Source organism: Carcharhinus amblyrhynchos, chromosome 9, assembly GCF_965287045.1.
Source record: "Carcharhinus amblyrhynchos chromosome 9, sCarAmb.v2.hapA, whole genome shotgun sequence".
In the NCBI taxonomy this organism is placed as follows: Eukaryota; Metazoa; Chordata; class Chondrichthyes; order Carcharhiniformes; family Carcharhinidae; genus Carcharhinus; species Carcharhinus amblyrhynchos.
This window is the reverse complement of record NC_137332.1, coordinates 27251325-27321945: the sequence shown is the minus strand read 5'-3', so window position 1 is coordinate 27321945 and position 70621 is coordinate 27251325. Positions and strand designations below refer to the sequence as shown.

Genomic DNA, 70621 nt, shown 5'->3' with positions numbered 1-70621 from the left:
CCTGTCGGTACCGGACTCTGATCCCCCCCTGTCGGTACCGGACTCTGATCCCCCCCTGTCGGTACCGGGACTCTGATTCCCCCTGGTCGGTACCGGGACTCTGATCCCCCCCCCCCTCTGTCGGTACCGGGACTCTGATTCCCCTGTCGGTACCGAGACTCTGATTCCCCCTGTCGGTACCGGGACTCTGATCCCCCCCCCCCTCTGTCAGTACCGGGACTCTGATTCCCCTGTCGGTACCGAGACTCTGATTCCCCTGTCGGTACCGAGACTCTGATCCCCTCTGTCGGTACCGGGACTCTGATCCCCCCCTGTCGGTACCGGGACTCTAATCCCCCCCCTGTCGGTACCGGGACTCTGATCCCCCCCCCCCTCTGTCGGTACCGGGACTCTGATTCCCCTGTCGGTACCGGACTCTGATCCCCCCCTGTCGGTACCGGGACTCTAATCCCCCCCCCTGTCGGTACCGGGACTCTGATTCCCCTGTCGGTACCGAGACTCTGATCCCCCCTGTCGGTACCGGGACTCTGATCCCCCCCTGTCGGTACCGGGACTCTAATCCCCCCCCCTGTCGGTACCGGGACTCTGATTCTCCTGTCGGTACCAGGACTCTGATTCCCCTGTCGGTACCGGGACTCTGATCCCCCCCCCCCTGTCGGTACCGGGACTCTGATCCCCCCCCCCCTGTCAGTACCGGGACTCTGATTCCCCTGTCGGTACCGGGACTCTAATCCCCCCCCTGTCGGTACCGGGACTCTGATCCCCCTCTGTCGGTACCGGGACTCTGATTCCCCCCTGGTCGGTACCGGGACTCTGATCCCCCCTGGTCGGTACCGGGACTCTGATCCCCCCTGTCGGTATCGGGACTCTGATCCCCCTGTCGGTACCGGGACTCTGATCCCCCCTGGTCGGTACCGGGACTCTGATTCCCCTGTCGGTACCGGGACTCTAATCCCTCCCCCCTGTCGGTACCGGGACTCTGATTCCCCTGTCGGTACCGGGACTCTAATCCCCCCCCTGTCGGTACCGGGACTCTGATTTCCCCCCCCCCCGTCGGTACCGGGACTCTGATCCCCCCTGTCGGTACCGGGTCTCTGATATTCCCCGGCTCCTCAATCTGATCTCTTTATAAATCCTCGAGTTGATAACACGTGGGACAGTGTGGGGAGGGAGTGCTGGCTGAGCCGTGCTGCTTTTACACATCCTCTGGGTTTTCATCCATTCTGCATGGTTTAGTTTCCGAGACTTTCTCCAAATGTTCGAGTTTTGTCTCAAATTTCACCAGCCAGAATTTAACTCGGCGATTTCAAAGCCCGACCTGTTTTTTATGTGTGTCACTGTTAAAACATAAAAGTGGCTGTAACCATTAATGGGTTTGCCCTGTTTCTTAATCTCGCTTATCAGGCATTTCCCTAGTTAACATTCCCCACAGTTTATTTCATTTATTAGTGACACAAGTAAGCTTACATTAACACTACAATGAAGTTACTGTGAAAATCACCACACTCAGGCATCTGTTCGCGTTACATGAGGGAGAATTTAGCATGGCCAATGCACCTGACCAGCATGTCTTTTGGACTATGGGAAGAAACCAGAGCACCTGGATGAAACCCATGCAGACATGGGGAGAATGCACAGGCTCCACATAGATAGTGACTCAAGTTGGGAATCGAACCCAGGTCCCTGGGGCTGTGAGGTAGCAGTGTTAAAACCTAAAAACAACTGCAACCAAGGTCAAGTCCAGAAACTACTTCATTTCCAGACCAGTCGGCTCAAAGTGGATGCTGCTACCTCCATCCTCAAACCTCAGCTCTCTGACTCTCTCACTCAGAATACTGCACGGTTAAGGTCACACACACACACACACACATTACAGGAACACTACACTCAACACCATTCCCTTGGCTCCCTGTCCTGGTAAACATTACTCCTCCAAATATCCACTGGCTTACAACAACCCACAAAATGAATGGGATGGATAGGATAGAGGTGGAGAGACTCTTCCCGCTCAAAAAAGACAGTAGGACTAGGGGGCACAGCCTCAAGATAAAGGGGAGGCGGTTTAGAACGGAGTTGAGGAGGAACTTCTTCACTCAAAGGGTGGTGAATCTCTGGAATTCTCTGCCCGTTGAAGTGGTGGAGGCTGCCTCGCTAAATATTTTTAAGAAGCGGGTTGATGGGTTTTTGATAAGAGAAGGGATTAAGGGTTATGGGGAGAGGGCGGGAAAGTGGAACTGAGCCACGACAGATCAGCCATGATCTTATTGAATGGCGGGGCAGGCTCGAAGGGCTAGATGGCCTACTCCTGCTCCTATTTCTTATGTTCTTATGTTCTTATGATAGAAAAAGTTCACAGTGCTCCCCATCTGCCACTACATGCTGATCTATTCAAAATACGACTCCCATTAAGAAGGCGGATCTGAAAAACCTTCTCACACAGGACTTCAACGCAAATTCCACCTGGATAAATGACTGGGAATCATTAGACACCACAAACAAGCATCTGGTCTCAAACCCAACTCAACAGCTGCCTGTTTTCAATCTTCTTTGATTTAATTTGATTTGTTATTATGTGTAATGGCATACAGTGAAACACAGAAACCTTACAGTGCAAAAAGAGACCATTTGGCCCATCAAGTCTGCACCGACCACAATCCCACCCAGGCCCCACCCCATATCCCTACACATTTACCCTCTAATCCCTCTAATTTACGCATCTTAGGACACGAAGGGGCAATTTTTAGCATGGCCAATCAACCTAACCCGCATATCTTTGGACTGTGGGAGAAAACCAGAGTACCCGGAGGAAACCCACACAGACACGAGGAGAATGTGCAAACTCCACACAGGCAGTGACCCAAGCCGGGAATCAAACCACCCAAGTATTGTTTCTTGCCCCAGACAAAAATACTATTCATAAAGTACATCAAGAGAAGGAGAGGATGCAGAATGTTATGCTACAGTCATAGCTAGGGAGTAGAGAAAGATAAACTTAGTATGAGGTAGGTCCATTCAAAAGTGATGGTAGCAGAGAAGGAACTGTTTTTAATTCAGTTGGCAGGTGACCTCAGACTTTTATATCTTTTTCCCAATAGAAAAAAGGTGGAAGAGAGAATGTCTGGGGTTCACGGGGCTCTTGATTATGCCGGCTGCAAAAGTAGCCAGCATAATCAAAAGGTTGCTTTGTGTGATGGATTGGGCTTAGTTCACAACCCTTTCTAGTTACTCGTGGTTTTGGTCAGAGCAGGAGACATACTAAGCTGTGATACATCCAGAAATGATGCTTTCTGTGGTGCACCTGAAAAATTTGATAAGGGTCATATCGGACATGCCGACTTTCCTTAATCTCCTGAGGAAGTAGAGGCGTTGGGCTTTCTTAACTACACCATTGGTGTGGAGGGACCAAGACAAGTTGTTGGTGATCTTGAAACATAGAAACCTGAAGCTTTCGACCATTTCCACTTCAGCCCCGTTGATATAGACAGGGATATGTTGTCCACTATGTTTCCTGAAGTCAATGATTATCTTCGTTCTGTTGTCATTAAGGAAGAGATTATTGTCGTCGCACCAGTTCACCGGATTCTCTACCTCTTTACTGTACTCTGTCTCGTCATTGTTTGATATCTGACCCAGTGTGGTGGTTCATTAGCAAACTCGAAAAATTAAACTGGAGGGGAATTTAGCCACACAATCAAAACAGTATAAGGAGTACAGCAAGAGGCTGAAGACACAGCCTTGCGGGGCACTGGTGTTGAGGATGATCGTGGAGGAGGTGTTGCTGCCTATCTTTACTGATCATGGTCTGTGGGTTAGGACATCTAGAATCCAGTCGCAGAGGGAAATGCTGAGCCCTAGGGCACGGAGTTTGGAGATAAGTTTTGCCGGAATAATGGTGTTGAAGGCTGAGCTGTATTCAACAAATAGGAGTCTGACATAGGTGTCTGTGGGAACGAGTGGCCCACCCTCAACGGGCTTAGCACTGACCGTGGTCCCTTCTTGGCCAATAGCCAAACTTGGGGCATTTGTGCCAGACCCCTAGGTAGCTCTGAGAGAGAGCAAACTGTGCACCACATCATAGAAGAGTATCCAATCCACAAACTCAACAGAGGCCTATCTGCAATCGCACAACAGGACCAGAAGAAACTCCTTGGTTTTGGGACTTTGCGTTTGCTAAATAAAATCAAGCAGAGTGTTGTGACAGAATTTCCAATAAAATCTTATCTTGTTTACCTGTTGCATTTTTGAGTGTTTATATATGAGTTAACCACAAAAATAAATCAGAAATTCAATTTACAAAGATGACCATCAAAGAGGCAGTAATTAATGACAAGGTTGAATTTTCAGAGCAGTATGTTGCCACCTCTATCGGGAGCTGAAGTGATGAATAACATTTTTTCAATGTAAAAGATCCTCTGTGGCTAAGTGTTAATGATATAGCTGGACACAATATTAAGATTACCAGTAACGTACTCTAGTCCCAAACGAAATTCTTGAACTTAAAGCCAATTACAGAGGCATGAGGAGACAGTTGGCAAAGGTTCAGCGACTGAACAGTATGATGGTAAGTAAACAGCAGGAATAGCTAAAGAAACAATGTATATGATCAACAAAAATACATTCCATCAAAAAGTTAAGGATAACATTAGATTAAAAGAAAAATGCAAGGAATAGTAGCAAGCTGGAGAGTTGGGAGTGTTTAAACGACCAGAAAAGTGTCACCAAAAAGTTAATGAAAAGAGGGAAAAAATAGAATATGAGAGAGGACTAGCCAGGAATACAAAAGCAGATTGTAAAGGCTTTTACAAGTGTAGTAATATGGAAACACAGAAGCAGCAGAGACAAAGAACAAAGAACAACACAGCACGGGAAACAGGCCCTTCGGCCCAACGAGCCCATGCCGCCATTTTAACATTGACCAAATATGTTACTTGTCTTCACAGTGAAAGACACAAATTACATTCCAGAAATAGAGGGTAGCTAAGGAGCTAATGAGAATGAGGAACTTCTCATTGATATCAGCACAGAAAAAGTATGGGGAAACTTAAGAGAAGGAAAGTTGACAAATCCCTAGCTCCCCTGTCCCGAGTTCTAAAACAGCTAACTGCAGAGATAGTCAATGCACTGGTTATGATTTTCTGAAATTCCCTAGATTCTCGAACAATTCCAGCCAATAGAAAGTTAAACAAATGTAACATCATTATTCAAGAAAGGAGGCCAGAGAAAACAGGGAACTACTACAGGTTAGTTAGCTTGATATCTGTCATCAGGAAAATGCTGAAATCTATTATTAAGGAAGTCGTAATAATGCACTTAAGTCAAGATGGACCAGAATTGTCTGACCTCACCCGTGGTTGGGATTATCCTGTCCCACTGTTGTGGGCGGAGATTTGGTTGATTCTCTATTCTCACTGGCAGTCGTAGCACAACATGTAAGACCGGAGAATTCTGGCTATGGTTTCATGAAAGGGAAATCACACTTGACAAATTTATTAGAATGTTTTGAGGACGTAAGTACAAGGGTACAAAAAGGGAACTGGAAGATGCAGTATTCTTGGATTTCCAAAAGACACTTGATAAGATCAAACACAAAAGGCTAATATGCAAAATAAGGAGGGCACATGGATTTCGGGACAATAACATGGATCAAGGATTGGTTAACAGACATGAAGTAGAGAGTTGGGAGAAACAGGACATTTTCAAGTTCAAACAAATGGAATGTGACAAGAACCACTGATGGACCAATGCTGGGACCTCAGCTACAGTAATGTTTTAGATAAAGAGACAGAGTAACGTTTCTAAGTTCACTGATGATACAAAGTTAAAGGGGAATGTAAGCTGTGAGGACAAAAAGAGGCTGAAAAGAGATAAGTTAAATGAATGGGTAAAAAGGTGACAATTTGAGTATAATGTGGGATTATGGCCTTCAGTTATAAGAACAGAAAAGTAGAATATTTTTTAAGAGGTGTGAAATTTCTATTTTTTTGATATTCAGAAAGACTTGTGGATACAATACAAGGAACACAAGAAGTTAGCATATAACCTCAGCAAGCATTAGGTAGGGAAATTATTGGCCTGTATTGCAAGGGGATTGGAGTACAAAAATAAGGATGCCTTGCTATCGTGCTTCAGCGTGACCTTGTCTGGAATACTGTGGGAACTTTTGCTCTCTATATTTAAGGAAGGATAGACTTGCAGTAGAATCAGTACAGCAAAGTATCACTGGATTGGTTCCTGAGATTAAAGAATTGTCCTGTGATGAGAGGTTGTGCAAATTATGCCTATATTCTCTGGAGTTCAGAAGAATAGGGGGTGATCTGATTGAAAGATACAAAATTCTGAATGGACTTTACAGGGTAGACACTAACAGGTTGTTTCCCCTGGCTGGAAAACCTAGAACATAGTAACAGAGTCTCAGAGATAAAGTGCCAATAATTACTGAAATGAGGAGAATTATCTTCAATAAAGGGTTGTAAACCTCTGGAATTCTCTTTCCCAGAGGCTTGTGGAAAGCTGCAATAGACAGATTTTTGAACTGTCAGAGAATCAAGGGCATTGGGAATGAAGTGAAATATCAGTCATAACTAGCAAAGGAGATAATGGTCTACTCCTGTTCCTGTTTCTTATGTTCTTACAACATTTGAAGTTTATTCCTTTCATTGTCATAAGAACACAAGAACATAAGGACTAGGAGCAGGAGTAGGCCATCTGGCCCCTCGAGCCTGCTCCGCCACTCAATAAGATCATGGCTGATCATGTTATGGACTCAGCTTCACTTACCACCCACTCACCATACCCCTTAATTCCTTTACTGTTCAAAAATTGCCTTAAGAACATTCGATGAGGTAGCCTCAACTGCTTCAATGGGCAGGGAATTCCACAGATTCACAATCACTTATGTGAAGAAGTTCCTCCTCAACTCAGTCCTAAATCTGCTTCCCCTTATTTTGAGGCCATGCCCCCTAGTTCTAATTTCACACACCAGTGGAAACAACTTCCCTGCTTCTATCATCTCTATTCCCTTCATAATCTCATATGTTTCTATAAGATCTCCCTTCAATCATCTGAATTCCAATGAGTATAGCCTCAGTCTACTCAGTCTCTCCTCATAAACCAACCCTCTCAACTCCGGAATCAACCTAGTGTATCTCCTCTGCACCCCCTCCAATGCCAGTATATCCTTTCTCAAGTAAGGAGACCAAAACTGTAACAGTACTCCAGGTGTGGCCTCACCAGCACCTTATAAGCCACAACATAATCCATCCCTCTCGCAATGAAGGACAAAATTCCATTTGTCTTCTTAATTACCTGCTGTACCTGCAAACCAACTCCTTAAGATTCCTGCACAAGGAAACCCAGGTCCCTCTGCACGGCAGCATGCTGCAATTTTTTACCATTTAAATAATTGTCCATTTTGCTGTTATTCCTACCAAAATGGATGACCTCACACTTACCAACATAGTACTCCATCTGCCTGACCCTCGCCCACTTACTTAGATTATCTATATCCCTTTGCAGATTTTTAGTGTCCTCTGCACACTTTGCTCTTCCACCCATCTTAGTGTCATCTGTGAATTTTGACACACTACACTTGGTCCCCAAGTCCAAATCATCTATGTATGTTAACCATAAACAATGGGGCAGAACGATGGCACAGTGGTTAGCAATGCTGCCTTACAGTGCCAGGGACCCAGGTTCAATTCCCAGCTTGGGTCACTGTCTATGTGGAGTCTGCACGTTCTCCCTGTGTCTGCATGGGTTTCCTCTGGGTGCTCCGGTTTCCTCTCACAGTCAGAAAGACATGCTGATTAGGTGCATTGGCTACGCTAAATTCTCCCTCAGTGTATCCGAACAGGTGCTGGAATGTGGTGACTAGGGGATTTTCACAATAACTTCATTGCAGTGTTAACATAAGCCTACTTGTGACACTAATAAACAAAAACTTTAACTTTAAACTTTGATCAAAGTATAGATCGAAACCTTGATAATCATAGAAACCCCACGGTGCAGAAGGAGGTCATTTGGCCCATCAAGTCTGCAATGAATCTCCAACAGAGCATCCCACACAGGCCCTATCCCATAGTCCCACATAATTAGCCGGCTAATCCCCATAACGTTTTGGACCGTGGGAGGAAATCGGAGCACCTGGCAGAAACCCACTCAGACATGGGGAGAACATGCAAACTCCCCATGGACAGTCATCCAAGACCTGAATTGAACCCAGGTCTCTGGCACTGCAAGGCAGCAGTGCTGACCACTGTGTCATCTTGTCACCCTGCCATTTTCCTGTCCACATGCTGAATTTCTGTGCATTTTCCGTTTTCATAAATTTCACATTTCAGGTTTGTCCTGTTTAATTTTTAGTTTCCCTCAGCGCTGTGCTGAAGTGTTAGCCTGGATCATTTGCCGCAGTCCTGTTATGGGTTTCACCCCCAGTTCCTTTTGACTCAGAGGTGAGCTTCCTACCGACTGTGTATCTCTTTACAGGAGGCAATTGGAATTTCAAGTATCCGTGCTACCTGTTAGAACGGTCCCGTTTTGTAAAACATGACATTTTATTTCAGAACTTGCTGTCTAAATATTAAAAGGAGGTATTGATCTCTCTCCTAAACTCTGGTATGGGCAGTGGTCAATCAGTGATATCATTTCCATCTGCTATCAGCACCTGAATAGTGGATTCTAAGTCAAGTCATGTCTCAGTGAAGCATGAAAATGAACGTTCTGTTCATGTGTTGGCGAAAACATTTTCATCATGGTACAAATTGTCTCCGTTTAAGGAAAATTAGGAACAAACAATATTAAAACGTGATTATATCTTACACTTCCAAAGTAAATCAGAGACAAAAATAACAGGAAGTATATGATTTCCTGCCATAAGAAAATCGTGGACAAAATGGTAATATTACACAGCCACATCTTCCATATTAAAAAGCAATGTCTCAGGCTGGCTACTGGCTACACTGGAAGCTGGTTGCTTTACATGTTTAAGTTTATTTATTAGTCACAAATAAGTTTACATTAACACTGCAATGAAGTTACTGTGAAAATCCCCTAGTTGCTGCACTCCGGGACCTGCGTGGATACACTGAGGGAGAATTTAGCACGGCCAATGCACCTAACCAGCATATCTTTAGGCTGAGGGAGGAAACCGGAGCACCCGGAGGAAGCCCACGCTAACACAGGGAGAATGTGCAGACTGTGACCCAAGCCAGGAATCAAACCTGGGTCTCTAGCACTGTGAGACAACAGTGCTAACCACTCTGCCATTGTATTACGGACTTACTAATCACATTCTGCAAATATATTAGTCTTGCATTTAATAGTGTCACAGTTTCTTCATAGGAACATAAGAAATAGTAGCAAGAGTAGACTATCCAGCCCTAAGAACCTGCTTCACCAAACGGTACAATCCTAGCTGATTTTACCCCACACATCTCCACTGAACCTTTTCCCCCCTTATCTTGAACTTGTGCCCCCTTATAACTGTCATTTCTGCCTTGGGAAAAAGCTTCCAGCTGTTCACCTTATCTATACCTCTCATAATTTTACAAACTTCTATCAGGTCGCCCCTCAGCCTCCGTCTTTCCAGAGAGTACAATCACAGTTTAATCAATCTCTCCTCATAGCTAATACCCTCCATTCCAGCCAACATCCTGGTAAACCTTTTCTGTACTCCCTCCAAAGCCTCCACGTTTTTCTGGTAGTGTGGTGAACAGAATTAGACACAGTATTCCAAGTGTGGCCTAACCACCATTTTATATAACTGTAAATAGTTTGTCAACTTTTATACTCGATACCCCATCTGATGAAGGAAAGCATGCCAATATGCTTTCTTCGCCATCTTCCCACCTGTGCTGCAACTTTTAAGGATCTGTGGACCTGTACTCCCAGATCTCTCTGTGTGTTTATGCTCCTGATGATTCTGCCATTTATTTTATAGCTCCCACCTGAATTGGATCTACCAAAATGCATTACCTCGCATTTATCTAGATTAAATTCCATCTGCCATTTCTCCACCCAATTTTCCAGCCTATCTACATCCTGCTGTATTCTCTGACAATCTCCATAACAATTCGCAATTCCACCAATCCTAGTATCATCCGCAAAATTACTAATCAGACCAGCTACATTTTCTTCCAAGTCATTTATATATATTACAAATTGCAGAGGACCCAGCACTGATCCCTGAGGAAAACCACTAGTTACAGACCTTCATTCAGAAAAATGCCCTTCCATCACTACCCTCTGTCTTCTATGGCCAAGCCAGTTCTGAATCCATCTAGTTAGTTCACCCTGAACCTGTGAGATTTAATCTTTTGCACCAGCCTGCCATGAGGCACCTTTGTTGAATGTTTTACTGAAGTCCATGTAGACATCATCCACAGCCTCCGCTCATCAATCATTTTTGTCACCTCCTCAAAAAACTCAATTAAATTAGTAGGACATGATCTCCCTCATTTAAAACCATCGCAACCTAGACCATTCAGTTCCAAATGTGTTTAGGTCCTATTCATAAGGATACTCTCCAACAATTGAATCAACTAAACTAGGAAGAGATTCCTGCACAACTTCAATGGACCTTTACCTGGTCCACTGTCCTGCCCACTACAAATCCAGTAGCAGGCGGGATGGGAGAATTCCAGCATGTCCATGAGATATATGGTTCTGCTCTCCCAATCATAAAACAAATAAATAGCCAACGTTCCTTCCTAGACTGCATGTTAGCTGACATTGTGTTAGTTTCTGTTCCTTAGGTTATTTCTGTCAAAGCTTCACTCCTCAAATAAGTTCATCCTTGCCCTTAAAAACAATTGCCCTTTCAGCAACTTCATTTGGTCTGTGAGTGTGTTATCATCTCCCAAAACTGTTTTCTCTTTCTCTTATCCATTATTTTTCACCTTTTTTAAGGTAAAAGATTGAAATTGGAAAGAGAAATTTTAAGTTGCAATATTTCATTCACAATGTTGCCTGAAAATGCAATAACTGTCAGATTGGAAGCCAGAAATTTCCAGTCGTGCAGGACACACACCTGAAACAAGTGGTGGCTGCCTATGTATGGAACTCAGGGTCCTAGCACCACTTTGTAAGGTCTTCATTAAAATTATTCATCATAGTTAAGAAAGCCCACCAACGCTTCTATTTTCTCAGGAGGCTAAGGACATTTGACATGTCTGCTATGACTCACGCCAGTTTTTACATTTATATCATCCAGATCCAGATATATCACAGCTTGGTATGGCTCCTGCTCCCACCAAGACTGCAAGAAACTACAAAGGGTTGTGAACAAAGCACAGTCTATCACTCAAACGAGCCTCCCATCTACTGAATCTGTCTACACTTCCCACTGCCTCAGAAATTGCCAGCATAATCAAGGACCACATACAGCTCGAACATTCTCTGTCCCACCTTCTTCCATCAAGAAAGATACAAAAGTCTGACATCACATACCAACCCATTTAAGGACCGTTTCTTCCCTGCTGCCATCAGACATTTGAATGAACCTAACTTGCATTAAGTTGATCTTTCTCTACACCCTGGCCATGGCTGTAACACTGCATTCTGCACTCCCTCCTTTCCTTCTCTATGAACAGTATGTTTTGTCCATATAGCACGCAAGAAACAAAACTTTCCACTGTGCACCAATACATGTGACAATAATAAATCAAAATAAAATCAATAGTTAACCAGTTGTTCTGAAAGAGACAATTTTTTTGCCTACAAAAAAGTAGGCAATATTTTTCCAATTTCATTTCTGTGGTGCTAATAGGAGCAGGGTCGACCTGCAGGTCAGTTTGCCAATGAAGCCAAAATTTCTTAAACATCAATTAGCAAGATGCATTAAGGTGGCAACCTCAGTTTACATGTGGATGAAGCCTGAGGGTAAATTTCAAATCAAGGGTTGTGTGTGTCCCTTACAATCACACTGCCCATTTCTCACTGGAACCCAGTGCTACCCAAATTCTTCCAGCTACGTACCTGAGAAGCAACGCTGAAGATTAAAATGTTGCTAAAATCTGAACCCACATTGTGAAAATCTTTGTCCCTGAAAACCTTGCAGTTGCATCTGAGCCTCACTGTTGAGGTGCAGTGCCATTTTCCATATGTTTGGATATAATGTTCTTCTCTGGGGAAGTAGTTCAAATCCCTTCACTGTCTCTCAATTTATGGTTATTCTGAAAACATGCAGTGCTGAATGAGTCTCCATACCAGAATGTCATAGTACCATCCCTACCACAACATCACATTAAATCCCAGCTGAACGCCTGTTCCTCTAACCCAAACTCATGTGCTAAGGTTTGCAGTGGGTTAGAAGAAATTCATCCTCAGTTTAAACCACTTCAGTTATCCAGATGAGTCCCTATACGTTAGGGAAGGCAATTTAATTGACATTTATAAAATAATGAACAGACCAAATTGACGACAAATTATCTCATCTAAGTAGGTTAGGAAGGACATGGAGTCATGCTTACAAGTTAGGTAAGGGCAGGATTAGATTCAATGATTCTTCTTTACGCAAAGATTGGTAATCCTGCAAAATAGGTTGCCAACCCTCGCAGCGAATTAATTCGGCCCTGCAATTGATAGCCTTTAAATCATGACCTCTTCAGAAAACAAAGTGGTTCCTAGCTAACGGTAGGTGTAAGACGAAAATCAATGTTAATGCAAGGCAATCAAGCATTCACTGTTACTGGTGTAATGATAGGATATTGAATTCATTTTTCTTAGCAGTAAATATGGTATTTGGAAAATGGAAAATGAAGAAATCTAATAACCGGCTGTGCAATCTGCAGAATCTGTATGCCATGAATTGTGAAAAGCCTCAGCACTGCTTGTTTCACCTGCAGTAGATTCTCCGTCTGAAGGACCAACTCGCGCATATCAGAACTTGAAGAATGTGCAAATTAGCAATATCAATAAGAATATAAGAAATCGGAGCAGGAGTAGGCCATCTAGCCCTTCGAGCCTGCCCTGCCATTCAATAAGATCATGGCTAATCTGAAGTGGATCAGTTCCACTCTCCCGCTTTCTCCCCATAACCCTTAATTCCCCTATCTATCAAAAACCTTTCTACCCGCGACTTAAATATATTTAGCGAGGTAGCCTCCACCACTTCAACGGGCAACTGAGGGATCATGTTTATCCATCATTAAATTATTTGGGAAGTTTCCCAGCAGACTAAGTTTAATGTGTCAGGTGAAACAAAAGCATCACATAAACTTGTGACGAGAATGAATCAAGCTGACAGATGAGTGCCAGAATACACCGGCCATTCACACTATGCCAGCGAGAATGGAGAATTTGGAGTTCAGCAAATATCTGTTCAAAGCAGCAGGATCAGAGAATCCCAGCTGTCAGCAAGCTCAGATAATCTGGCTCTACATTTCTCGCTTCCAGCCAGGAACAAATGTTGATATTCACGATGGTATATATACTTTAGTGTCAGGGAATTTTTAAATGGTATACCCAAAACCTTCACTTGAATCTTGATGTGGAGATGCTGGCATTGGACTGGGGTGGGTACGGTAAGAAGTCTCACCAGGTTACAGTCCAACAGGTTTATTTGGTATCACAAGCTTTCAGAGCGCTGCCCCTTCATCAGGTGAGTTTACCTGAAGGTGGAGCAGTGCTCTGAAAGCTGGTGATGCCAAATAAACTTGTTGTACTTAAGCTGGTGTGAGACTTCTTACTGTGCTCACTTGAATCTGATACACCGAACTTTGACTGAAAGTGAATGGTTTTTAACTTTACTGTGAAATGAAACTGTTCTTTATTTTGCAATGAAGCAACTTCAGAGGAGCAGCAAGAGTTTCTCATGGGCATATTGTTCAAAGGACAAAACTGCAATTTTCTTTTCAGTCACCGGAGTACACCCTTAAGTACTCTTAAATAATGGCATCCTTTATCTTCCTTTACAAGACAAAAACATAAAAGTGCCTGAAAATCAAAGCTTTTCCAATTCCGCCTTTTATTTTAGTTGAAAGAAAATTACTAATTTTATTCTTAACAAAAAAGAGAACTTGCAAAGGTGATTGTTATCTCCTACAGAACATCTATTAACATATTTGACAAAATAATGTAGCAACATGCATTTAAACCTTTGTGCGATATCCGACGTCAAACAAAAACCTTTTCTTCGTAAGTTTCAATCCATTATAATAATTACAATGACCTTTAATTCATTTTGCTTTTTTCCACTCTTTGTATCACAGAGCACTTTGGTTTATGTTTAGTAAGTTTGTGGACGACACAAAGATTGCTGGAATTGCAGATGCGATGAACATTGTCAGAGAATACAGTAGGATATAGAAAAGCTGGAAAATTGGGCGGAGAAGTGGCAGATGGAATTTAATCCAGATAAATGTGAAGTGAGGCATTTTGGTAGATCTAATGCAGGGCAGGGGAGCTATACAATAAATGGCAGAACCATCAGGAGTATAGACACACAAAGGGATCTGGGTGTGCAAGTCCACAGATCCTTAAAGGTGGATAAGGTGGTGAAGAAAACATATGGCATGCTTGCCTTTACTGGACAGGGCACAGAGTATAAAAGTTGGCATATGATGTTGCAGTTATGTAGAACGTTGGTTAGGCCACATTTGGAATACGGTATCCAGTTCTGGTCGCCACACTACCAGAAGGATGTGGAAGCTTTGGAGAGAGTGCAGAAAAAGTTTACCAGAATGTTGCCTGATATGGAGGGTCTTAGCTACGAGGTGAGATTGAGTAAACTAGGCTTGTTCTCCCTGGAAAGACGAAGGTTGAGGGGTGACCCAATAGAAATTTATAAAATTATAGGGTGAACAGTTGGAAACTTTTTCCCAGGTCAGAAATGACAAACACAAGGGTTAAAGGTAAGGGGCAGGGAAAAGGTTCAATACAGATATGCAGGGGACTTAATTTACAGAGAGGGTGGTGGGGGCCTGGAATGCACTACCAAACAAGGTGGTTGAGGCAGACATGCTAGGATCATTAAAGACTTATCCAGATAGCCACATGAACAGACTGGGAATCGAGGGATACAAACGGATGGTCTAGTTAAGAAAACATGATCAGTGCAGGCTTGGGGGGGTGCCAAAGAACCTGTTCCTGTGCTGAATTGTTCTTTGTTTGTTCTTTATGTGCAGGTATTAATGCATTGGGCGCAATTGCTAGGATTATTGTATGAGGAATATATGCATAATGCAAACATTTAATTTTAAACAGTCTGATTTCTCTGTCCAAGTCAACTGGGCTGGGTTATCATCACTTTACAAATAGCAATAGAAACATATTTGAGAAATGAACACAAATAAACAATATTGCAATTCTTTTAAACCATTTTGACGTTTAAAGGACTGTTCCCGGCATTTCACGTATGTTAGGAATAAATTGAACTTATCCCATCCAACAGGAAACCGATAGGATTGGGCCACTTGTTCATTTTACATATCTCCTGATTTCATTGGCTACAATGGAAAGCAAAATCGAAGAGAATGTAAAACAATTGCCTGGTCTGATCCTGTCATAAGAACTCTTAGGATAAATTCACTGAACTAAGGGTGTTCAGGGTGTGAGCAAGAGGTGGACCACTAATCTTGCCAGCCTTGTTGTGGCCTTAAGTTAAATTTTGGTTTGGTGCCCCATCATATGTTTGGATGTTATGAAAAAAAATCGAAGTCCAGGGCAAGTGTGAAAACAGGAGGGTTTTGGATCCGCTTTTTCAGCGAGTCCTTATGCATATAGTGCATGAGGAACAGGGGGCAGGGCCTAAATCACCTGAAAACCAGCAGAGGACATACTTGCACATGTGCAGGTCTCTGCACCGAGAGCAGCAGAGACCCCTCACACAGCCTCTGCTGCTATAGCAGGCTTCTGCGGCCCAGTGCCCCGACCTCACCACCCCCGCCCCCCTGTGCTACCGCAACACTTCACAGCTGTTCACAACCCCAACCAATCACTCCCTTCCCACACCCTGGTCAGGCTGACCAATCATCCACCCCATACCACCCCCTCAGCTGGACCAACTGACCGATCGTCTCCCCCGCACCCCCTCCTTGCTGGACCGACCGACACCCATGCCACACCAATCCTCCCAGTCAGACTGACCAACCACTGCCCACACCCACCTCCAGCTGGACTCCCCCCACATCACCCCCCCCGCTGGACAGATCGCCACCCTCTCTCCACCTCCCATTAGTCACTATGAAGAGTGTGCAGAACACCCCTCCACCCCCCCATCTAATCAACCCACCCCTGGTCAGGCCTCGTGCCCCCAGTAGGCCCCTCCTCCATAGGCCCTACCTCCTTGGCTTTTCACGGCCAGGGTGCAAAGCTGGCACTGCCCCAAGGGGCACCCCCCTTTCCCCTTGATCTCTGGGGGGCAGGGTGGGGGGGGGGGCTTCAATGATCTCTTGTCCTACCAGCATGGCCATCACACCCACTGTCTCTTGCTGGGAACCAGCTATGATTCTCGCCAGACAGTCTCCTCCAGCCAGGCCACAGAGGGTGGTGAGCCTGGAGGATTAAATCCCGGGCCCACTAATTTCATTTAAATCATGTTCTACATACATTGAAATAATATATTCAGCCTCGCTTCGGAAATGGGTGCGAGGCTGATCTTGCCGGTCATCCAGTGCTGGTAAAATTACTAGAGGCAAGAATTTGGGTACGAATCTGGTTTCTTAGCGCTCTCACGATCTGACTGGCTCACCCCGCCTATTGGGCAGCAGGGCACAATTGCCCCCTGTATATTGCTTCAATCCAGATTCACAGGCATAAAAGTAATCCCCAAAAATCTAAAAGAAATGTTATCCTGACACACGGTTCATCATTTCAAATTGTGCTCATTTTGATCATTTCCACAGTTACTGTCCAGCTCTACTCTCCATATCTTTTATTCGTCTTGCCTTATCTATATGGTATACAAACCAGCTCCTGTCTATTTTCACCAGATTGCATCAAAGGTCAGAAAACGCTTGACCGTGATGCTTCCAATCAGCTAATCAATAAATGGTCCTTGCTCATTCCGTGTAATTACTGAAAGGTTAGAACTAACTACTGCAAGCAAGTGCGTCACAGAAATGCAATAATCATTCTTCAGCCATCAGATAATTACATTACCTTCCACTTTGCAATTGCATTTTTTACACATCCTCAAGATTATTTTCAAACATAGCCTTGTTATGATAAATTATGATCTTGTGGGTGGAAGGAAATCGGTAAAAGCTATAATAGGTTTATGTTCGCTTATTCAGAGGCTGTTGATACAGATGAGCTATGTTAAGTTTTGTATGGAAATATGGTGTATTTATATATTTCTTTCAGCCTCATACAAACTTCCATGTTTTGGCTACACAAAGGCAAAAATTATTTCCACACCAAATTTCCTATAATATTTTTGATCAATTCAACAGAAAATTGGACAATCTTATCAGCTTAAAAGTTTTTTTTACAAGTTTATTTATTCGTGTCACAAGTAAACTTAAATTAACACTGCAATGACAGCACTAAGCCATTCAGCCCATCCAGCTTGCTCCACCATTCAAATGATCATGACTGATCAGACACTTCAATGCCTTTTATACCTACTAACACCATAAGCAGAGTTGAGAAATCCTAGTGTTCCTGAGGCTGAACAGGAGCCACACATTCTGACTGCAACGTTCCTGTCTAGCACTGGGATTGTGGACAACATTCTAATGCCCATAACAAGGATCAAATTATTAAGAACTTGGGGAAATAATTTAGGTAATCAGCATGGCTTTCTAAAAGATAGGTTTGGCTTGATCAAACCTAACAAATTTCTTTAACCAAGGATAGATATAAGGGAAGAAGGTGGAAGTTGTTGAATTTAAAATCTGGCTTTCTATCCCCTCCTTCCCTTTACTCCAACACAATCTTGAGGTTCTTAAATCTTGCTATCACCCAACCATTATTTCTGGATCTATTTTCTCTTCTTTTGCATTCTTTCCGATCTTAACGGTGCTGTAATGACCTCAACGAGACACATGAGGTTGGTCTGTTGGAGTTTGAGCTCTCTGATTGAGGTAATAATTGCCTGCCTAATCAGGGGGCCTCACCTATATATACAAATGGGAGTGCCAGGCCTTCTGGCTGTGCTTGAAGCACTCTAGGAATGGAATAGAGTTTGTAAATACGGGAATCTGGTCTCTGAGGAGTTATTCTGGTGCCTGGGCTATTGGCCTTGGTTTTTCACACGTATTTCTGAATTAAAAACAAAAGCAAGTTGGTGCAGATGCATCTGAAGGAAAATTGAAATGCAGCATTGGCTCAGGGCACTAAATTCTCAATGTACTGAGTTATTCAGGACTCCATGAATGGCTCACCTCAATCAGGCTAGTGCTGGGTGAAGGACAGGGTGCGGAAAGAGCTGAGGAAGGAAAATCTATGGGCTAGACAACAGTGATGGAGAGAGAAACTGTCCTAGGCAGAAACCTAAGGGTATTTTCAACGGCTAGGGAAAGATGTATTATATCGCAAACATTTAAACATCCTTTCTTTTTTAACCAAAGAAATAGAATCTATGCAGTTCTGAAAGAGGCCATTTGGTCCATGGAATCTGCAACGACTCAGCAAAAGAGCATCTTAAGTAGCACTGGCTCTCCCCCTCCCCACTAAATCCCCATAATCCCATACATTTACCATGGCTACACATCTCTGGACACTAAGGCACAATTTAGTATGGCCAATCCACCTAACCTGCACACCTTTGGATTGTGGAAGGAAACCAGAGCACCCAGAGGAAACCTAGGTGGACATGGGGAGAACGTGCAAACTCCACACAGACAGTCACAAGTGATTGCAAGGTTTAAGAACCTCATGATTGTGTTAGGGTAAAGAGGAGGGGATAGAAAGCCAGATTTTAAATTCAACAACTTCTACCTCTTCCCCTTATACCTATCCTTGGTTAAAGAAATTTGATAGGTTTGATCAGAAAATGGTGGTGAGTTGCCTTCTTGAGCCTCTGCAGTCCATTTGGTGTAGGTACACCCACAGTGCTGTTAGGGAGGGAGTTCTAAAATTTTGACCCAGCAGCAGTGAAGGAGCAGTGATTATAGTTCCAAGTCAGGATGGGTGTGAGGCTTGGAGGGAAACTTCCATGTGGTGGCAGCCCCATATATCTGCTGCCCTTGTCCTTCTAGGTGGTGGCAATTGCGGGGTTGGAAGGTGCTGTCTAAGGAGACATTGCTGAAGTGTATTTTGTAGCTGGTACACACTGCTGCTACTGTTTGCCAGTGGCGGAGAGAGTGTAGGTAAGAGATGGAGGGTGGACTGCCAATCAAGCAGGCTGCTTTGACCTGGATGGTATCAAGCTTCTTGAGTGTTGATGGAAAGTACTTATCCAGGCAAATGGAGTGTATTCCATCACACTTGTACCTTGTAGATGGTGGACTGGCTTTGGGGACTCAAGAGGTGAGTTATTCATCACAGGATTCACAGCTCTGACCTGCTCTTGTAGCCACAGTATCATAAAATCATAGAATCCCTACAGTGCAGAAGGAGACTATTTGGCCCATCAAGTGTGCACCAACCATTATCCCATCCAGACCCTATCCCCTTAACCCCACATTTTTACCCTAGCTAGTTCCCCTGACACTATGAGGCAATTTACTGAAGCCAATCAACCACATCTTTAGATTGTGGGGGGAAACGGGGGCACTGGTAGAAACCCACGCAGACACAGGGAGAATGTACAAACTCCACACAGACAGTCACCTGAGGCCAGAATTGAATCCGGGTTCCTGGCGTTGTGAGGCAGTGGTGCAAACCACTGTGCCATCATGCCACCCTGAGTATTTATATGGCTGATGCAGTTCAGTTTCTGGTCAATGGTAACCCTCAGGATTTTGATAGTGGGTGATCCAGCTATAGTAATGTAATTGAATGTTAAGGCAAGATGGCTGGATTCTCTCTTTTTGGAGCCTGCCGCTTGTGTGGAGCAAATGTAACTTGCCACATTGACCCAAGCATGCATGTGGCCCAGGTCCTGCTGCGTTTGGACATGCAAGGCTTCGGTATCTGAGGAGTCGTGAGTAGTGCTGAACATTGTGCAATCATCAGTCAACAACTTCAGTAAGTTATTGAGTATAATATTGGAGTCCTGGTGGTGATAGCATGTGGTATGAATAGAATTGGCTGAAGATTTAAACGGAGATACTGGGAACCTCCGGTATAAGCCGAGATGGATCATCCACTTCTATCAAAGATTGTTGCAGATTCTTCAGCCTTAAGTTTTGCACTGGTATGTTGGGCTCCTCCATCAGAAAGAATTGGAATGTTTTTGGAGCCTCCTTCCTCAGCTGGTTGTTTAATTGTCCACCACCATTCCCGATTGGATGTGACAGGACAGCAGAGCCTTGATCTGATGTTAGTCATGGGACAGCTTAGTTCTGCCTATTGCATGCTGCTTCTGCTGTTGGACATGTGTGTAGTCCTGTGTTATATCTTTATCAAGTTGGCACCTCATTTTTAAGGGTGCCTGGTGATGCTCCTGCCATTCCCTTCTCGTCATTAAACCAGGGTTGATCCCATGGTTTGATGGTAAAGGTTTGTGCCAGGTTACAGATTGCAAGTGAATACAATTTTGCTGCTGTTGATATTCTACAGCCCTGTTTTAAGCTGCTAGATCTATTCTGAATCTAAGCCATTTAACACAGTGGCAGTGTCACACAATATGATGGAGGCTGTGCTCAGTATGAAGACATAAGTTTGTCTTTGCAGGGATTGTGTGATTGTCACTCCTATGCTGTTAAGGATAGATGCAGTTTCAACAATTGGTGAGGTCAAGTATTTCTTTCCCTCTAATTGGTTCCCTCACATCCAGCTTTAGGCCCAGTCTGACAGATATGACCTTCAGCCAGCTCAAATAGTTGTGGTATTACCAAGCCACACTGGTTCATGATATTGTATTGTTAGTTATAGAACAATAGCTGTACTATCCTAGCTAAAGATTTCAGGTGGCATGATGGCACAATGATTGGCACTGCTACCTCATAGTGCCAGAGACCCGGGTTCAATTTTGGCCTTGCATCACTGTCTTGTGGTGTTTGCACATTCTCCCCGTGTCTACATGGGTTTCCTCTGGGTGCTCCAGTTCAAAGGTGTGTAGGTTAGGGGGATTACCCATGGTAAATGTGAGGAGTTACAGGGATAGAGTGGGGGAGGGGGTGGGCCTGAGTAAAATGCTATGTTGGAAAGCCGGTGCAGACTCGATGGGCTGAATGGCCTTCTTCTGCACTGTAGGCTTTCTATGATTCGATGAAATTGCAACAGTGATTCAAGCATTCCTGAGGCAATACCTTAAAAGTCAGAACAAGATGTCTCCTTTCAAATTTTTAATTTAAATGAACAGGTAATTAAAATTAAGACCAAAGCCTTTTCCTATTTAAAGAGTCAATTTAAGTTAAAATAAAAGGTGACTCTTATGCATATTTGATCATAACTCAGTACTCAGGATAAAGCTGTTTCTCAAGCAGCTGTCTGCTTGTGTAAGATTAGCAAATACTCCAGAGGGTATTCATTATCATCTATGCTCCAAGTATAAGTGTGCCAATGCTGACTTCACACGTATTACAGTCTCTCTGGATTGGGCTTCCTGACATTGCAGATGGAAACACCACGGTGGTATAACAAATGATTGCAGAAGACAATACTGCAGATTAAAGGGTAACCTCAGCAGCAGCAGTGAAAGGAAGTCACTGCCCTTCATTCATTAGCTAATAAATTAGAAGCTAATGCTCATCTCACAGGAGAGTTTTCAAGTCACGTCGATGACCTGAAAACCAATCGTGAAGGTGGCAGGACAGGTTGAAAGAGCTCATGGGATCCTTAGCTTTATAAATAGCAGCACGGTGGCACAGTGGTTAGCACCAGGGACCCAGGTTCAATTCCGGCCTCGGATCACTGTCTGTATGGAGTTTGCACATTCTCCCCGTGTCCGTGTGGGTTTTCTCTGGGCTCTCCAAATTCCCCCACAGTCTGAAGATGTGCAGGTTAGGTTGATTGGCTAACTTAATCCTTAGTGTCAGGGGAACTAGCAGGGTAAATATGCAGGATTGTAAATATGCCTGGATGGGATTGTCACCAATGCAGTCTTGATGGGCCATATGGCCTCCTTCTGCACTGTAGGGCTTCTATGATTCTATCATTCTAGTCTACCAAATAAATGAAAGTATGCTCCTCAGCTGAAGTATTGTGTCCAATTCTGGGCGCGATACTTTAAGAAAAATGCCAAAACCTTAGAGAGGGTACTGAGCAAGATTACTAGAATTACACTGGGAATGCAGGATTTCAGCTGTATGGGGAAACAAGAGAAGGTTGGCATTGTTGTCCTGACAGCAGAGAAAGTTAAGGGGAGATTTAATGAAGAGGCTCAAACTTTTGCAGGTTTTGGTTGGAATGGCATTCCTGATAGAACATAGAACAAAGAACAAAGAAAATTACAGCACAGGAACAGGCCCTTCGGCCCTCCAAGCCTGCACCAACCATGCTGTCCGATTTAACTTAAACTACCTATCCTTCCAGGGACCGTATCCCTCTATTCCCATCTCATTCATGTACTTGTCAAGACGCCCCTTAAAAGTCACTACCGTTTCCGCTTCCACAAGTTCCAGGCACCCACCACTCTGTGTAAAAAATGTGTCTCATACATCTCTGTTAAACCTTGCCCCTTGCACCTTAAACCTATTCCCCCTAGTAATTGACTCTTCCACCCTGGGAAAAAGCTTCTGACTATCCACTCTGTCCATACCTCATAACTTGTAGACTTCTATCAAATCTCCCCTCAACCTCCGTCGCTCCAATGAGAACAAACCAAGTTTCTCCAACCTCTCTTCATAGCTAATGCTCTCCATACCAGGCAACATCCTGGTAAATCTTTTCTGTACTCTCTCCAAAGCCTCCACATCCTCTGGTAGTGTTGCAACCAGAATTGAACACTATATTCCAAATGTGGCCTAACTAAGGTTCTATAAAGCTGCAACATGACTTGCCAATTTTTAACCTCAATACCCTGGCTGATGAAGGCAAGCACATCGTATGCCTTCTTGACGACCTTCTCCACCTGAATTGCCACTTTGTGACATGTACACCCAGATCCCTCTTCCTATCAACGCTCTTAAGGGTTCTTCTATTTACTGTGTATTTCCTACTTGTATTAAACCTCCTAAAATGCATTACCTCACATTTGTCCGGATTAAACTCCATATGTCGTCCCTCCGCCCAAGTCTCCAACTGATCTATATCCTACTCTATCCTCTAATAGTCCTCATCACTATCCACAAATCCCCCAACCTTTGTGTCATCCACAAACTTACTAATCAATCCAGTTACATCTTCCTCCAAATCATTGATATATATATTACAAACAGCAAAGGTCCCAGCACTGATCCCTGAGGAACACCACTTGTCACAGGCCTCCATTAATAAACGCACCCTTCCACTGTTACCCTCTGTCTTCTTTGACCGAGCCAATTTTGTATCCACCTTGCCAGCTCACCTCTGATCCCATGCAACTTCACCTTCTGCACCAGTCTGCCATGAGGGATCTTGTCAATATTGATTTTTTTGCTAAATGATCTTTCTAAGACTAGTTGAATACGCACTGAAATAAAAATCAAATTTCACATGAATATCAAAATAGATGTTTAGGTATTCATGAAGTATTGTGCTTGAAATAAGAGGGGAATGAATAATACATTGATAATTTTAATTTAATGTTAGTTTTAAGTGGATGCATCGATTACCAGTAACATGAGCACAGGAGGCTGTTCCAGACGGTCACTGTGTAGCAAGAGGTGGAGCCCAATTCTTAACATAAGTAATCAGATTTATTAGTCTGGCAAAACTCAGTCAATCAGTCTGATGGGTAATGAAATGCCCACCCAGAATACATTCTGTATTCTTGCATACTCAGTGACCTCACCAAGTCATGTTCAACATGGAGGTATATTGATTTGTAATGGAGGGAAGAAAGCATTGCAATCCAATGGAACACTCCTCTATTCTTTGAGATCTTACAGGAGCCAGAGTCAATGTTGAGGGAGTCCGGGCTAAGGCCACAGGACTGATTGATCTATATAATGATTTATCTTCATTCTGTACTTGTTTTTATAAAGTACCTTGCTAAACCACTTCAGGGATTATATGAAATAAGAACAGCAATCAGCCTTTTGGCCCTTCAAGCCTGCTCTACCAACAGTCAAATCATAGCTGGTCTGATTTTGGACCCCGACACCTCCTTTCTTCCTATCCCCAATAACTCTTCACTCCTTTGTAGATTATAAATCTTGTCTAACTCAGCCTTGAATATATCCAACCTCCAAATTTGCTCTGCGCTTGAGGGGGGCGCGGGGGGTGGGGGGTGCAGTGGGGGGGGAGTGGGGAGGTGGTAGAGAATACCAAAACTAAACGAGCCTCTGGGAAAATAAATTCCGCTTCACATCAAACTTAAGTGGAAGACCATTTATTCTGAAACTGTGGCCCCTACTTCTAGATTTCCCCACAAGGGGAAACATCCTCTCAGCAAACACAGTTCCAAATCCCCTCAGAATCTTATATGCTTCAATAAGATCATCTTTCATTGTTCGAACCCCCAATAAGTATCAGCCCAACCTGCTCAACATTTCCTCATTCAACAGTTCCTTCATTCCAGGAATCAACTTACTGAGCCACCTCTGAACTGCTTCCAATGTATGTCTTTCCCCTAAAGAAAACAAAACTAAATGCAGTATGATAGGTGTGGTATGGTACCACATACCTTCAGTGTAGATGTGGTACCATATCACACCTGTACAGTTGGAGCAAAACTTCTCTTCTTTTATGATGTGGAGGTGCCAGCGCTGGACTGGGGTGGGCACGGGAGGAAGTTAGTTGATGAAGAAGCAGCACTCCAAAAGCTTGTGCTACCAAATAAACCTGTTGGACTTTAACCTGGTGTTCTGAGATTTCTTACTGTCCCTTCTTTTATGGCTGTGTATGGTGATGCCATAATGGTTGAGGATACACTGCCCATGCATATAGTTGTAGTGCCTAGAACATGGCTATAATTAATTGCTTCAAAAATGGTGCACGTCAAACTCAATTGGAAAACAATTATACCTGGAGTTGGAAACTACAAAGGAAACAATATCCTCTTCTCTAAATAAAAAGGCATATTAAAAATAAAAATGGCAATATTTAAGCAGACTGTACATCAGAAAATGATTGCATGAGACTGAGACAGTTCCTGAGATAACCCTTTCAAGAAAGGCAGCGATGCCTCAGGAGTGGGGTGATATGCAGGGTGGTGAGTGGGCCAGTGAGTACTTGTAAAAGGGGCAGCAAGTGGGGCAGTAAGGGCTCAGTGGAGGGGTGGTGAGCCAAATGGTGAGGGCCCATCAGAGGGGAGAGAGGTGGCACGGGTATGGGAAAGGAGCAGCAAGTGTGTTGACAAGTAGGGTGGCGAATGGGACGGTAGCAGGGAAAGGAGTGGGACAGTGAGGGCTTGGGAGAGGGGTGGTGAGTGAGACAACAAGGGCCTGGGAGAGGGAGAGTGAGAGGGAGGCCGCTGGTGGGAGGCAGTGAGCAGGAGATGGGGAAGAGAGAGACAAGAATTGAAAGCTCAAAGGAGGGACAGATTTTCTACTAACCTTGGGACGCATTTGCTGTCTTCTGCCAAAAGACAAATACAAAATACTTGTTCTAAATATTTTGTATATATCTGCTCTAAATGCTCTGACATTTCCTTGTTTCTCATAAGCAATTCTCTAGTCTCACCCTCTCAGGGACCATTGTTAACTGCTTTTTTCCTTGTGCTATACCTGTAGATACTGTAATGATCGGTTTTTATATTTCTTGCTAGTTTAATCTCATATTCTAAGTTCTCCATTTCCAACTTTTCTTCAGTCATCCTTTATTGGTTCCTAAAATGTTTTCAATCTTTTGGCCTGCCAGTCACCTTTGCTGCAAATTACGCATTTACCTTGATATCTTCTTTAACTGTCCTAGTTAGTCAGATAGCACAACCTTCTCTACGGTCATCCTCAATGAAATGTACCATTCTTAAGAATTAGGAAATTATAAATTTTGACATTAAGAATCAATTTTATTTAGCTCAATTCATGGGGAGGTAATGGCCTAGTGTTATTATCTCTAGATTATTAATCCAGAAATTCAACTAATGTTCTGGGGATCCTGGTTTAAATCCCACCACGGCAGATGGAATTAAGAATCTACTGGTGACCATGAAACCATTGTCGATTGTCAGAAAAACCTTTCTAGTTCACTAATGTCCATTTGAGAAGTAAATCTGTTGTCCTTACCTAATCTGTCCTACATGTGACTCCAGTGACACAGCAAGATGGCTGATTTTCAATTGTCCTCAGTGAAGCAGCACTGACTTGGGATAAAACCTGAACCTTCCCCAATCTGTACACTTCCCAGTTGAGATTCTGAGGGAAACTCAGTTGGGCAATCTTGCAGCAAGTTTTTTTTCTTCATGCCTGGGTGAGACACTTTGGGACACCCTGAGGTCATGAAAGCTGCTTTGTAAATGTAAATTATTTCTTTTTTTGAATATATAAGAATATATATTTCCAAGAGAAAGAGCTTCAGCAACATTTCTCTCACTTTTCTGGAAATCTGGAACTTGCTCTCCTGAAAGGTTCTGGATATTGGGTCAATTGAGAGTTTCAACTCCAAGATTAAAAGGCTTTTGTTAGGTAATGGTATGGAGGAATATAGATCAAAGGTGCACAAATGGAGTTGAAGAGCAGATGGTGATTGAAAGGTGGGAAATCCTCATTGGGCTGAATGGCCTACTGCTGGTCCTACGTCAATAATTTCTTCCATTATATAATGTGTGCATGTTTGAATGTTCCTCCTCCCTTTTCTCAGTTTCGTTCCATTTTAAACGTTGCCCGTCTGCGATATTTTTTGTCCACTTCTGATGGAGAATCCACACATGAAACATAACTCTGCCAGCTCTCGTATTTATTTATTAGTGTCACAAGCAGGTTTACATTAACACTGCAATGAAGTTACTGTGAAAATCCCTAGTCGCCTCACTCCGGCACCTGTTCGGGTACACCAAAGGAAAATTTAGCACAACCAATGCACCTAACCAGCATATTTTTCGGACTGTGGGAGGAAGCCCACACAGACACGAAGGGTCATACAGAGTCTGTACAGACAGCGACCCAAGCTGGGAATCAAACCCGGGTTTCTGTGAGGCAACAGTGCTAACCACTGTGCCACCGTGCTGCCCTTAACAGATGCTGACTGACTTGCTGTCTCCATCATCTTCTGCTTATTTTTTAGATCCAATCTGTTAGGGCTGAATTTGAAACCAGGTGCCAAAAATAAATGTCAGTTGTCCATGGAATTCTGAAACCCTGTCAGCACAATCCCTAATAAGATACGTTTATCCATGAGATAATTATTATTATTTTTAAACCATAGATTATCCTTTTGTACCTACCTATCCCTCTTTTCATTGCTTTGTGAACATAAGAGATTGAGCTTACGAGGTTGCTCAATAAGTCTTTTCATCCTCCTGAACAACAGATACTGCCAAACGACGTATCTTGATTTGCTAGGGCTAAATTTATTTCCTTGCTTTACTGCCTAAATTTATACACCAATGAAAATGCCTCTATACAAAAAAAGCAAATCTCCTGCATAATGGAGAATGACTAATTTGGAAGGTGAATGGTTCTGAATTATAGGAAACGGACAGGGAATGTCATGTAAAAAGAATTAATGGGTCAAAAAATGACTAACTTTATCTAGACTCTGACATGAAGAATGAATAAGGAAATACTGCAAATAAATAGCATTTCCATCATTACCTAAAAAGGAAAAAGGCTTTTTTGCCATAGAGCCATTTGTAGAAATATTGGGTTGCAATGAATGACAATCAAGGACTTGGAACCATAAAAGTTTCCTGTAAACTTTGAGCAGCTCTTACATGTTGTGTGCCTTCCCACACTCCAGAGCGATCTCTGTGTCCATCCAACCACCCCAGTCTATATTATCAGTTCCAGGGATGAGTTGCTACCTGAAACATTAATCTGTCCTTTCCATTTTTAGATGCTTGCACACTGACTGTGATTTCCCAATAATTTCTTACTTCAATTGTTTAAAATTTTATTTATTTCTCAAAGTTACAATGCCCAATGCATAGAGTGGACAGGGAAAGCCCTTCATCCATCTCTTTGCTTGCTCCAAAAAACCAATTCAAATTCAGATTGAATCCAAATCATGGTCCCCACAAAAGGAACAAATAAGATCTAACTGACAAGGACAGCTATTACACCTGATCTCATTCTTGATCCTACGCTTGATCTTAGCCAAAAGGCTGAGAAGCAATAGTTCAAAATTTCATCATTGTAGTTTAAGGTAAAAGACTTCTGCTGAAGAATGCCAGGTCTTGAAGTGAAATTAGGAAACACTTCTAAACATAAAGGTTGGTATAAGTTTGGAATATTCTCAAAAAGTAACTGGTGCTTAGTACATGGTTACCTTTAAACCTCAGATTGATGGATCTCCATTAGCCAGAGATATTATAGGATATGGGATTAGGGGTTAATCATGAGGATCTCGGAATTCTGAAATAATAACACATACAAAAGCTTTTCTTCAAATGTATTTATTAGATCACATTATGTGCTGCGGACTAATACACTGTTGCTTCCACACACTGATTGTAGTGACTGATGTGACACCCTGGATACTTATGCCTCCACATGCATGAACCTTCAGTCGCAACTTTTCCAACCCGCCTGCCACAGGAATCGTAGCAGGCAGGGGCAGATCATGCAAAGGTTGACATCAGGCAGGATTTTCCAGTCTTGGGGTGAGCGTGGCTGGAAAATCCCACCCATCATTCCTGAATCATGTTGGAAAAACATAACAATATATTAGGTCTCAGATTAACCATGGTCTGACTTAATGGCAGGACAGGCTAACTGGCTTTCTCCTGTTCTTCCTTTTAATAAACTGATGTATGGGTTAGACGGAGAGAAGGGGGAGAGAGCTGGAGTGTCTCCAGCTGGGTCTGGCTTCAGGTCTGGCTAAACCTCACAACACCAGGTTAAAGTTCAACATGTTTATTTGGAATCATGAGCTTTCGAAGCATTGCTCCTTCATCAGGTGTGTCACCCCAGTCTAACGCCGGCATCTACACATCATGGCTAAATCTGTCATCAATAATTCCAGGATGTACAGAATCTGATGGGGGTAGGGGGTGACCCCAAATTCTCTCTTTCCCACACCCAGGTGACCCTGGAGAAAGATCACATGATATTCATTGCTTGACAGCCTGCATTAATGCACGTGGTTGAAATCAAGCTCCAACTTGGGAAAAATGTGGAGATCTGGCGCAGCATTTCTAATTAAGTCAGTCAGAATCTTGAAGGCAACCAACATTTCAACTACACCACTTTGATGAACTAAGATGTATCCTAGCCTACACTCATCTATTCCATTCAATACCATTGATTTCCATGGTGTTCAGCTATATTAAGTCCAGGGTATAAGAGATGTCTCTTGAGACAGCAGGACTTGGGTTTGGAGGGTGACATCAGGGCTACAGGAGCGAACGATGGGTGTAACTTCATGATATTAAGCTCTAGAGAATGCAAGAAAAAGACAACCTATGATATTAAAGAGACAAGCTGGAAGGTCTTGTGGCACAGTGGTAGCGCACCTACCTCTGGATCAGAAGATCTGGGTATGAGTCCAACACCAAGACATAGTAGCCATGGAAGTAGGGTTCATTGGGCTGATAATCAACTTGGGAATCCTTCCATCACTATTTCTTAAAGGGTAAAAAACAGTGTAGGTGTGAAGATATGCTACAAAAAAGACGAGAAATAGGTTCACCCGCACCATGTCTGATTCCTGCTGCCAGTATTCTTATGTTTGATCTGTTTTTAGACTGATGATGATCCATTTGGGGTTTATTAACTTGCCACCTTCACCGTGTTCTTAGTACTTATTCTCTTCTTGTATAAACTTGCCTGGAACTCATTTTTTTATTACTTCCAGCTGGATAATTCATTGATAGAGCAATAAAACCAAGAACAGAAGTAGGAATTCTATAATGTAAAACATCAAATTCAGATTTATTTAGCATCAGCCACTTCTGCTGTTCTTGCGATTTAGTAAGTGTCCAGTTAAAATATATCTCAGCCAATACTTCAAAGATTGACAGTAATAGCTGAATTTCTTTTTAGCTGAAGTAAGCATAAGTAATAACCTACCACCAACGCCTGAACTAAAGCACTCTAAATTCACTCATTTACTTCAAACAAATACTTATTTCACTCTTGGATTAAGGAATTTTGTAGACAAGTATTTTGATATATTTGTGCATGCTATAACTAAAGGGCCTTATATGATAATAAAGTCGAGCAGTGAGTGACTAAATTAGAATGAAATGCAATCTGTACTGTCAGATTTCATAAAGATGTTTGATGTTTGTTTCTACACTAAGACATGGGTGAAGTGTGAAATAATACATGCATTGGAGACAGGTTGTAATATTCAACAATACTGTCAGCCTTATGAGAAATATCTTTTGTGCTGTCTTTGTATAGGCTGTCCGGATATTGGCTGGAAATTGGGCTTACATCGAATGGTTGCTTTTCTTAATTTAAGACAGAAATTCTATTTTGCTTTTCAGACTGCATGTCACCTTTGGATGCCAAGCCAGCCAAGCAACCAGCTCAAAGATTATGTGGAATGAGAATAGAGCCAACGTTCCGAGTCAGGATGACTTGAAATGTTGGCTCTATTCTCTCTCCACAGATGCTGTCAGACCTGAGATTTTCCAATATTTTCTCTTTTTGCTTCAGTTTCTAGCAGCTGCAGTCATTTGTCTTTGCTCAAAGATGATGATTTGTTAGATTTGAGTCATTGGTTTGTCTGGGATTGTGCACTGTGAGCAGTGTTTTATGACATCTGTATTTTCTGTATTACTATATTTGCTGTATACCCAACAAACTATTTTTGATGTTGTGGACTCATAAATGTTTTGATATGATGAAATCACAATTTCCTTTAGGCAAGTGACAATTTTTTCATTTAAGTTAACTCCAACTTGCAGAGCATGCTGGCCAGCAGTCCATTTCTGTGGCAAAAAGACCCTGCAATTTTGAGCTTTGCCTGACATATTTAAACAAGGCAATCTATGGATCTCCAAATGGGTATCAGCTTAAAGGAGAGAAGCAAGGTAAAAAAGAATTTCCATTTATGTAGCATCTTTCATGACCTCAGGAAATCCTAAAAACTTTACAACCAATGAACTACTTTTGAAATGTAGCCACTGTTTTAAAATAAGAGCCAGAGCAGCCAATTCCAGCAGTGTGATAATAACCAGATAATCTGTAACCTGTATTAATGGGCGGGACCTTGCAACCCTTCCCACTGGCGGGATCCTCTAGTAGCACCAAAGGCGACTCCCCAGAGTGGGTTTCTGGGCATTGGGACAGGTGAGCCATGCAATATGCCATACACATTGGCAGGGCTGGAAGATCCCACCAGCAGCCAATGACAAGTATCCTCTGCCACAAGAATCACATTGTGGGGATGGGAGAGGCAGAAAATCTGGCTCAATGTCATTGCTTGATAGATAAATATTGGCCAGAACATCAAGGAGCACTCCTCTATTCTTCTGTCAAATTGTGCCAGATCTTTTATGCCCATCTGAAAGTGTAAATGAGTTCTTGCATCAATGTCTTATCAAAAAATAACACCCCGACAACGTTGCACTCCTTCAGCATGGCATTGAAGTATCAACTTGGTATTGTGCTCAAGTCTTGGAGTGGGACTTGAACATAATTGATTCAAAAGAATATACTGAGGCCTTTAGATCGACCCAGAGTAACCACCAGCAAGGTACATGAATCAGGGATGGAGGGCTCATTGTAGAGTGTCTATTGATTGAGGTTTATAAGATAATGTGGGTACTAGATTGTCTTCCCCTGAACTAGTTATTTCAACTGGATAGCATAGGGAGGACTAGAGATCATGCATACAAGTTTTGTCAGGGCAAGTTGAATGCTAAACAAAAACAGAAAATGCTGGAAAATCTCAGCAGGTCTGTGGACAAAGATTAGAGCCAACATTTTGAGTCAGGCTGACTTTCAATCAGTTTGAATACTGGGCAATTGCAGGGAAGGTGATGGTCTCATAATGGCTTGGATTCAATTAATCCAGAAAACCTGCTAATGTTCTGTGGGACCTGGGTTTGAATCCTGCCATGGCAGGTAATGGAATTTGAATTCAATAAAAAAAATCTGGAATTAAGAATCTAATACTGACCATGAAAATGTTGTCAATTGTCAGAAAAAACCCATCTGGTTTAGGGAAGGAAATCTGCCATTCTTACTGGGTCTGGCCTACATGTAACATCAGAGCCACAGCAATGTAGTTGATTCTCAACTGCCCTCCGGCAACTAGTGATGGGCAATAAATGCTGGACAGCCAGTGATACTCATGTCCCACCAATGAATATTGAAAAAAAACATATTTTCCTCAAGAATAGTGATGCTATGAAGCAAGATTCAAGTTCATGCGATGAATCTTGATTCCTGTAACATAAATCAAGTTCAATATGATATCATGGACTGGTTTTAAAGATCCAAAGTAAATAAAGAGGAACGTTGCAGGCATTTTCTCCCCTTTCTGGCCTGGATTTTTACCTGCTTTTCCCCTCTCCCAGCAGATTACTTGACTCCAGGTCACTCCGGTGCCTCTACTGCAGTAAATGCATAAAACTGGCAGCGAGTGGGGACTTACTGATTTTTAATTTTTAGCACCTCCCCACAATACTCTCGACCCCTCCCTTGATTCTCATCAGCCTGTTGTGAGTTATGTTCCTGTGCCAAACTTAACACCTTAATCACTTCTTTTGCTTTTCATCAAATTTCGTGTTGTTTCAAATTTCTTGCCTATTTGTAATGAAGTCTAATCGGCACGGACTGAACAATAGCATGTTCTCCACATCCTGATCCACCCAGAGAGGCACAAGTCTCCATCGGTGCAGCCACTGCTTAATGAGAATTGCTCAGCTGTGCACAACTAGAAGAAGACTGTTTCCATGCACTTGCTAAAATAGTAAAAATGTTCCAAATGACTTGGAGTAACAATAAAATCCTTAAACAGCAGTCATTAATGAGAATCGCACATGAAAATAGTGTATGAACACCAGAAAAGAGGTTTTAAACGGCAGCGTGAATTGAAAAGGTTTTGTGTGACCATACGAATTCTGTGCATTTCTGAAAATTGATTTTCATTGTCCCTCAAGCTAATAAAAAACAGAATGACATTTGATTTTTCAAATATTACTTTCTCCTCATTAAATTAACTACTTTACTACATGGAAAGGTGAACTGGCACCTATTGATCATATACACCTTCGCTCTCCACTGTCTAGAATATCACTGATGGAGTTTAGAAACATGTTTTTAATTATATTGTGTTGCAGAATCAAAGAAGAAGAACTGGACATATCTGAACAAAAATTATATTCAAGCTCACCAATGGCCTGTTGTGAGCACTGCTTTCAAATATAACCGTATAATATCAATCTATACCTGTAATAATTTAAGTAAACATTCTTAATCTCACAACAAATACTCAGTCATTCTTGAAGAATCTGCAAACACAGCATGTATTTTTTCTCAATAAGAAGTCTCACAACACCAGGTTAAAGTCCAACAGATTCATTTGGTAGCATGAGCTTTCAGAGCATTGCTCCTTCACTCACCTGATGAAGGAGAAGCACTGTGAAAGCTCGTGCTACCAAATAAACCTGTTGGACTTCAATCTGGTGTTGTGAGGCTTCTTATTGTGCCTACCCCAGTCCAACTTCAGCATTTCCACATCATGTCTTCTCAATGTCAGCATGCACCCTCACTAACAGTCATTGTTATGGAGGATCACATTTCTGCTATTAGACACCTTGTGTAGAATTCTCCCATCCCACCTCTTTTGGGTTTCATGGCAAGTAGGAGTGGAGAATCTAGTAGCAGACAAAACGTCAGAGACCCGCCAGCATAAAAACAATTTGCAACCTTTTGAGGATGGGTTAGTAGCAGGTCAGCTATCTCTCTGCCTAGTGGCATGAATGAGGTGGAGATGCCAGCGTTGGATTAGGGTGGGCTCAGTAAGAAGCCTCACAACACCAGCAGGTTTATTTGGAATCATAAGCTTTTGGAGTGCTGCTGTTTCATCAAGTGAGTCCTCATTCGTGGTGTGACCACAGTTTGCATTCATTACCATCTCACAGATGCTCATTAAAACAGCTGCTGGCTGGAATCTCCTCATGTCTTCCAATCTTGCATCACACCAACGGAAAGTTGCGTCAGCCACGAACCTGTTTGAAAATGAGTGATGTGCATAAATCAGACCTCAGCTTGCTCATGACTTTGAGGTGAATGCAACATCATAGCCTACCAGCTATAGAGCTGCGTTGCTCTTGTTGTGATGAACACCACTCTACTGGGTTGTAGGGTTGGTCGGCTCCTGCTTTTTGCCAACATTGTCCACAAGAACATCACTTTGTGGCGGTGAGGGAGGGTGAGGATAACAAACACAAGCAGGGGCAATGGGAAAGGAGGTGTGTGCAAGGGCTGAGATTGGGGAAAGGGCAGACACAAAGGGGGCAATGGGGACGCTGTGAGGAGAAAGCATGCACAGTAGAAGCCAAAGGGGTAAGGAGCTGGAGGAGGATGAATAACAATAGGAGACAGAGGCCAGAATTTTACCGCTCCACCCACCATGGAATCAGAGCAGGCAAGGGGCAGACAATGGAAATGTCTGTTGATCTTGGATGGGATTTTACAGTTTTGGGACGAGTGAGGCCATAAAATTCCACCCAGAGTGTACTGAAGGGTGGGAAGTTGGAGCCTGACATTTGGGCCAGAGATCCGGAACACGACATTAATGAAAGGCTGTCTTTCACAGTCGAATGAACTACGCTTCAATTTTAACCAAAACAGTTCCTTAAAGAATTAAGTCAAAGCAGGCTCACCCATTCAGCTGATGTATATCAATTCGATGTGAGGCTTACCAGGAGAAAAACTTCTCCCAAAGTTGTGAAATTCAGCATCAGACAATAAAAAATTGCCCCTTATATATATAAGAGAGTGACATTAAGACATACAAAAGCCGATGCAACCCACCAACGAATACTTCATGTTTCCATTTCTGTGCATCATACATCTATGGTAGTAGTAGTAGGCTGTTGTGGGGTGTAATGAAATAACTCTTATCATGCTTCCTTTTACTTTCACACTGCCTGTCAAATTTGTAATACAGCTCATTTTTTCACCTCTTCAAAACAAGGCAGACAACTGTGTGTGTGACAAACTAGTTCTTCGAACAGAGTAACTGGAAAGCTACCCCACAGGGCCAGTCATATCAGCACCATTACCACTGCTGTTACCACATGGCAGATGGACAAGACGACAAATTAAATTTGACAAGTAATTTCTCCAGCCTTTGGGAAAACTATTATTTTCACGTTGGTGCCGTAGAGAAACGAATTGGAAATCTCTCAGTAAATAGCAGCTGCAGGTGCACAGCAGCAGTCACTCTCACTTAGGCTTTCACAGATATTAACAACAATGCAATTTTACAATAAATAATTATTTTGCATCATATTTCTTTTTAAAATTGACCAATCTACCCCATGTTTTCACAAGAGTGGTCAAAAAATGTTTTGAATTAAAATCCAGTGGCGACAAACTTTAGAAAATACTGAAAGGCTTTCTCTTGTTCGGTAAGTTTTTTGCTCCTCCTACTCAACTTTTACCTAGTCTCAAGCTACCATCTATATTGCAATCAATCTAACATTTCTGCTTACACATCAGCAATCTGATTATGATTGCTAATTTAGCACCAATTGGGGAGGCCAGGGAGGCGATGGCCTAGTGGTATTATCGCTCGACTATTAATCCAAAAACTCAGTTAATGTTCCGGGGACCCAGATTCGAATCCCAACGTGGCAGGTGGTGGAATTTGAATTCAATGAAATATTAAGAATCTACTGATGATCATGAAACCGTTGTCAATTGTTGGAAAAACTCATCTGGTTCACTAATGTCCTTTAAGGAAGGAAATCTGCCATCCTAACCTGGTCAGGCCTACATGTGACTCCAGAGCCACAGCAATGGGTTGACTCTCAACTACCTTCTGAACTAAGGTTGGGCAATAAATGCTTGTCAGCCAGCAACGCCCATGTCCCACAAATGAATAAAAAAAAATCAAATGTTGGTCAATTTTTGGAATATATCACAAACTTGGCTTGAGGGTGCTGAAATGTGGGGAGGCAGTAGCAGAGTGGTATTGTCACTGAACTAGTAATCCAGAGACCCACAGCAAGATCTGGGGACCCAGGTTTAAATACAGCCACAGCAAATGGTGAAATTTTAATTCAATTTAAAAAAAAATTTGGAATTAAAAGTCTGAAGATGATCATGAAACAACTGTCACAAAATAATCCAACTTGTTCGGTAAAGGCCTTGAGAGAAGGCAATCTGCCATCCTTACCTGGTCTGACACTCCTGAGCCATAGCAGTGTGGTTCATTCTCAAATGCCCTCTGAAATGAAAGGCAGTTAGGGATGGCCAATAAATGCTGGTCCAGCCAGTGACACTCACGTCCCCTAAAAATAAACGGAAAGAAATCTTTGCTGTTGAGACCCATTGAAGCAATAAGAAGAGTTATTTTCATCTATGGCTCTGAATGTTAATAAGGGGGAGCAGATTTAGGACTGAGTTAAGGAGGAACTTCTTCACCCAAATGGTTGCGAATCTGTGGAATTCCTTGCCCAGTGAAGCAGTTGAGGCTATCTCGTTGAATGTTTTAAAGGCAAAAATAGATTTTTGAACAGTAAAGAAATTAAGAGTTATGGTGAGTAGGTGGGTAAGTGGAACTGAGTTCAGGATCTTACTGAATGGCAGAGCAGGCTCGAGGGGCCATATGGCCTAACCTTGCTCCTACTTTTTATATTCTTAATGTTATGATACAATCATACATGCTTTTGACTTGCAATGTTGGCCCTGCTAGATTTCCCAGGATCTAATTAACGTGAGGTTGGTATGCCCTAGCATCTGCTAGCTCCATATTGCCAGCAAATCTGACTCTCACCACGTCTGGGAGGGGTGAGGCTTGGACATCCCAAATAGAGGCTTCACTTAGCCCTACACATAATGGGACCAACACAGACATTACTTTCAAAGATATCTTCTCTTTTAGTCTTCACTGGCCTGAAATCCTTCACAGAGTTCACCTATGACCTTCTGGACACTCCCAGTCAGACTCCAGGTACATCTGATTCCTTCTGGACCAAGAAAGCAAGTCTTTCAGCATTAAGACTTCACATTCTCAACCCTGTCCTTTACTATTATCAGCCTTGAAGGACAATCCTCAAGATTTGTTTTCCCAGAAAAAGTTGACCAGGAACTTCCAAAGTCTGTGGGAAATCACCATATTTTGTCCTGCCCTGTCTTCTGGATGTTTTATCAGATTCCCACGAAAATCATGGCAGGAGTCCGTGATGAAATGTGGAGCCTATCACTTTGATGCTGGTTTGTAGTTTTAACCAACTACAATGAAGGTTCTAATTTTGTCAACCCGTCTTTCTAGGATGTATAAATGTTGAACTGAAAATACAATCAGTAATGAAGTGCTGTCATTGCTATTATCTTAAGCAAGTGAAATAAGTGAACTTCTCCAGAGATCTTTTGAGGTGATGATTGGCAGAGCTGGGAACATGCATTGGTGTTCAAGTTCAAGCACCCAAAGCAGGCATATAGCTTTAATCCAAAAAGAACACCTCTACAGCATCAGAACAGCATTTCTTGTATTTTGTACACCAAACATCAGGTCTTTCTGGATGATATTGCCGATTATATGTTTTTTTGTTGTTGTTGCAATTGCATGCTTGTTTGGATCTGGATTGTGACTATTGAAGTGTATTTTTCACACAACTTTACAGCCAGCAACAAACTTGTTATCCCATCAGTTTAAGCTGAAATGGTGAACTTGAACCCAGGCCCCAGAAATGATAGGTTTGAACTGCCGCACTGAGTTCCCCAGCACTTGAAGTTTACGAAAGGTAACAAAAATTTCTTAAGGGAGGGATTCAGACTAATATTGACACTCAATGTTGGCAAGTTGCCTTCTGAAATCTCAGTAACACAAGAGTTGAAGGGCATTTATTCTTTTCCAACTGGAAGTGTTTCTAGGAAAATCCAAAACTCCAGCAGTGTGTGTTTTCAAGGCAATCTTGTACTCAGCGCCTTCCTCTCCAAGGGGAAGATAGTGGTACAGCAGCAATGTCATTCAACTAGTAATCCACAGGCCCAGACTAATACTCTGGGGGTAGGATGTAGTTCTACTGCAGCAAGTCTCAGTAATGGGACAATATCATTACTTGTTATTAAAAACCCTTTAGTTCACGAATGCTCTTTCAGGAAGGAAACCTGCCATCCTTATCTGGTGACACTAGATATTGCAATGTGGTTGATTCTTAACTGCCGTCTGAAGTGGCTATGCAAGTGATTCAGTTCATGGGCAATTAGGAATAGGTGATAAATGATGGTCTTGCCAGCTACACTCACATCCCATGAAGCAACAAAATGTTAGAATACTCACCAATGGATATATACTGAAAAGTGACCCTTAAATGAATGTTAAAATGAATCATAATTGTTTCTAACTTTTTATTCTTAAAGTGATCCCACTTTTAATATGCGCATACATAACATGCAGAGAACATTCGGATTATTTATCTCTTTTTTAAATGATTATCTTTTTTAAACAAGGTTCTGTAGGAGGGGAGAAAAGGAAATAAGGCCCCTGAAAAGTGCAAAAGCCTTCATTTTAAGAGGATGCAATGCAATTTGTAAATCATGTGAATAGACAACAATGGAAGGTTTTCAAGTAATCAGAGTGTCTGAAATCAGGACTCTCAATAAAATAAGGATTCCATCCCATGATGACAGATTTAGATAGGATATTGACTAATTCACTTCAATTAGTTGCTTAGTCCAATTCAGCATCACAGGTATTGACTAATTCATAATTAACTTTCACCAGGTGTTTGCAAGTATTTTAGTATGGTCATATTTTCAGGTATGGGAATGCAGCAATCTCCCCTTTCCAGTCCAGCTCTGCCAGCATGCCAATCTTTCTGGTAAATCAAATAAACTAAACAAACTGAAGGACAAAGCAAAGGCAGCCCCTCAAGGGGGAGCCCCCAAAACAAAATCAAACGCATAATTGAAACTTAAACCATCAAATCAAAGGGTGAATAAAGGGGTCAATTACACACTCCAGTCCCTGCAGTGCCCAATGGGTATGGAAGGTCTCAGTGATGCCAGGGAACACCTGGCTGCGAATGTAGCAGCAGAAAGGGGGCAGTCAGGCAGCTCACTGCCTGGATATGTTGATCGCAAGTTTGGCCAGACCCAGGTGCACAAGTAGGTCCCCCTCCTTCTTCACCACCCGTCCTCCACACTGGCTGCTCATAGGTCAGGAGTATGGGACTGAAGTACAAACAACACATTAAAGATTTTTCAAAGAAAAAAAAGGAATGTGGCGTAACTTAATTAACACATCCATGGACTCCACAAGATGGCAACAAGGGCACGTTTCTTGGGAGCCCATGAACTGGCGAGTTTATGGTTGTATGGGACTGATGCATGCACTACCTCCCCTCCCCCGCCCCCCCATTCGAGGTTCCCAATGTAGCAGAGAAGGATCCCTCTGTAGAGGAACCTCCATTGGAGTCCTCTGCTACCGAATGGCAACAAAGCACACCAAGGCATCCTGCTGGCACGCCAACGCAAATGAACTTATCACTTGGAACAATCTATGTTTGAAGTAAAATTAAGCCTCACTTGCATGATCATTAGGCAGCTCTGAAATCTCTGAACTTTTGACACATAACCCCGATGAGTTATATCAGTCTGCTTGAGCATGTGCCTAACCTTTGTAAAGCCGACTGCAGATATAACTGTAAGTGTGCATGTCTAAGCACATTGCTCTGCTGGCTGTCTCGGTGACAGGGCTGGGACCCACAGGTGGCGCCCATGGGCTGCAGCTCGGGTTCCACACCAGTGTTCCTCATTCTGGCTCCAGCGTAGCCATCTGCAGAAGGGTCATATGGACGGAAAACATTAACTCTGCTTCTCTCTCCACAGATGCTGTCAGACCTGATTTTTCCAGCATTTTCAGTTTTTATTTCAGATTCCCAGCATCTGCAGTACCTCGCTTTTAAAGTGAATGGGATGCAGGCCCTCTTGTCTCACAGGAGTGAGCAGAAATTTGAAATGAGAGAAACAAGTAAATCTATTCAAAAATAAAACAGATACACACAAACAAATTCAAAGAAAATATGAAAAATATAACGATGGATAATGATCACAGAATTACAGTTACAATTCAGAGAAACAGTAATACATTGATAATTGCAAGGGTAAAAATCAAATACTTACAAACAGATGTGCAGAAATGTATTTATAAATAGCACTACTTGTGTTATTTATCAGACATAGTTAATTTTGGCATTAAAAAAAGGCATTGATCAAACAGATTAATACAAATGAATCATTGCAATGAAGTCTCCTCTTCATGTTCCATTTCCAACAGCTTTGATGCCCAAATTCTGCAGTCACTGCCTTTTATAGGAAGGCTCATTAGACACTAACAGAATAGGGGACCACAATTATATCCAGATAACAGGCAAGCTTTTAAAAATTCTGCATTTTAGCTGCTTTAATATTTTGCAAAGACCTATTAGAGATTAAATAAACCATTACTGAAGTTTATCAACCAACTGTCAATTTATACTTTTTTTTCCCCAAAAAGCACGATTTTAGACAAATTTCTTGATCTTTATGAGTTTGGCTCATTGTTTTCCTGCAACAATGATGACACTTCAGAAATACATTAATGGTTATGAAGTGCTGACACATTCAGTAATTATGAAAAGCACTATATAAATGCAAACTTTTAAAACAAATGAGAGTGAGGTTAACAGTGGGTTGATGCAAAGACTCTCTTATTTTGCTCTCCTATCATTGAGTTCTCACACCGGTTGTTGGTCTTTGCATTATAACTGAATTGCTAATTTTGGCTCTTCCAAGCAGCCTTTGAATTATGGTAAGATTTCCTTCTCCCATCAGCAGCAAAAAACTAGACAGAAGCAGACTTCCAACTCTGAACCCACGCTAAATCCTACTCTAGGTATCTGTCCCTGCACCCCAGGAAAATGCAGTCAGGTGCCAGAAGCAGTGTGGGTGGAGGTCCCTTTAGAAGTAAAATCTTCTCAACATTAACAGGAAGTAACTTGCGAGTTAATTTGTTTTGTTCACCCTCAGTTGCAACTCTGCCTGCAATCTGAAGGGATGTTAATTCTGCTTCGATTATCCTGCTGTATCATCAATTATACAAACATCTCCTTGTTGTCATTAAGGCATGTGTAAGCCTACAACCGCATGTTGGGAAGATCTTAATTTTCAGCTCCTGCCAAAACTGCACATAAAGTAAAGCCTGTGCAACATCTACAAGACATGTGTGATGGAAAACTCTCCACTTGCCTGAATGAGTGCAGCTCCAATAGCACTCAAAGCTTAACACCAGTGGGCCTGCTTTATTGGCATCCCAGTCATCACCTTAAATATTTGCTCCCTCAGCCATCAGTACACAATGTCAGCAGTGTATACCATATGCAAGATGCACTCCAGCAATTTAAAAAGTCTTCTTCAACAGCATCTTCCAAACCAAACACCTCTAACATGTAGTACACATGGGAACATCATTATCTGCAAGCTCCCTTCCCTGTCATGTCATCCTGGATCAAAAAAATTGGAACTTCATTCTTAACAGCACTGTGGATATACTTGCACCAGAGGGATTGCAGCAGTTCATGGCAGCAGCTCACCATCAGTTTCTCAAGGGTAATTAGGGATAGGCAACAAATTCTCCTCTTGTCAATAATACTCACATCTCAAGAATAAAAAAACTTCATGACCCATAGGTTGTAAGTTGACTGATTCAACCCAGATGGCTCTCACTCAGCTAAGCTTCAAATTCATATCCTAACAAGACCATGTACTTTCGCCTCCAGACACAAGTTGGAGATGTGGAGCCATCTCCTTTCCACTGTCAGAAGTCTTATCCATGCCACAACCATCTCTAAGCTCAATTTTGCCATTATCCTTATCAGTTTTTTAATGCCTCTATCTACAAATGTCAAGTCTTTAAACCACAACCTACCCTGCCCATCATCATTTCCTGCTGACCTCCACTGGGGTCCATGGGTTTACAAACATCTCCATAGCCACACCCATATCCCTTTGCCTCCATCCTGCAGTGTAATCTAACTCCCTCTATTCAATCTATCATTTCAGCACAGTGGCACAGTGGTTAGCACTGTTGCCTCACAGCTCCAGGGACCTGAGTTTGATTCCTGGCTTCAGTCGCCAGGAGTTTGCACATTCTCTCTGTGTCTGCATGGGTCCGGGTGCTCCAATTTTCTCCCACAGTCCAAAGATGTGCAGGTTGGCTATGCTAAATTGCCCCTTAGTTCCCGGGATGTGTAGGTTAGAGAGATTAGCAGGGTGACAGGGATAGGGGCTGGGTGTGATTATTGTCGGTGCAGTCTCCATGGGCCGAGTGGCCTCCTTCCGCACTGAAGAGATTCCATGATTCAATCTTCAGTCTACACTTCACCCATTTCAAAAAGCTCTCCACACCCTCAAAATCTTTCCCCAAACATTAAATATTGCAAAGTTTGCTCTTTTTCTCCTTTAAAGGAGTTTTATTATTTTTAAGATAGCTATGGAGAATGGTGGATCTGTCCCAAAAGTTAATATTCTAAATTGGGGCAAGGCCAATTTTGATGGTATCAGGCAGAAACTTTCAAAAGTTAATTGGGGGAGTCGGGGGAAGGAAAAAGGACATCTAGTAAGTGGCATGCTTTCAAAAGTGTGTTAACCAAGATTCAGGGTAAACACGTTCCTCTTAGAGTGAAGGGCAAGGCTGGCAGAAATTGTGAACCTTGGACGACTCAGGATATTGAGGCCCTGGTCAAGAAGAAGAAAAAAGCACATGACATGCATAGGCAGCTGGGATCAAGTGAATCCCTTGAAAAGTATAGGGGGTGTAGGAGTAGAGTTAAGAGAGAAATCAGGAGGGCAAAAAGGGAACACAATATTGTTTTGGCAGATAAGGCAAAGGAGAATCCAAACAGCTTCTACAAATACATAAAGGGCAAAAGAGTAACAAGGGACAGAGTAGGGCCTCTTAAGGATCAACAAGGTCACTTATGTGCGGATCCACAAAGATAGGCGAGATCCTAAATGAATATTTCTCATTAGTATTTACTGTTGAGAAAAGCATGGATGTTAGGGAACTTGTCAAATTAAGTATTGATGTCTTCAGGAGTGAGCATATTACAGAGAAGGAGGTGCTGAAAGTCTTAAAGCACATCAAGGTAGATAAATCTGCGGGACCTGATGAGACATATACCAGGTTGTTGTGGGAGTCTTGGGAGGAAATTGCGGGTCCCCTAGCCAAGATATTTGAATCATCGATAGTCACAGATGAGGTGCCTCAAGATTGGACAGTGGCAAATGTTATGCCTTTGTTTAAAAAGGGCTGCAGGGAAAACCTGGGAACTACAGGCCAGTTAGCCTCACATCTGTGGTGGGTAAATTGTTGGAAGATTTTGAGAGACAGGCATTTAGAGATGCAAGGATTGATTAGGGACAGTCAGCATGGCTTTGTGAATGGAAAATCATGTCACACACATTTGATTGAGTTTTTTGAAGGGGTAACCAAGAATGTAGATGAGGCAGTGCAGTTGATATTGTCTACATGGACTTTAACAAGGCCTTTGACAAGGTACCGCATTGTACGTTGTTGCATAAAGTTAAATCTCACAGGATCCATGGTGAGGTATGTAAATTGATACAAGGGGTGCTTGTAAAGAGTTGTTTTTCAAGCTGGAGGCCTGTGACCAGCGGTGTGTCGCAGGGATCAGTGCTGGGCCCACTGTTATTTGTCATTTATATTAATGATTTGGATGAGGATATGGGGACATGATTAGTAAGTTTGCAGATGACACCAAGATTGGGGGCATGGAGGGCAGTGAGCAAGGTTATCTCGGATTGCAGCGGGATCTTGATCAACTGGGCCAATGGGCTGATGAATGACAGATGGAGTTTAATTTAGACAAATGCGAGATAATGCATTTTGGTAGACTGAACCAGGAAAGGACTTAATTGGTTAACAGTAGGGCATTGGGGAGAATTACAGAACAAAGAGATCTAGGGGTACATGTTCAAAGCTCCTTGAAATTGGAGTCACAGGTGGACAGAGTGGTGAAGGAGGCATTCGACATGCTTAGTTTCATTGGTCAGAACGTTAAATACAGGAGTTGTGACATCTTGTTGAAGTTGTACAAGACATTGGTAAGGCCACACTTGGAATACTGTGTGCAATTCTGGTCACCCTATTATAAAATAGAAAGAGTGCAGAAAAGATTTACTAGGGTGCTACCAGGACCTGATGGATTGAGTTATAACGAGAGGCTGAATAGACTGGGACTTTTTCCTCTGGAGCGTAAGAGGCTGAGGGGTGACCTTTTAGAGGTTTATAAAATAATGAAGGGCATTGACAAGGTAGATAGTCAATATCTTTTCCCAAAAGTAGGGATGTCTAAAACTAGAGGGCATAGATACAGAAGTGTCCAGAGGTGCAACTTTTTCACAGAGGGTGGTGAGTGTCTGGATCAAGCTGCCAGAGGTAGTAGTAGAGGCGTGTACAATTTTATCTTTTAAAAAGCATTTAAATAGTTACATGGGTACGATGGATATAGAGGGATATGGGCCAAATGTGGGCAATTGGGATTAGCTTAGGGGCTTTAAAAAAAAGGGCGGCATGGACAAGTGGGGCCGAAGGGTGTGTTTCCATGCTATAAACCTCTATAACTCTAAAGCACCTTAGGCATTTTCCTGTATTCAAAGCACTGTACAAACCCAATTTGCTATTACTGTTTCTAAATGTGTGACAATAGTGCAGGTCAGAAAGTAGCTTATGGTCTTATTAGAAATCAAAGCTTTTCCTTCCATTATGAAACCCAGCATGGTTGATCTTCACACTGTACCTTCTTTCAACCTTTCCTTTTGATGAATGACATAGCAATAACAAATTATACCACAGTTGTGCAGGTTTGTCCATGTTTAGTGGAATATTAATGAATTCCTTGCTCAGCTGTATCATCTTCAAATGCTTAGGTTGAATAATTTCTTCAAAGGCAGCAGAACAATTCAGTGTTCAGAAAATGCTGAGCTTTCTCAAAGTTCATAAGCTGACTTAATCACAAGGCAAGGGGCTGCCCAGCAACACTCAAATTATCAGCCAGCCTGGAGTAGTAAATTGCTATGAATAAAAAATTTAAATGTGGAGCCTAGAATTATTAGGCCATTTATAAAGATTATCAAGAAAAGTCACAAGACAGTTTTAAAATATGAACACCTTTAATATATCTCGTCAGTCATTTATTATCCTTAAGCTTCAATTTCAGCCCAAAGCTCACACAATTGATGACATGCCAATTCAGTTCCTTCAGTGCGTGTCCTCACCCTCGTAGGCAATCGCAATCCCCTTTCGTCCTTCTACTGCTTTTGACACAGAAGTCTCCCCTAGTTTCTGCTCCAATCCCTGCCAGCTTCTAGTTGCTAAGAACGAGGCTGTAAAATAAGTAATTTCCGTATCAGTGCTACAGATGGAGGAAGACAGCATAAGGCATACTGAGAGTGACTAACAAACCATGAAGATTTCACATTTATAGAATGTGTGTGGACACGTATAAATAAATGCCCAAGTGATGATTAAGGGAAGAATTAAATCCAGCAGTTCAGTCTGATTACAATTAGAATTATCTATGCATGGGGCTGAGCTACACATGTAATCTAATGAAGGAGTTAAGATGGCTGGGGCAGTGATTATTTTGGCAACTCAGATGATAAGTCGTAAATTCCAATAATACTCAGTACGTTATTCTCTTAAAGTTCAAAACTGTTTAGAATGATGGTTCTGTTAATACTATATTACATCAAGCAGGTTTGGAAGGACCAAGGTTTAACCCTCTATGTGATGAGACAAAACAGTATCTGGACCATAATCAGCATGGATTATATAATTGGTATTAAGCAAACTCTGTTAGAAAGAGACATGAGTTATATACAGCAAACATAGAAACTACAGCTGAGTAAGAGAACATTTATGTCAGTGTTAACCTCCTGGATGAGCGGCAGCAGTCATCGTAACATAGGAGCAGGAAGAGGCCATTTGGCCCTTCGAGCCTGCTCTGCCATTCATTACAATCACGGCTGATCATCCAACTCAATAGATAACACGCATCGCACTGTCCTAAATAGCTTGCTGACATTCAGTGGCTGGTTTACATATGAATATTTGGTCATTTGTCCTACATCAGTGGAAGTGTTTCAGTTAGTCAATGATGCTCTTTGAGGAAATTTTCTCTGCAGCTATCAAGAAGATCTGTGCTAACACAGGAATCAACTCAAGCTGTGTTAGTCTCAACATTCCAGAAAGAATCCTCAATTTCCCAGAGATGAATATCTACCACGTTTGTGTGGCAGCTCTTTGCTGGATTGATGAGCTGCACTCTGTTGAGTAGACATGGGTAAGTTGAAGCAGTGTACAATGTAGGCTCTGCTGCCCAAGTGGTACTCACCAGTTTCTGTTCAAGATTCACTCTCACATTAACCCACTGATATAGAAACGCAAAAAAAAACCATGCATTTATCTGAAATCTCATAGCCCCACACTGGAATACACTTTGCACCCCACAAACTGACAACAGTCCAGCTCCTAGTTATAAGGAGAGGCTGGATATACTGGGGTTTTTTTCCCTGATGCGTAGAGGCTTAGGGGTGATCTTATAGAGATTTATAAAATAACGAAGGGCACAGATAAGGGAGATAGTCAACATCTTTTCCCAAAGGCAAGGGTATCGAAAACTAGAGGACATAGGTTTAAGGTGAGAGGGGGAGATACAAAAGGGTCCAGAGGGGAAATTCTTTTCACTCTGAGGGTGGTGAGTGTCTAGAATGAGCTGCCAGAGGTAGTAGTAGAGGCAGGTACAATTTTGTTTTCAAAACGCATTTAGATAGTTACATGGGTAAGATGGATATAGAGGGATATGGGCTGTACGCAGGAATTGGGACTAGTTTAGTGGTAAAAAATGGGCGGTGGTATAGACAAGTTGGCCCGAAGGGCCTGTTTCCATGCTGTAAATCTCTATGATTGCAAATATTACCAACTGCAAATCGGCTAACTGACCAGATCCAGGTTTCAACCTTCCATGGAATATCTGGACACGCCCAACCACTCAAGGACAGACCAAGAACGATGTGGACACTTGCTCCACATGAGGAACAGCTCAAATGGTGACTGTGGTATATATTTGCAATAGATAGTAGAGAACTTAATAAACCGTAACTAACAAATATCACCGACTTTCGGAGGGAGGGAAATTATATGCACGCTGCCACTTACCATCAAGCTGCACCTACTTTTGGGCACGAAAACTTGGCAAAGTCAGGCATAAAGCAATTAGTGCGATCTGCACCCATCTCTGTGTCAGTTCCCCTTTACCAAGACCGAAAATGGCCACAATCGGGACCGATGGCAATTTAAATTTATTTGCATGCGTTTAAATTGACTTAATGGGCTGTACGCTCAACCTCTGCCACCACGTTCGCCCATCCAGAGTCGGCGCAAAAGAGACACGCTCTACAAAAGTCCGATTCGGGTGCTCCAAGTAGCGAGGAGGTAAATGGCGAGTGTCTGATGGTTTTCTGTTTGGGATCAGTGGGGGGTGGGGAGAAGGGGAGGGGGCTGCGATCAGATGAATGGGTGGGGGAAAAGGGGCCAGTAATGTTGGAGTGGGCCAATGTCTGTGGCGGCCAGGGGGTGCCATTATCTGGCCTGGAAGCGATGTGGCAGGGGAGCCGCATTCTATTTTTTTTTTCTGCACATGTGCAGTTGGAGGCGGCAATCGGAGCTGCAAGATTTCAAATGTGTTAAGCCCTGCCCAAGGCTTCAGCAGCACGATTCAGAATCACTGATATTTTTTCAGGCAGACTATGTATGGGGGCACTGAGAACTGGTCTAAAAGTCGAATCTTAAACACTCTCAGTTTCAAGACCGCCCAGCACTTAGAATCAAAATGATAAAATAGGGCCCTTATTGTTTAATGTGCTTTTGTAACTGGATGGTATATCTCCAAAGAGCAAACAATTAAAAGATGCAATTTATTGCAATGCCAATTCTGCTTTACAGCAAGATTAGATCATTTAATTTGGTTAAAAATTGTGATATCTTTGATTTTCTTTAAACTGTATATACTTTTGGTGTGGATACAGCTTGGTTTTGTAACTTTATATTTTCTAGAGGAAATATAGAAAGATAAGCCAACTGAAAACAAGTCACTGATTTTAACACCCAGCTGAGCATTTCAAAATCCAAGTTTGAAAATGGCAGTGAAATCAAAGGAGTTTCAGCATCTTCATGGAAACTACTGCTTGTAACTAAGGTTATAATTGGGATCAAAATTTCACTGAACAGCACAGTTTTCTTCAAAAAGCACAAAGCAGAAAATATTCTATTTTACATAACAGAACACATTATGAAATGCAGTGGGTGATGGGGTGAGCAGAGGGTGGGTGAGTGTGGAAACTCTATTTTGTCAGCACTGGAACACAACATTCAACTCTGGTTAGGTTCAAAGTATTAGTTGCTTTTCTCTTTGCCAACTGTAATCATCAATGAAAAATATATTTAGTCAATTTCAATCCAGTTCCAAATGGAAGGGCTACATGCATGGTTTGTGTAAAATTTTTAACATAGTGCAGCGATCAATATTATCAGAATTATACCCGTGAGGTCTGAAATCAAGATATATTATTGGGATAAGTAGATTTGTGAAATGCCTGACTTGGGAATGTTGGTTAGATATTGGAAGACAATTGCAACATAGGAAAGGTGGACAATCTTGCGCAACTCTAATCATTAATTACTTAATTACTTCTGATCGAAACATGTTCCTGATTATCTTCATTTTCCCCAACTAATGTTATAAAAAGTGAACAGGCCTGCATTTTCCATTACTCTATTCCAAGATATTTAGATCCCAGCAGTAAATTATGGTACATTTTTTAATCCTTTACTTGATGTGATTTGTTTTCACTGTAGCACACATCATTCAGGGTAGCAAGTAAAAGCTAAGTGAACACAATGTTATTTCAAATTTGCACAGAAACCTTCAGTTTTAAATTTTAACAAATTCAACATAACTTCTTTGTACGACTCCAAAACCTAGAGATGTTAAATGATGAACTAAACTTCTATCCTCACTGAATGTGAGTTAATAATGGACAAACATAACTAATACCTGTCTGTAATTACTCCAAACTATCCTTCCCACATAAAACCCTGAAGTAGTTTCATAACCATTTTACTGGTACCATGGTTCCATCTCAATTTGGCCAAGTGACCATTATACGCAAACCATATAGAACAAATGGTCTTGGGTTGTTGATCAGTGTAGCTGAATGTGTGGGTTTCCCCATATGTGACATTACTGTCAGATGCCATTCTGTAATTAAAAGGGACAAGTTGAGCTATCTTCATGTCCCACCTTTGCTACAGCAGTGGCAAAAGCATGGGAGCAAATTATCTGCCTGCTTCATCTCTTGTGAAGTGTGATCGAAACTTAAGGGCACAAAATGAGGAAGCCAAAAAAGGTCTTCTCCCCTCCAAATACTGATGTTGATATTTGATCTTTCAAATTTAACTTCAATAAGGATTTATACCTGCTGAATGTGACTGGGTAATTGCCAAAGCGTCATTCCTGTGGATCAGAGATGTGCTCGATTCTTTGTTCTGCCAGTCTGACTTTGCTAAGTGTGTTGTTCGCAGCGCTCCAGTTACTAGAGAGACATCAGTCTCCTCACCATCAAAGGTCTCATCTGGAAATTCAACATGGCAGCAAGCACCTATGAAATAGGACAGGAAAACTATTGTGATATACAAGTAGGGTTATATTAGTTAATTGCAATCTATCATGCATGCAAGATTTGATAGTTATTTACACCAGTATGGATTACAAAGGGGAGACGGTGGCGTAGTGGTATTGTCACTGAACTAGTAATCCAGAGACCCAGTATAATGCTCTAGGGACCATCAAGGCAGATGGTGAAATTTGAATTCAATAAAAATCAGGAACAAAAAAGACTAATGATGACCATGAAACTGTTGCTGATTGTTGTAAAAACCCATGTGCTTTAGGAAATCACGATGTGGAGATGCTGGCGTTGGACTGGGGTAAGCACCCTAAGAAGGTTTATTTGGTAGCACAAGCCACAAGCTTTCAGAGCGCTGCTCCTTCATCAAGTGATTGGGAGTTCTGTTCACATATAGGACATAAAAAGACACAAACTCAATTTACAAAATAATGGTTGGAATGCGAGTCTTTACAGGTAATCAAGTTTTAAAAGGTACAATGTGAGTGGAGAGAGGGTTAAGCACAGGTTAAAGAGAGCTGTACTATCTCCTGTTAGTGAGATTAAAAAGGACAAGATGAGGTATCTTCATGTCCCACCTTTATTACAGCAGTGGCAAAGGCATGGAAGCAAATTATCTGCCTGCCTGATCTCTTGTGAAGTATGATCGAAACTCAAGGGCACAAAATGAAATCTGCCATGCTTACCTGGTCTGGCGTACATTTGAGTCCACGTAGCAACGTGGTTGACACAGGAATAGGCCATCTGGCCCCTCGAGCCTGCTCCGCCATTTAATAAGATCATGGCTAATCTTTTTGTGGACTCAGCTCCACTTATCCGCCTGCTCACCGTAACCCTGAATTCTTTTACTGTTCAAAAATCTATCTTTGCCTTAAAAACATTCAATGAGGTAGCCTCAACTGCTTCACTGGGCAGGGAATTCACAATCCATTGTGTGAACAAGTTCCTCCTCAACTCAGTCCTAAATCTGCTCCCCCTTATTTTGAGGCTATGACCCCAGTTCTGGTTTCACCACCAGAAGAAACAAATTCTCTGCTTCTATCTTATCTATTCCCTTCACAATCTTATGTTTCTATAAGATCCCACCTCATTCTTCTAAATTCCAATGAGTATAGACCCAGTCTACTCAGTCTCTCCTCAAATGCCAACACACTCAACTCCAGAATCAACCTAGTGAATCTCCCCTGCATTCCCTCTAGTGAACATCCTCTCTCAGGTAAGACCAAAACTGTACAGAGTACTCTAGGTGTTGCTTCACCAGCATCCTATAGAGTTGCACCATTACCTTCCAGTTTGTAACCTCCATCCCTCCAGCAATAAAGGACAAAATTCTATTTGGCTTCTTAATTACCTACTGCACTTGCAAACCAACTTTTTTGTTATTCATTCACAAGGACACCCAGGTCCCTCTGCATAGCAGCATGCTGCAATTGCTTACCATTTAAATAATAGTCCATTTTGCTATTATTCCTACCAATGTGGGACCTCACATTTACCAACATTGCACTCCATCTACCGACCCTTGCCCACTTAAACTATCTATATCCCTTTGCGGATATTCAGTGTCCTCTGCAAACTTTGCCCTACCATTCATCTTGGTGTCATCTGCAAACTTTGATATACTACACTTGATCTCCAACTCAAAATCATCTACGTAAATTGTAAACAATTGCAGTCCCAACACTGATCCCTGAGACACACCACTAGTCACTGATTGCCAGCCAGAAAAACACCCATTTATTCCCACTCTGCTTTTTGTTAGTTAACCAATCCTTTATCCATGCTAATACATTACCCATAATGCTGTGTACCTTACACAGCAGCCTTCTGTGCAGCACTTTGTCGAATGCCTTCTGGAAATTCAAATACACCACATCCACTGGTTCCCTGTTGTCCACTGTGCATATAACGTCCTCAAAGGATTCCACTAAATTAGTTAAACATGACCTGCCTTTCATGAACCCACGTTTTGTCTTACCAACGGGACAATTTCTATCCAGATGTCTTGGTATTTCTTCCTTGATGATAGCTTCAAGCATTTTCCCCACTACAGAAGTTAAGCTAACGGAGCTATTGTTACCTGCCTTTTGTCTACCTCCTTTTTTAAACAGTGGCATCACATTTGCTGTTTTCCAATTACTATAACTGCCCCAGAGTCCAGCAAATTTTGTTAAATTACCATGAATGCATTTGCTATTTCCCCTGCCATCTCTTTTAGTACCCTGGGATGCATTCCATCAGGGCCAGTGTTACCTAACACTGCTTCTTTAGCAATAATGATCGTTTCTAGGTCCTCACCTGCCATAGCTTTCTTGACATCAATTTTTGGCATATTATTTGTCTACCACTGCGAAGACCAACACAAAATATCTATTCAATGTCTCAGCCATTTCTCATATCCCGTCATTAAATCCCCCTTCTCATCCCATAAAGGACCAATGTTTACCTTAGCCACTTAAATGCCCTCTGAAATGGTCCAGCAAGCCGTTTAGTTCAAGGGTAATTAGAGATGGGGAATCAATGCTGGCCTTCCGACAGACGCCCATATCCCTTGAACGAATAATAAAAAATGCAAAACTCACTGTAGGATTGGGCAGGGGAGGACTGAGGATAAAGATGAGGGGAAATGAGGACATAAAATCATGGCTACATCAATTTGTTTTAATTGAAAATTATAAGCTCCAATTATACACACTTCACCAATGCTTACATGCATCCATGAAGGTATGTAGATTTACGCACCTGGAAGCAGGTCCCTGAAATCAGTAATGTACTCTCCTGTCCATTCCCTTGCTTGATTGCAAGCAACCTCCATCTCGAATGGTGTTATAACCGGTCTATAGAATTCACTGGAATCCAGCAGAGAGTTTTCTGGACAGGCTACAAGTACATATATATCTACCTCCATGAAATTAGCTAGCTTAGCAGCATTCAGTTTACCCATTACAAAGGTGTAGCTTTTTTTGCCAGCCCGCTTGACGATTGATTTAAGATGTCCAATAGTAGAAAGATAGTCAGCGACACCAAGCGTCCCCACTAAAATCCCTACAACTTGAGCATCCTTGGCTCTTTCAATCATGTAGTATCGCTTCATTAAAGCCCTGTTAACATTCAGAGTTTCACGTCTCCCGACCCCTTTCACTGGATCAAAGGAGCAAAAGGAACACTGATTCCATGTCATCATAAAGTTGGTCAGTGTCAGACTCTCCTGCCCAACATAAAACATGCTGTAGTCTTTCACGTCACTGTTGGCACTGATGGTGAAATGCCGGCCAAACTTAGAAATAACTTGATTGCATGAATGGCTGAAGGATCTGACGGTAGAACAGGAATCAATATCACCTCCACCAAGGAAGCCATCAGTCCCACATGGATCAGTTGCTTCATTTTGGCTGCTGCAAATCGTTGAAACGACAAGGTTCTCATAATCTTGGTGAAGAAGTTGCTGTAGTTCTTCTAATAAAAGGATCAAACAAATGCCTTAGAAAGGGCATCATAATGGATAGTTATATAAAAGCAGAGGTGGAAAACATATTCATTTGTACAGATCCAGTATATATACCTTGTCAAACAGATGTAATTTTGGGATTAGGTTTGTGAAGATGGTGTTCCTAGCCAACTACATCCTACTTAGTTTTATCAATTCCCCATCTCAATCATTCTGGTTGGTCTGTTGGCAAATAGGATCAACTGAGTTGTTTGAAAGATTCTTTGAAGCAAAGCGGTGCAATGGGGTTGGGAAGGAACTAAAGGCCTATTAGTCCTTGCAGCCCACACATGTAGAAGGAGCAACAAGCAGAAAGAGGAGAAAGTAAGAGTACAATCCCAACTTTTTAAAGTAATCACTGTGAAAAGAATTTCAGCTTCTACAATAAACATTTCATTTCTTAATTCTCAGAGGGGATTCTGCATTATGAATTTCTTCCTGGACGGCTCATAACCTCCAGTTTAGCACAGTAGATTGAATATTGACAACAACAAAGACTGGGATATATCAGCAAGTCCAGAAGAATGATCCCCATTGTGAGAAAGTCTCTTTTCCAACTGAACAGTGCAAGAAACAAAAAGTGTACAGTATTAAAAAAGGGAATTGAGCAAAGAGGAAAAGCTCTCACCAAGCACATACGAGTAGATGACATCACACAGGATTATAACACGTGTACACTTGTCTGGATACAGGGCTCGGAAGGAGGCAGCGCACTGATGCACATCCACTGGTTTTTGTCCAAACACGTACATCACTGGGAGTCTTCTGGAAGGACTGAGGCATGCCCTTCCATAATGTACTATACCATCAGCTTCAAGATGCTCAGCAGCTACTTCATCCACACAGCAGCTACACAACAAACAAGAGATTTTCAGGGAGGTTTTGGGATAGGTCTGTGACCATAAACTGCACACCATGAAGAAAAATTATTTGCAGGTACAATAGCTTAGTGTTGATAACTGGATTGGTATCTGAAGTCACTACTTGAAATCCCAGCATGGAAAATTGTGATTCAATAAATCTGGTAATTTGCCAGTTGTACTGGCATGGAAACTAGGGCAGCATTGTAAAAAACATAACTACTGTCCTTCAGAATAGGGGACCTGCCAACCACGTCCAGTTCAGTCAACACACAAATTCAGTTTCACATTAAGTGGTTGACTCCTAGTGCCTTTAGGTTACCTAGGAATGGACAATAAATGCTGCCTTGCCACTATTCCCCACATTCCAAGTGATAAAGATATTGCAGCTTGACAAAGTATGAACATGCAATGCAAATTTGCATCAATAATCCTTCTTAATACCTGTCCTTTGCTTCGAACTCTGGTTAGCCATGAAAGGATAAAAAAATGAATTCTGATAAGATTCTCTACTTCTTCAGGTCTCCTCATGGCGGAGCAGGCCCAATTGGCCAAATGGCCTAATTCTATTCCTATATCTTATGAACTTATGTACACGATATTCTCTGACCACCAAAAACTTCAGGTAACTCATTTTGTATTTCTTCTTTCGTTTTTAAAATGTCCCTAACTTCTAGTCTCTATTTCTCCAAAGTGCGTAGTTGATGCTGCATATTTATCGGTGGTGAATTATGGTCAAGAGCCCATGCCCTATTCCTGCGTGGAATATTAAGAATAAAATACAACACTGCCACCATTTTTTACTTTTAGATATTTGGTTGCTGGCATTTGCCCAAATGGAAATTACATCAACAATGTCCAATATCTTAATTATGAACCACTAAATTAGAGAAGGATCCCCTATCACTCTCCATCTCAAGTCAGTTCAGGCTGGATTCAACACAAGCTTCTAAATAAGTGAAAAGATCAGTTTGCCCAACTGCTCATATTACTTAACTTCTACAGCAGCCACCAACAGCCCAATACACTATTGCAAACTTGGCTAATACATTACCTCTTACAGTAAAAGTACATTTTGCACTGGAGACATTTGCATTTACAATGAAGGTTTGAGTCCAAGAGACTCATTAATAATTTATCCTGATAGATGCATTCACAAGTTATTCCTCAAAGAAAGAATCCCACAGAAGCTTAATGTTCATTGTTCAGAAACAAGTTGTAACAAGCAGCTAACGTCAAATTAATTCATACCTGCCATACGACGTATCACCCAATATGAAAAGTTTGGCAGCGGTGTTTTTCTCCAGTTTTGATACAACGGCAGAGGCATCGATAAGAAGTTCATCAGGAAATTGGAGAGCCACCTGTGGGGATTGAGAATTATTTTCAGTCTGCTCCCAGATATCAGCAAATGCCTGCTTTGTAACAGCCATTAGGAATGGCACATCAATAGCCCTCCGAAGAACAGGTTGATTGCTTTTGGAGCTTACTTCCCTTGCACTGGATTATAGGAGAATACATATCTCTGCCTACAATCAGGCTTCTGCTCTGAGTCCTTACTTCCAGCAGTGTCAGAGTTGAAGTGTCTCAAACAAAAAGAGGGAATGAATTTAGTTAGTGTCAAGCAATACAAACCTTCTTAAAGCCATGATCTGTGATGAAGCTGCAGGTCTTCTCAATTTCATACACAACATCAGCCTCCTCAAAGCTGGTTCTGCTGGTATTTTCAAGAATACATGTGGACCGCTGAATTGCCTTAGAGCCATCATCACTGAATGCTGCAGTCATGACGATCCACCTACAAAAGAAAGAAAAATGTTTATAACATTTAGCAACTTTCCCACTGTTAGACTTCATAGAAAACACAGCATCAGCTTACCAGTATTTGTGGACAGTTGTATACACATTCAGACTTGCTTTCGGCATTATTCATTTTTTCTCCCTTCCTAACAATCTGGCCATCGAACAGATTATTGGTAAATTAACTAAAATGGAAACTCATTAGAATGTCATTTAATTCTATGTTACAAAGGGAGGTATTGGATGGCACAGTGGTTAGCACTGCTGCCTCACAGCCAGCTAGGGACCTAGCTCTGATTACGGCCAAGGATGACCATCTGTGTGCAGTTTACATTTTTTCTGTGTCTGAACGGGTTTCCTCCCACAGTCCAAAAATGTGCAGGTTACATGGATTTGGTCATGCTAACACCTTATTGCCTCAACATGTGTAGTTTAAGGAGATTAGCAGGGTAAATACATGGGGTTCTGTGAGATGTTCTGTCACAGAGCCAGCACAGACATGATGGGTCAAATGGCCTCCTTCCTCACTGTACAGATTCTATTTCAATATCGGCACCATTTTCTCAGTTGCTTTTCATTTTGTTTTTATGTTTTAAAAGTTATTACAGCCAGCATTATAGAAGATTGGTTCAGAATTAGCTGATGATGTCCAATGTTAACACTCTGTTTTTGGTTGGTCCATTATTATTACTACTTTTCTTAATTACCTACCAAATGCAAATAAAGAAAAACTCCCAGTCAGTGGATATTTCAACCAATCAGCCTAGTTAACCAAACCTTTAAAGTAAGCTTTAAGGTTCTGACCCATGAACAATCCTGAATTGTGAAGCTTTTTGAACATTACCTGGAATAAAGAGGACCTTTGCTTCAAAGGGAAAAGAGATAGTAGAAAAAAAAATTCAATATCTGTCATAATAACAAAGTGAAAATAAGCTAGTGTTCTGTTGCACGCTTCTTTCAAACTCTATTCACTAATGTAATAAATGGGATTCAATCAAGATAATCATCAACCTAAATGTATTCTAAAGCTAAAGCTAAAGTGCTCTCTAGCGGCAGTGAAATGCAAAATATTTCAAACATGCTCCCTATATTTCATTCAAGACCAGGTACAGAGTGCAAACATACAAATTCAGAGCAGGAGTAGGTCACTTGGCCCTTCAAGCCTGTTCCACTTTTCAATAAGATCACGGCTGATCTGATTGTAACTCCAATCCCACATTCCTGCCTATCCCTGCTAACTTTTTTGCCCCCTTGTTAAATCAAGAATCTATCTAGCTCTGCCTTAAAAAATATTTAAAGGCTCTACTTCGACTGCCTATTGAGGAAGAGAGTGCCAGAGATTCACGGCTCTCAGAGAAACAATTTCTCCTCATCGCTGTCTTAAATGAGCAACTCCTATTTTTCAGTGATCCCTAGATGTAACTTCTCTGACAAGAGGGAACATCGTCTCCACATTCACCCTGTCAATACCCCTCAGGAAATGTTTTGATCAAATTGCCCCCTATTCTTCTAAACTCTAGCGAATACAAACCTAAACCCCCCAATCTTTCCTCATATGATGACCTGCCCATTTCTGGTATTAATCTGGTAAACCTTCTCTGAACTGCTTCTAATGTATTTACATCCTTCCTTAAATAAGACGACCAATACGGTACACAATAATCCAGATGAGTTCTCACCAATGCCCTGTACAACTGAAGCATAACCACCCTACTTTTGTATTCAATTCCCCGAACAATAAACAGTAACATTCCATTATCTTTCCTAATTACTTGCTTGACCTGTGATTCATGCTCTAGGACATCCTGATCCCTCTGCATCTCAGGGCTCTGCAATCTCCCACCATTTAGATAATAAGCTTCTGTTTTATTCTTCCTGTCGAAATGGACAAATACACATGTCTCCACATTATACTCCATTTGCCAAAGTTTTACCCACTCACTGGTCTGTAGTTTCCTGCTTTTTGTCTCCCCCTCTTTTTGAATACAGGACTTAATTAACTATCTGCCAGTTGAACGGAATCTTCCCCAAATCTGGGGAATTTTGGAAAATTAAAACCAGGGCATCAACTATGTTATTAACCTTTTAAGACCTTAGGGTGAGGTCTAGCAGGACTCAATAATTTGTGCAATATCACTTCCCTGATGACTGTAATTTTCCTGAGTTCCTCCCTCCTTTCCATTTCCTGATTTACAGCTATTTCTGGGATGTTACTAGAGTCAAGTTCGGATACCGTAGAACAATTTAAATAAATGTAATAATGGTGGTGTCATGAAAGGATTATAATTTTTATGGCCAAAGTTCATCACACTTTGCATTTGGTATGCAGACTCCTTACAGTTTCAATAGTCACAGTAAGTCACTACTTGCAGGTTAAGTTTCTCTATCAGCTTTACATTTGAAGTACGTAAATTAGTTCTACACTCGTTTCTACATGGAATGAAAACAAAAATGACCTCAGCCAATCATATCTCACATCACTTTTCACCACCGATCAAAGTACTTTGAAATCACAAGACAGCAGCACTTCTTCTGAACAGCAGTTCAACAGTCTCACTGTGGAGGCAATAGTACGGAGTTCTGCGGCATTTCACAGTGATATCGTTTAGTCAAATGAGTACTGTGACACTAGAAAGAGGATCCAGATGCAGGCTACATAGTAAGGAGAGGAACTTATGGATACAGTTAAATGGGCATTCGAGCAGATTGGCCAGCATCATCAATAGGATTATGGGTCTTTTGGCATAGGGTTATGTTGCCAGACTAATTATCCACAAACCTAAAGGAATATTCCAGAAAACACACCAAATCAAATCACACCATGGCAAGTGGAGAATTTCACATCATCTGAAAAACTTGGAAGTGATCACTTGTTTGAGATAAAAGTTACCTTGAGTTTTATTGTGAAAACACTGGTTTACTAATATCCTGCCAAGGGCAGCACAGTACCACAGTGGTTGGCACTACTGCCTCACAGCGACAGGGACCTGGGTTCAATTCCCAGCTTGGGTCACTGTCCGGATTCTGCATATTGTCCCCATGTCTGCATGGGTTTCTTCCACAGTCAAAAAGACGTACAGGTTAGTGCATTGGCCATGCTAAATTCTCCCTCTGTGTATAGACACCAGAGTGTAGCAATTTACACAGTAAGTTCATTGCCGTGTAAGCCTACTTGCAACACTAATAAATAAACATTAAATCCTTTGAGATAGGAAACTTACCATCTTTAACATAAGAACATAAGAACATAAGAAATAGGAGCAGGAGTAGGCCATCTGGCCCCTCGAGCCTGCCCCGCCATTCAATAAGATCATGGCTGATCTGTCGTGGCTCAGTTCCACTTTCCCGCCCTCTCCCCATAACCCCCAATCCCCTCTCCTATCAAAAACCCATCAACCCGCCTCTTAAAAATATTTAGCGAGGCAGCCTCCACCACTTCAACGGGCAGAGAATTCCAGATATTCACCACCCTTTGAGTGAAGAAGTTCCTCCTCAACTCCGTTCTAAACCGCCCCCCCTTTATCTTGAGGCTGTGCCCCCTAGTCCTACTGTCTTTTTTGAGCGGGAAGAGTCTCTCCACCTCTATCCTATCCATCCCCTTCATCATCTTATACGTCTCAATGAGATCTCCCCTCATTCTTCTAAACTCTAACGAGTACAAGCCTAGTTTATTCAGCCTCTCCTCATAGCTCAACCCCCTCAACTCCGGTATCAGCCTAGTAACCTTGTTGGTCCATATGTAACCCCATCCACACATCAAAAGACTGTCTTTTGAAGTGGTGTAACAGGCAATTTAGTGGGGGAGCACGGTGCTTAGCACTACTGTTTCACAACATCAGGGGCCTTGGTTCTATTCCTGGCTTGGGTTACTGACTGTATGAAGTCTTCTCCCCGTGACTGTGTGGATTTCCTCCTGTTTCCTCCCACAGTCCAAGAGACATGCTGGTTAGGTGCAGAGCATTGGCAATGCTAAATTCTCCCTCTGTGTGCCCGAAGAGGCATCAGACTGTGTCGACTGGGGCATTTTCACAGTAACTTCAATGTAGTGTTAATGTAAGCCAACTTACAAAACTGATAAACTTTTAAACTTTGAAACTACAATGAAAGGCTCCTTTTCTTTTCAACTCTTGTAAATCCCCAACTTGTTTATCTTACCATTGACAACTACCCTGTCAATTATCTAGACTTGAAAATCTAGATTTGAAATTCAGTCTCTCAATTTTTGTCTGCCCCTTTAAAACATTATGTGGAGATGTCAGCATTGGACAGGGGTAAACACAGTAAGGAGTCTCACAACACCAGGTTAAAGTCCAACAGGTTTATTTGGTAGCACAAGCCACTAGCCTTCGGAGCGCTGCCCCTTCATCTGGTATGTGGGAGTTCTGTTCGCAAATAAAGACACAAACTCAGTTTACAAAATAATGGTTGCAAAAATGGGCTTGCAAAATCTCACTAACTGTCCTGGCTGGAGACAACACACATCTCTTCAACCTGTGCTTAATCCTCTCTCCACTCACATTATCCAAATGCCACAGAAGAATATCATAGCAGCTCTTCCCTGCCAATTAAGTATAAAAGTGCTTGGAGGATAAAGACAAAATACTGCAGATGCTGAAATTTGAAACAAAAATAGACAATGCTGGAAAATCTCAGCAGGTCTGACAGCAGACCTGTGGAGAGTAAACAGAGCCAACATTTCCAGTCAGGATGACCCTTTATCAGAGCTTGTTTGGAGGGGCTGGCAAGGGCTGGAATGTATTCATAGAGTCACAGGTTCACATCTTGGGAACAGGCTCTTCGGCCCAACTTGGCTATGCTGCCTTTTTTTTAAAACCCCTAAGCTAATCCCAATTGCCCGCATTTGGCCCATATCCCTCTATAACCATCTTACCCATGTAACTATCTAAATGCTTTTTAAAAGACAAAATTGTACCTGCCTCTAATACTACCTCTGACACCTTGTTCCAAACACTCACCACCCTCTGTGTGAAAAAATTGCCCCTCTGGATTTTGCATTTCTCCCCTCTCACCTTAAACCTATGCCCTCTAGTTTTAGACTCCCCTACTTTTGGGGAAAGATATTGACTATCTAGCTCATCTGTGCCCCTTATTATTTTATAGACCTCTATAAGATCACCCCTCAGCCTCCTATGCTCCAGAGAAAAAGTCCCAGTCTATCCAGCCACTCCTTATAACTCAATCCATTAAGTCCTGGTAGCATCCTAGAAAATCTTTTCTGCACTCTTTCTAGTTTAATAATATCCTTTCTATAATAGGGTGACCAGAATTGCACACAGTTTTCCAAGTGTGGCCTTACCAATATCTTGTACAACTTCAACAAGATATCCCAACTCCTGTATTCAACGTTCTGACCAATGAAACCAAGCATGGTGAATGACTTCTTCACCACTCTGTCCACCTGTGACTCCACCTTCAAGGAGCTATGAACATGTACCCCAGATCTGTTTGTTCTGTAACTCTCCCCAATGCCCTACTACTGAATAAGTCCTGCCCTGATTCAATCTACCAAAATGCATCACCTCGCATTTGTCTAAATTAAACGCCATCTGCCATTCGTCAGCCCACTGGCCCAGTTGATCAAGATCCCATTGCAATTGGAGATAACTTTCTTCCCCGTCCACTACACCACCAATCTCAGTGTCATCTACAAACTTACTAATCATGCCTCCTATATTCTCATCCAAATCATTAATATAAATGATAAATAACAGTGGATCCAGCACTGATCCCTGAGGCACTCTGCTGGTCACAGGCATCTAGTTTGAAAAACAACTCTCTACAACCACCCTCTGGCTTCCGTCAAGAAGCTAATTTTGAATCCATTTAGATACCACACTCTGGATCCCATGAGATTTAACCTTATGCAACAACCTACAATACGGTACCTTGTCAAAGGCCTTGCTAAAGTCTGCACTGCCCTCATCTACCTTCTTGGTTACCCCTTCAAAAAACTCAAACAAATTCGTGAGACATGATTTTTCCACTCACAAAGCCATGCTGACTGTCCCTAATCAGTACTTGCAAATCTAAATGTCTATAGATCCTGTCTCTCAAAATACCTTCCAACAATTTATCCACCAGAGATGTGAGGCTCACTAGCCAGGCTTTTCCTGCAGCCTTTTTAAACAAAGGCACATTTGCCACACTCCAACCTTCAGGCACCTCACCCGTGACTATCAATGATTCAAATATCTCAGCTAGGGGACCCGCAATTTCCTCCCTAGCCTCCCTATTTCTATCCCTAGTCCTGGGATACACTTCATCGGGTCCTAGGGATTTATCTACCTTGATGCGCTTTAAGACTTCCAGCATCTCCTTCTCTGTATTATGTACATTCCCCAAGACATCATTATTTATTTCCACAAGTTCCCTAACATCCATGCTTTTCTCAACAGTAAATACTGATGAGAAATATTCATTTAGGATCTCACCCATCTCTTGTGGATCCACACGTAGATTACTTCGTTGATCCTTAAGAGGCCCTTCTCGCTCCCTTTTGTTCTGTTGCCCTCTGTGTATTTGTAGAAGCTCTTTGGATTCTCATTTGCCTTATCTACCAAAACAATCTTGTGTCCCCTTTTTGCCCTCCTGATTTCTTTCTTAACTGTACTCCTAAACCCCCATAACTCTTCAAGGGGCTCACTTAATCCCAGCTGCATAGCATGTCATGTGCCTCTTTCTTCTTCTTGACCAGGGCCTGAGAGTGTGGCGAAGGCAGGTTCGATTAAAGTATTCAAAGGGGAATCAGACCGAAGGAGAACGGCACTGTATTCATTGCTCATTTAGAGAGTCAGTGCAGACACAAGGGATGGGCTGAATGGCCTCTGTACGCATTCTACACTAGCGTGGCCCATGCCAATCACGAGGCCAGCACCGACATCAGAAAAACAACAGCCTGTGTATGGCTCTTAGTGTAAGGAGCACCCAATGGTTTACACATAACTCCTGTTCACTGAAACAGACTCCCTCCACCATCAATCTCGCTCACTCCCTCACTCACTCACTCACCTGACTCCTCGCTGCCATCAGCACCGTCTCTGTCCTCAACCAATCAGTGGCGCCCCAGTCCTCGGCCACACAGCGGCGCCTAAGTCCTCAACCAATCAGCGGCGGCTCAGTTCTCGACCAATCAACAGCGCCCCAGTCCTCGACCAATCAGCCTGCTCCTTAAACAACAACCAATCCGAAATGGGGGAAAGCCTTCATCGGGACGAGATTGGTTAAAAATCTCACCAATCCCACCTCAGCTCCGCTCGCCTTCCACCAATCACAACCGAGCTCCCCTGGGGGCCGGATGCTCACGGACGAGGCCATTAACCGGAGAGTTACGTTCAGTATGATCTTGCCTTTATTGATAATTATTTTCCAGCCATGTATTGCTGCCTCCCCGGATTTGGATATTTCAGTTAGGATGGTAAAGAAATTGGCGATAGATTTACCGGTGGAGGCCGAGTTCCGCGATCATCGAATGCCGAACGGTCAGAACGGCGCTTGCGCAGATGAGGGGTTGACGTCAGACGGGTACCGGCTACGTCACAAGGATGGGTGACGTCACCCATACGTGAGTTCCAAGTTGGAGAGGGTCAGACTCAAGTCTCACACTCAGTGCAAACATATCATAGCTGCAGCTGGAAATATACCCCCAGTGTGGATGATAATACCGAGTAGTAAGTATGTAATGTCATTAGGGTCTTGGATCAATAGAAACAACAACAATTTATGTTAAAATTGTGCCTTGAAAGGCAGTTCACAGTGGCAGCATTATCACACAAACTCTTGAAACTCCAGAAATATTGTTAGGGTGTTCAACAAAAGCCCTGATCAGAGAATTAGGTTTCAAGGAGTGAGAAGTGGAGAGGTCCATGGAGTGAATCCCAGGCTTTCACTCAAAGAATCATAAGAACATAAGAAATAGGAGCAGGAGTAGGCCAACTAGCCCTTCGAGCCTGCCCCGCCATTCAATAAGATCATGGCTGATCTGTCGTGGCTCAGTTCCACATTCCCGCCCTCTCCCCATAACCCTTAATCCCCTCTCTCATCAAAAACCCATCAACCCGCGTCTTAAAAATATGTAGCAAGGCAGTCTCCACCACTTCAACGGGCAGAATTCCAGAGATTCACCACCCTATGAGTGAAGAAGTTCCTCCTCAACTCTGTTCTAAACCGCCCCCCCTTTATCTTGAGGCTGTGCCCCCTAGTCCTACTATCCTTTCTGAGCGGGAAGAGTCTCTCCACCTCTATCCTATCCATCCCATTCATCATCTTATACGTCTCAATGAGATCTCCCCTCATTCTTCTAAACTCTAACAAGTACAAGCCTAATCTATTCAGCCTCTCCTCATAGCTCAACCCCCTCAACTCCGGCATCAGCCTAGTAAACCTCCTCTGCACTCCCTCCAAGGCTAAAATATCCTTGCGTAAGTACGGCGACAGTGCAGAAGGAGGTCATTTGGCCCATCGGGCCTGCACTGTCAACAATCCCACCCATGCCCTATCCCCATAACTACATGTTATGTTTTGTGCCACTGAAACTAATGGACCTGATTAAGCAGATCTAAAGATCTGCAACAAAATAGAAAATGCTGGAAAATCTCTGCAGGCCTGACAGCATCTGTGGCAAGAGAATAGAGCCAACGTTTCGAGTTTAGATGATTCTTCGTCCAGACGAAGTAAAACTCTGCAGCTTGTCTCAGTAAACCATGAAATGGAGGATACAGCATTGTGTGTTGAATGAAGTGTACCCATTGAAAAACACCCTGCAATTAGACGATCTAGTACAACTGTATACAAAATGTCTTGATGAGTTGCTTTGAAGATTTTGAGTATCACATCATCACTGATCCAGGGAAGAAGCCAGTGATTTATCCCCCACGTAAAGTACCAATAGACCTAAAAGGAAAGATTTGAGCACCAAGAGATGGAAAAAAAATAAAGTAATTGCTAAATCACAGTGCCTGCAGATTGGATAAATTCAATCATGGTAAGAAAGCAGCTAAATAGATCGCTAAGAATTTACCTGATCCCAAAGATCTTTGTCAAGTGATAAAGAGGAATCACTACCTTAAGAACATAAGAACATAAGAAATAGGAGCAGGAGTAGGCCATCTAGCCCTTCGAGCCTGCCCCGCCATTCAATAAGATCATGCCTGATCTGTTGTGGCTCAGTTCCACTTTCCCGCCCTCTCCCCATAACCCTTAATCCCCTCTCTTATCAAGAACCCATCAACCCGCTTCTTAAAAATATTTAGCGAGGCAGCCTCCACCACTTCAACGGGCAGAGAATTCCAGAGATTCACCACCCTTTGAGTGAAGAAGTTCCTCCTCAACTCCGTTCTAAACCGCCTCCCCTTTATCTTGAGGCTGTGCCCCCTAGTCCTACTGTCTTTTTTGAGCGGGAAGAGTCTCTCCACCTCTATCCTATCCATCCCATTCATCATCTTATACGTCTCAATGAGATCTCCCCTCATTCTTCTAAACTCTAACGAGTACAAGCCTAGTTTATTCAGCCTCTCCTCATAGCTCAATCCCCTCAACTCCGGTATCAGCCTAGTAAACCTCCTCTGCACTCCCTCCAGGGCCAAAATATCCTTGCGCAGGTGCGGCGCCCAAAACTGCACACAGTACTCCAGCTGCGGCCTCACCAATGCCCTATACAGCTGCAGCAAGACCTCCCTACTTTTATATTCAATCCCCCTCGCTATGAAGGCCAGCGTCCCATTCGCCTTCCTGACCACCTGCTGCACCTGCAAGCTGGGTTTTTGCGACTCATGCACAAGGACCCCGAGGTCCCTCTGCACCGTCGCCTGCTGCAGTTTTTCGCCACTTAAGTAATAGTCCTTCCTACCATTCTTCCTACCAAAGTGGACCACCTCACACTTGCCAACATTAAATTCCATTTGCCATTTCCTGGCCCATTCGCCCAGCCTATCTAGATCCTTCTGCAGACTCTCCACACCCTCCGCACAATTTGCCTTTCCCCCAATCTTGGTGTCATCACAATAGAAGAGATCACAACAGCACTGACGGGAACAAGAGTTTTCAGCAAGCTCAATGCCAGAAATGGCTGCGGGAAAAAAGAAGCTTAATAAGAAATCTTCACTATTGACAACATTCAAAACACCTTTCGGTCAATATCAATTCCTGTGTCAGTCTTGTACCTTTATAGTGAGCCAGGGTTTGTGTCACCAGAAAATAGACAAAACATATAGAGGATAAAAGAGCAGTCAACATAGCTGATGATATCCAGATCTATGGTGGAGATGGAAAAGATCATGACTACCATCTACATGAAACCAATGGAGAGAACCAGAAATGCTGGGATCAGACTAAATCCAGGTAAATTTATTGTGAGGGCAACAGAATGTCAGTTCTTCAGAGTAGCGTTCACATCTGATTTCCTGAGAAAGTCACAGATATCTCTGGGATGGAAGAGACAGGAAACAGTTGAGAAGTTTCCTTGGCCTTTACGTGAGTTCTTTCATACCTTGCGTGTCAGAACACATAGCAAACGTGCTGGTGCTGGTGAAAGAATATATAGAGTACCAGTGCTCAGAGACACATGACAGAACTTTCAATAAACCCAAAAAGATAATACGCCAGGAGACAAATTTGTCACCTTACGACAGAAATAAACTTGTCACTCTGCAAATGGATGCTTCTGCAAAAGGACTGGGAGTAGCCTTGGTGCAAAGGCAAAAGCCAACAGCATCTATAACAATAGTTGAGATTGGATATCCCAACATGGAGAGCTTTTATCTTCTTTAAGAGATAAAGAGCTTATCTCTATTGATAAAGATCATTGTCCACTAGAGCAAATCTATATGAAAAGTCTAAGTATGCTCCAGCAAGACTGCAGAGATTAATCTTGCTGCTTCAGAGTTATGATTTCTTGTATTTTTTAAAAAATACAAGCCAAAACAATGGTGTTCCCAGATGGCCTATCTCAGTTGATGCGTCAGGAGAAATATCTAAAAATTCTGGGTATAAAGATCCATCAAATGGTGGATGCAACATAACCAAAGCTCAATCAAATTAAAGATGAGACCAGCATAGGCGAAGAGTTACAGATGCTCTTGCAGCAAGTGATCCATCTTGGCCTGATAAAATACAGCAAACAGCCAGCAAATTGGCAGTTCTGGTCTATCAAAGATGACATCTCACTAGAAGATGGTGTTCTGTCAGCCAGAATAATCATACGCAAAACAATGCACAGAGAACTTCTCCAGAGGATATAAGAAGGCCACATGTGAATGAAGAAGTGTAAGCTCAAAGCCAGATCCAACAAGGGAGAATTTAACACCTCCCCTTGGAATTCAGTTACCATCATTGAATCCCCCACCATCAATATCCTGAGGTCACCATTGGCCAGAAATTTAATTGGCCTATTCATATAAAGAGTCTGACTACAAGAGCAGGTCAGAGGCTAGGAATCCAGTGCTAAATAACTAACCCCCTGACTCCTCAGGGGCCATAATTACCTCTAGACTTTACTACTCCATTGCTCTCCTAACTGGTCTCTCAGTTTGTACACTTGGTAAAATTGAGCTCATCCGAAACTCTGCTCCCATGTCCGAACTTGCACCGAGTGCCACACCAGGTTGGCACAGTGGTTAGCACTGCTGCCTCACAGTGCCAGGAACTCAGGTTCAATTCCCAGCTTAGGTGACTGTGTGGAGTTTGCATATGCCGGCGTCTGCGTGAGTTTCCTCCAGGCGCTCGGGTTTCCTCCCATAGTCCGAAAGACGTGCTGTTTAGGTGCATTGGCCGTGCTAAATTCTCCCTCAGCGTGCCTGAACAGGTAGCAGAATGTGACAGTCAGGGGGTTTTCACAGTAACACCATTGCAGTGTTAGTGTAAATCTATTTGAGATTTAAATAAACTTTAAGTCCTGTGCATCACCATTGTGCCTGCTGGCCTGCATTTGCTCCCAGTCCAGGGGCCCACTGACTTTAAACTTTTTATCTTGATTTTTATATCCAATGCTTTTATACTCCAAAACTCACCCAGGCTTACATTCCTTTAAGATCTCTGCACTCCTCTAGTTCTGGCCCCTTGTATGTCCCCAATTTTAATCCACCATTCTGGCCACGCCTTCAGCTTCTTAGCCTGAAGTTCTGGAATTTTTTCTCAAAGCCTCTTTGCCTCTCAACCTCCCTCTTCTCCTTAAAACCTAATTGACCAAGATTTTGGTCACCTGTCCTCGCATCTCTTTATGTGGCTCAGAGTTAGGTGTTGTTTGACGACTCTTTTGTGAAGTACGTTGGGATATTTGACTATGTTAAGATACTATATAAATGTATGATCTGGTTGCTTGAAATTAGCATTCAGAAATTAATAAATATTGAGCAAAATTGACCTCTCTTAATTCACTGACAGCCTGAGTAATGTTAAAGACTGTAATTCAGGACATACTGGTTACATTTCTCTATAGCATTGTAGACAAAAATAAGTCAAAATTTGAACTCATTTTTATATGTCATAGATATATGTAAAAATAAAAATATTTTATTTTTAGATTGGGTTTGCCCCTTTTTCATCACCTTTGGAGCTTGTATGATATTGGCAACTGTTACCTGTTGCCTGTTTCACTTGCGGAAGACCAGAAACCGGAAAAAGGAGATAACAGAATGGGTGAATGCCATGAAATTTGGGGGGAAAGTGTATCATCCATTATTGCACTGGATTAAGAACAACAGTGATCTATCCATTAAAACTAGAATGTATTGCTCAGCCAGTGAGGAATGCAAGAAAAGAAAGATTTGGAAAACCCGCATCATATTACCAGTGAGACACAAGAAGATAATGGAGGAACCAAGTGTGCCTAATCGCGAAGCAGGTGACGGTAATAGCATGCATATTGGAAACAAACCTTTCCCCAAACCACCAGTGTATATCACCTCTGGTGAAGCCAGTTTTCTATGTGGTCAGGTTAATCATAATGAACAAATCAAGTGTAAATCTTCCTTAAATATTAAGAAATCCCAGCAGCAAGTCTTTCCAAATTCTCTTTTTCTGGATGAAAAACGTGTGGTGGAACGTGACGAACAGCCATCTGTCAATGCTTGCCCAGATGTAAATAATCCGTTTCGTTCTTCAGAACACAAGGAGTGTTCAGACTGTGTTTCAACTAGATTATCTGACTTAAAAGTGGAAAAGCATGAGGCTTCAACCATCACACAGGAGCGCTGTAAGGCACCTGTGTTGTCCGAACCAAACTCAGATACCAAGGAAGCCAATGTCTGTTCTGTCCCTGACGCTGTCTCTTTGTGAAAGTTATCTCTGTCTTTTTTCAGATTCTACATGCCTCCTCCATCTGGCAGTATTCACATGTGTTTAACGTGTCAATTCTATTATTATTCTAAGAAGTTCTGCATCATTTCAATATTCCACTATTTTCACACTCTAAGTAATCTGCTTGGAATCACTTTCAGATCCTATCAAAACTACTGTCTCCAAATTTCAGTTTATAATCTAATAATAGTTTTGTTATCTATTCTGCATCTGGTGCGGCCTATAATAGAATTGATTTTCTCAGCAGCATAAAGTAACTTCACTGTAATACGTATACATAGTTAATTAAAATAAAATAAAGGAAACATCTATTTCAGTGCTGGCATTGTGCTTTAAAGTGCAAATCTATTGTATGAATAATAAATATAATTCAAATCCTCTTGACTCAAACCTGAACCTAAATGCTTAACGCCGTTTCTTTATGATTTTAACATAGTCATTGTATTTAGAGATTTGGTTATTTACTCTCCTTGTTTTAATTCCAGGACAAGTTGACATTTCCCCTCACATTCCCTAATCCAGGATAACATTTACCTCCAGATATGTTACTAATTGATCTTCTTTTACTGGGATTTGTGTTTCTGATCTATTTCCAGCGACTTTTACCTAGACTATAGCCAAGAACTTTCTACCAAGTTCCACCTGCCATTAGTAGGTATGAAAGGGAAATTAGGACAGAATGGCCTATCTTTAATCTTCCCACGCCATCACTGCAGTCAGGGATCTTCCTCCAACAGGAAAGCTTGCCAGCCGTACTTGACCATATTCAACCCAGCCTGTTACTCTCTTTACCACCACTTTCACAGATAAACCGTAGCATTGACAACAGAGTTAGTGGTGCACCTTGACATTGTACCAAGGATCTCACAATGGCCATTGTTGGAAGAGAAAGACCCAGTAGACGTTACCTCTTCCTCTCTTCATGCCCTTGACCTGAAGTATGAGCCCCTCAGTTTAGAGCGAGCCTTTCCTGAGAGTTTGTCTCTTAAATCATTTGCAGCATTAACAAATTTTCTCAGTGTTTATAGGTTTCCACTATGTGTTGGAAATGC

At 42.2% G+C, this 70621-nt stretch overlaps 2 protein-coding genes and 1 pseudogene across 6 annotated transcripts; 1 reads left to right on the top strand and 2 right to left on the bottom strand.

Moving 5' to 3' along the window:
• Positions 1-28134: 28134 nt before the first annotated feature.
• Positions 28135-28345, bottom strand: LOC145348714 (U2 spliceosomal RNA; annotated as a pseudogene).
• Positions 28346-45523: 17178 nt separating this feature from the next.
• Positions 45524-63913, bottom strand: dph2 (diphthamide biosynthesis 2). 2 transcript variants are annotated; one of them, XM_080195357.1, is made up of 7 exons: positions 63288-63913; positions 56094-56256; positions 55710-55822; positions 54227-54447; positions 52854-53567; positions 49902-50084; positions 45524-45749 (listed from the first exon to the last, which is right to left on the bottom strand). In XM_080195357.1, exons 2-7 carry the CDS (start codon positions 56244-56246, stop codon positions 45625-45627), a joined length of 1509 nt encoding a protein of 502 aa, XP_080051483.1. In that variant the 5' UTR covers positions 56247-56256; positions 63288-63913; the 3' UTR covers positions 45524-45624. The 2 variants fall into 2 exon arrangements, with proteins under 2 accessions (XP_080051483.1, XP_080051482.1); XM_080195356.1 differs by lacking the exon at positions 63288-63913 and adding an exon at positions 58040-58104.
• Positions 63726-69947, top strand: LOC145347671 (uncharacterized). 4 transcript variants are annotated; one of them, XR_013887837.1, is made up of 2 exons: positions 63726-63840; positions 68794-69947. XR_013887837.1 is itself a non-coding variant. In XM_080195359.1 (2 exons), the coding sequence occupies exons 1-2, from the start codon at positions 63931-63933 to the stop codon at positions 69546-69548; spliced, it is 771 nt and encodes a 256-aa protein (XP_080051485.1). In that variant the 5' UTR covers positions 63841-63930; the 3' UTR covers positions 69549-69947. The 4 variants fall into 4 exon arrangements, 2 of the variants coding, with proteins under 2 accessions (XP_080051485.1, XP_080051484.1); XM_080195359.1 differs by lacking the exon at positions 63726-63840 and adding an exon at positions 63841-63946; XR_013887838.1 differs by lacking the exon at positions 63726-63840 and adding an exon at positions 63852-63950.
• Positions 69948-70621: the final 674 nt, after the last annotated feature.

Excerpts from the sequence above, each read along its gene's own strand:
- dph2 (XM_080195356.1), bottom strand. Across the intron at positions 55,823-56,093 it reads CAGATCATGGCTTTAAGAAG|GTGGCTCTCCAATTTCCTGA; the intron begins GTTTGTATTGCT and ends CAATCCCCACAG. Across the intron at positions 54,448-55,709 it reads GGTGATACGTCGTATGGCAG|CTGCTGTGTGGATGAAGTAG; the intron begins GTATGAATTAAT and ends TTTGTTGTGTAG.
- LOC145347671 (XM_080195358.1), top strand. The coding sequence starts at position 66,515 with ATGATATCCAGATCTATGGTGGAGATGGAAAAGATCATGACTACCATC. Across the intron at positions 66,615-68,793 it reads TGGGATCAGACTAAATCCAG|ATTGGGTTTGCCCCTTTTTC; the intron begins GTAAATTTATTG and ends TTTTATTTTTAG.